Raw genomic sequence first — 61,291 nt, 5'->3', positions numbered from 1 at the left:
GGGTGTCTTCATGTTCATGTGCCAAAGCAGAATCTCTGAGTCGACAAAGCAGGAATATTTGTAGTTGGCCAACATTGTGAATGCTTGGCCATAGTTGTTTAGTTGTGGTTGATGATATAGCTAATGAGGTACTACGGCTTCAGCCGCCCCAGTAGAAACTTAGATTGCTTTTCAAAGACAAATGGATATGTGATGAACGTAGCTTGGAGTAGTATGTTGTTTTGATACTGAAATGTATCTCTCTTTTTAGCATTTGACGATTCTATTATAATCTCAAAATTATTGGCAAGACGCATACATACTTTCAGAAACACCATTTGAGTGTTTGAACACAAACAAAATAATGCAGGTTTTTAAAGTTTAGCCAAACAGGCTCTTGGTATGTAAGAGACCTGAAGCGTAAGGTNTGGAAGATGTTTATCAAAATATCAGTTACACCGTCTTCTTTGTTGAAGACTCGTATAGGATCGGTAAGTATGGAGTTTTTCTCCTTACAAGCTCCTTGCATGTGGTTTCATTGTGCGATTTGTGTCGGGGGGTCTCAACTCCCAAAATCTTTTTCTTTCTAAGTTAAGCTTAGCCTTCTGTTTCGTCTCAATATTAGGAAGATGATTGATGGGGAGATTTTCTTGAGAATGGAGAAAAAAAGTAGAGTTTTGGAGGATGAAAATTGTTGTTCATCTTGTATTCGTCAAATACTTAAACAAAATTTTGAAGAACTTGATAAATACAACAAAGTTTTAAGAACATTTTCACAATTAGAAAATTAAAACTAGTAGAGAAACTAGAATCAAAAATAGATTAGAAAAAAATATTTGAAATATTTTTCTTAAAGAAGAATTGTTGTCAATCTGTGTTTAGAAAATCTTACTGATTCCAACAAACTTTGCAGAAACACGAAGTTACCAAAGTTTAATGAACCAGTGAAGAACAGAAATTAATTCACGAATCTAAAATCTTTAACACATACCAGAATCTGGAAAAACAGAAAGAAGATCAAGCCCTATGAATGCACAGTTTCCCCTTAAGGAAATTATTCCCCTGTAGTATCCGAGATTTGATTTGGAATATGTCCTCCCAAGATAGAATGATCTCAATCACCAGTTTATTGATACCCAAAACGCTGGTGTCAGCGAGCCAATCAACGACATCAAAGTACACTTAGAATAGTAAATTTAGTAGTAGTAGAAGAAGAATTCCAGAAATTCTATATTTTTTAAAATGAGAGGAAATCCTTCAATTTATAGAAAACAAAGGATAGTGCGAATATATTCTTACTGTTCCTTACCAGAAAGGTCACAAACCTTTGGAAAAGTCACAGTCTTTCAGAAAGGTTGTCACCTTTCATAAAATTTACAACTTTTCTTAAAAGTCACAACTTTAAATAGAAGTCTCAACTTTTATTTTTTCCATTCACACCTTTTGAAACCCAACAAAAATTAAGGAATAGTGTACTTTTTTGGAGCTGTCTGGAGAAAGAATTGGTTCTATCAATGGGGAATAGACTGTTTAAAACGAATACGAAATAAAGAGAAAAATGAGTACGGATAAAGTCCAAAACATAACCCCAGAATAGGCCCTTCAATAAACATAAGCTCTACAGTATGCCATTAGGATTTAGTCGGAGCTCCAAAAAACCCAAAAAAGAAAGAGAAAAATTATCAAGAACAGGAATGCACTTTGTAGGTTAGCTATACAATTCTATCTGAATAGGGGGTGTTTCGTGTACTGAGCTGTCCTTTTGCGAAATTTTATTTATCGCTTCACAAAGAAAGATGGCTATAAAGCTAAAATGGCCGATTAAGGTCCTGAGGAGAAAGTCATGTTGGGAGTGTTACCCCAAAATAGGAGGCCTATAGTACGCCGTTCGAATGTAGTCGGAGCTCAAATGGGACATCGGCCGGGTGGAAATCCAAAAAAGGAAGAGAAAACTAGTAAGGAAAGTAATGCACATTGTAGGTTAGCATGTACAACTCTATGTGAATTTGGGATGTTTCGAGTACTGAGTTGTCTTTTGCGATATGTATTATTGGTATATTGATTAAACAGTTTTGGTAATGAACTTGCTTTCTTTTTATTATCGGGTTATGAGTTTTAAGCGATTTCATGTTTTTCTTTAATGAATTTATCGATAACTCGATGATAAATTATATTTATACCATTTGGTATATAAAGTTCTTGTCTTAGAGTTTACTTTCATACTTTTATTTTCCACTCTCTCAAATTCTCAGCTATTCTACAATGTGTTAGTGTTTGCTTTTGAGTAAAGATGCAACGGTCAAATCATATGCATGGTTCATTTGGTTTGTCACCTTGTTTTAAAGAGATTTTCAATTATCTTTTTTGTGTCAAATCTTAATTGTTAAACTGATAATAGAATCGATAGCGATCAACAACCAATGAGTCAATATCTTAATAATTCTGTAAGTATTGTTTAGCATATATACAAAATCAATAACAAATAACTTTAAAATCGACCGAACAAACCGATTAACATCATAAATAATATACTTCACACCATATACATTCATCCAAAATAAAGTTGCACAATTACATTCTTGGGCTGTCTAATAAGAGAGACAAAATCAAACAAATCATTTATGTTGATATTCATGTTAATGGTCAATTATTAATACAATAAATTGTGCTATAATAGAACAAAATTCAATTTTTAACTATTGAAGATGAAAGTACATACTTTATTTGGGTATAAACTAGAAGATGAAAATATAAATATTAAAATCATAATATAGCATACCAAACTAAATGTAGGATGACCCCTCAAATGTTTTCTAAGGGAGGTGTAGCCTTCTATTGTTGAGTGCTTGTCAATTTCAAAGTTTTTTTCGTTCCTCCTTTCACTTAATTAATTAATGCAATTAATGGGATACTTATTTTTGTATTATCGGATATATATTAGGGTTACTCGCATAAAACTCACTAATTTAGGAGTTAATTATTTAGATACATGCTACTTTGCAATATTTTGAATTTTACCAGATTTTACTGCATCAAGATACATATATCTCAGGATACTGAAGTCAAAATTAGGTCTAATTTGTTATAGATACACTATATTCAAGTGGATTCGTATGTATCTAGGATACATTGTCAAATTTCGTTCACCACTCTTGGTATCTCAAATACATGTGAATCACACTACTTAGATACATTAGCGTGATTCGTATGTATATGGAATACATAGGAAAATTTCGGTAGCCTCCCTCCTGTTCTCGCTCGCCTCTCTCCCTATTAGTAAATCTGATAGCAAAAAATATTTACAAAGGTGTATCTCACTTGAAATCTGGTATGAAATTAATACCTAATTGTATAAAATATAATATTTTAAATTTTAAAAAAATTAGTAAATACAGTAGAAATATTTGTGTAATTAAATAGTTTCTCCTATATATTAATATCATAAAATTAGGGTCATTTCTAAACTTTTGACGAAAAGATTCATTTCTACCTTTTAATTATCACCAAAGTAACAAATTATACATGATATCAAATGACTGTACAAGTCATGTGAACAGATTAGATTGAGAAATGAAGCAAAATCAATACAACAACCAAATAATAGTTTCTGTCTTACCTTTTTTTAGACGGTTTTAAAAACAATATTTTTTATAATTTGTAGACAATTTTTTAATTCTAATTTTTCACATGTCATGTTTAAAACAAAAAAATTAAAGAGCATCTTTTTGTTGTCCAATACTCTGTATTAAGTCAAAACAAAACAAAACAAATTAAAATAGAAAGAGAGTAAATAATATATTTCTAGAGTAAATAATATATTTCTCACTATTTATATTCATTAGCAAAATATAATTATACTTGTACTATATTATTGGGCTTGTCAATGAGAGAGGCAAAACTGAAAAGTAGTCAAACAGATCATGTTGGTGATCCATTTAATACAAAAATTGTGCCACAATTGGACAAAATTTGTTTTTTCAACAATTGAAATTGACAATACATACTTCATCTAGTTATCCAATAAAATAAAGAAAAAAATAGGGAAAATGCATAAGTACCCCCTAGACTATGATCGAAGTCTCAGAGACACACCTTAAGTACTAAACTAAGGTCCTATTACCCCCTTGAACTTATTTTTTATTTTTATAATTTTATGCACCTTTTTGACTTACTTAGACGTATATTAATTTGCAATATTATGAATCTTTGAAATTCCAAAAATATTAAAATTGGCCAAACCCTTAGTTCTTTTTCTTCATTCTAGTTTCATCATTAATAAGTTCTTTCTTTGTTCCCCTCCTCCTCTTTTTCTTTTCATGCGTTAGTTGTTTTTTCCCTTTCTTTGAAATTTGGCGTACTGTAAACGTGGATAGTTTCGAGTAAATATATAATAAAAGATTTGAAACATCGAGAGGATTACATATATAAAATTTGGGACTATTTAGAGATGAATTCGAGTTGATCAAGATTAGATTGTCAATGTATACTTCATATATAGTCAATGTATATTTTATATATAATTAAACTATATTTAATTTTTGAGTATATCTTCATGTATAGATACACTATATTAAATAGTGAGTACTCTCTATATACTTTATAGGACTTTTAACAAATTATATGATATAAAAAGTCAATGTATACTTTCAATGATTTTTTAATTATATGACTCTATTTATTATACACTAATTACTAATTTATTATATCTAATTGAAGTTATTCCTAAAATATCTTTAAAAGACCAAAATAAAACGTTACTAGTAAATTAAGTACCATTTTAGTCATTTCTCAAAAAATCTCACATAAAGACAAAATAATTTACTCATATCCTACTCACACTCTTTAGTTACTAGGTACCAAAAATATTTTAAAAAACAAAAGCCGTCATTGGAGGGTTTAGCTCAAGATCTTTCCTTCTTTGTTAAGCTACTTTGCTTCGTCAACCTCTGATTTTGATCGCAGAGTCCTACCAGTTGCTGAATCCGATGGATTCCTGTAAGTTTTTTTACTCACTGTCATTACTTGTTTATCTGTTGAATGTTTCTGTATTTTTTTATAAAAGAAAACAATAAAACTAAACACTTTTGAGATGTGTATGAAGTTTCGATGTTTTTTTCAGTGAATTGATTGGCGGGAGCTTCCTTTTTTAGGTTTCATTCTTTTTAGAGTTAACAAATGGGGATGAAAATAAGTTTATTATTTTTTCAGTTTGATTTTTTATCCTCACTTCTGTATTGACGAAACTAGGGCTAGATTATTATTTTTTGCGTGTGTTGTGTAGAGGAATGCATTATTTTGCTACTAGATTTAATGTATAAGGGAGTTTGACCATGAAAATTGAAAGAATTTGAATAAAAAAAAATTTCACTCCAAATAACTCGCAAAAACTCAAAAACAACTCCAATTTATGTTCACAACAAAACACAACTCTTATTTTCAATCATTGTTATTCACTTTTGATAGTGAATAATGATGATTGAAAATTGGAGTTGTGTTTGGTTGTGAATATAATTGAAGTTGCTTTTGAGTTCTTGTGAGTAATTTAAAGTGAAAAAATGTGAAAACAACTTAAATTATGAAATGAAGTTATCAAATGAATTTAGATATAAAGTAACTAGTGGAATTAGTGATGCATATAAGTTATTATTTTCCTTTTGTTTTACGTTTGGGTGTTTTTTCTTGAGGAGATGAGTATCAAAATGCCAAAATTTGACACATATGATATGTTGCATGTGACTAGTTGACAGAATTGATAAGGGTGAAGAAGAGATGGTGGTTGATAGATCAGAGGATCCTCAGATGAAGACAAACACTACTATTGTTATCGCTGATGATGATGCTAGGTCGGACCAGTTTCCGAAAGTGACAACCAAAGTTACGGATTCTTCAGAGCTGATAGGCGAGGATGATGAAGGCTCCCCTGAGCATCAAGCTGAATTTATAGAAAAACTAGGCTCCTTTTATCGGGAGAATGCGATAGAATTTAAACAACCTAGGTTTTATGGTCATCCGCTTAATTGCCTAAAGTAAGTGTCATCATATTATTTTCATCTTGTTCTTGATACATATTATATCTTGTCATTTTTCTCGTGCTAGGTTATGGAGATCTGTCATCAAATTAGGTGGTTATGATCAGGTAAGCCTTTTATTTTGCACTTAATTTATTTTTAAGAAATAAGCAATGTAGCTCCGTAGTTTATAGTATAATTAAACGAAAATCAAGCGATGGTTGTGTGTTTTCTTCTGTTACAATATGATATGAGTCTGTGAGATTAATTTTATGTTATTCCCACGTACTTTTGATGGTTTACTATTAAGCTACTTTGTCTCTGTAGGTAACTGGAAAAAAAATATGGAGGCAAGTGGGAGACTCCTTTAATCCCCCCAAGTGAGCATTTAGTTGGGCCTGACTATTTCTTTTTTTTCTTGCAACTTGATATAAATATTTCTCCTTTTCTCGTCAATATATACTATGTAAGGGAGATGTTGTCTGTCATTGTTTTACTGATGATGTGCCAAGATTTTGAAGTACGATATATTTTGCTTACAATATATCATAAGGTGTTTGAAGAACAATTGTTCATGAACTGTGTTAAATCTTAATAACTACTCCCATTGTTTCAAATGTTTGTCTGGTTTTGACTTGACATAGAGTTTAACAAAGTAAATAATTCTTTTGAATCTTGTAGTCTTGGATCACAACGGTACATGGTCCAGTTATTTACTTAAAATTATAAAAAAAATTCGAAATAGAGAATTATATGAATTAGGGAGAAACTCCATTAAAGGAAAATCAATGACCCATATAAATAGCTTAGCAGGAAATGTCCCGAAGAAGTCCAACGAGTAACACAATCTTGTTATATAGAAAAGAACAACTATTACCTTTTTCTGATGAATCGTATAGTTTTACGATTTTATCGAATAAAAAGGTTATCAAATGAAGGGTAACTAGGTAAATATATGGCACCTCGAAGCAACTCAACCCCAGCTCATGAAGGGTGGTTTGTCCATTTCCATATAAAAATTCCAATTTCTCATCCATCTTCCGATGTGGGATTTCTTAACATTTCCACGTATGCCCAGACCTCAACTAGAGCATGAACCGTTATAAATGGGGAGCCAACATCGATGAACAACAAAGTGGGATAAGTCTAACTCTAATACCATATAAAGATATGATACCCGAATCTACCACAACCTCAAAAGCTAGCTCGTGAGGGGAGGTTTGTCCAAGTCCACATTAGGAGTCCAAATTCCCACTTCTCCTCCGATGTGGGACTTTTTAACAATTTCAATTGAAATAATCGAAAAGGAAATGTGAGTTAATGTATTCTCAAGGTTGAAAATATCATTAAAAAACATTAAAAAAAAGAGTCCCTTAGTTACATAATTTTAAATGGAAATTGAGAATTGAATTCATTATAAGATCTATTAATCCTTCTTAGAAGATAGTATGTTGCCCACTCAGACTCGAGCCGAGATGCATTAGCACTGCTTCCTAAGAGCAGTGTGTCCATCAATTTCCCCATAGCAGCATGTCTTGAACTCATAATAGAATATGAATAAGCAATTGTCGAGATTGAGTAGCTATTTTTGTTTAGTAATGACAATAAAAAGTTGTTCAAATAAGAATTTTTTATTTGAGTTTAGATAATGTACCAAAATGTCCTAATTCTTGTAGTCTTGAACATGTCATGTGCGTTGTTAAATTAAGAATTACCAAAAAAGGGAAGAGACATTCTTTACTTTGAACTTGGTAAATTTGGAAGGAGGTATTCTTTTTATAGAGTAGAGAGTATTTAAACTACTAAAATTGAAAATACGAAGAAAACATGAAGTGTTTTTGCAAAAAATAACAATATAGATTCCAACACCAAGCTATAAGCTAAGTTGCTCGGACTTTTAACTTTTGAAGCCACACCCGTGTGGACACAACATGTGTACAATGTGTGATCCGTGTCCAATTTGGTCAACCGATTTTAGTTGCTTTGACCAAAATTGATGGGGTAAGTGTGGACAAATTTAATATTGTATGTTATCAATACAAAAGCGAAGGTGAAATTGCAGAAATTGAAATACCTTTTGTCTAGAAATTACTATATCACTCCTTTCAAATTCTCCCATAATATCTCATAATTTAGGATTTCTAAGTCTTCTTTTAGATATTTTAATTATTATTAGGCGAATCCCCGCACCCGTATCCCTACGTAGATTCATATCCCCGAACCTTATCATGAAAGATCCAACATCTAGATCCACACCTGTATCGGACACCTGCACCGATTCCGAGCAACTTAGGCTATAAGTGCTAAGAAACATACACCACATTAACAACAAACAACAACATACCCAAGTAATGTTGCATCTTTCTTTCTGTTAGGTCTCGGTAAAAATAGAGGACCAGGGATCTAATACACGTATTTGAGTGGTGGCAATTGGTTATGGAGTTAAGCACGCAGGGATTTGAAGCCGAAAATATCTACAGATGCTTCTGAATAGGGAGTCTAGACTTTATGAGATACTGACGGGATGCTTCCTTATGCTAGATTTGCTCAATGTGAAATGAGTGTCGATGTCTGATGTCTCCAATTAGATGAGTAACTTAGAATAAAGAACGGGGTTGTAATGAGTAACATATCTTTTAATGCTCAAATAAGATAAGAATTTACTGGAATATATAAGACAATTAATACCAATGCTTTCTATCTACTATTATATGACTTCCTCTAAATTCTTTTTTGGGGGCTCTTATAATCTCCTTTCTCAGGACTTGCACTAATGTTTCTTCGACATTCCGCGGCTTCTATGAGAAGGTAATTACCTGAAGTTCTCTTCCCTTGATCGTTATTAGCATATTTTGACTTAAAAGTTATCTGTCTCTCTTACTTTTTGTTTCTGTACATTCTATTATCTCATGATTTCTCTCTATGTTAGTTACTTCTCCAATACGAAAGGCATATGACACAAATTGGAGAGCTTCAACTTCCTATTGCTCCTTCTCATGTTGACAATGAGGTAACACTGTGTTTACTTTGTTGTTATGTGTGTATGTTGTACACCTTTGAATTGATATATGGGGAAGCCTATTACCCTAAGTAGTTTAAATTATTGACGTATTCCGACTAATGGTCTTTACTTCATCTAAATGTCGAATCAACTAATGTAGACTTGTAGTATATGTGTATATATACAAATATGAACTATTTAAAGTAATTCTACAGGGAAGTGGTTACCAAATTTCTGCATCAGGAAGGGCAGTAAGAGATTCCGCTGCTCGATGTAGGCTAGGCTGGCAGGAGCAACACTTTCTTGGTTACGGCGAGGTTGCTGAGCCAAATGTAAAGGTCTGCTGCTGAATCCTTGTAGAGGTCTTTGGGCGTTGATTTTCTTAAGTTTGATCTTGTCTATTGCCATGTACAAGTAATTTTGGTGTTTTTCATCTTTTATAGGATGGGAGTGCCTACAATACGCCAAAACGTGCGAAGAGCCAAAAAACTAGTGGTAAGATTATTCGTCAATTCTTTGCCAACTTTACTTCATATATCTCTTTCATTGAGCTGTTTTCTCCCAATATAAAGTCTGGCATTTCCAAAACTTTTGCCTTTCGTGTCTGTTAGTTAACATTTTAACTATATCAGGATCATCGTCCGAGAACTTTAGTTTTGGCTTTAACCCGTACTCTTATTAAAAATGAATTGTGACCGCAGCAGAACTTCTTGTCGTATTCAGGTTCTCACGAGGGACAAAATGAAGAGGGGCAGCCAATGAAAGCTGCAAAAGCTAAAACATCTCAGCCGTAAGTCGTACTTTATCTAATGTTTTTATCTCTTCATTATCTTGTATACCGGCAGTTTTTATACCAAAAAGAAAAAGAGTACTAGGAACTTCAGTGGTATTTCTCTATCTTTCTCTGTTTTTTGTTCCTCCCGATTCTGATGTAAAGATAAATTACCAGGTTGGATGTCCAAATTGTTGATGTTGGACCCCCCGCTAATTGGGTGAAAATCAATGTTCGTCAAACAGTAAGTTCCTCTCAGAAGTAAATTGCATTTCTATTTCTCTCATGTGATTTGTAATGATTTGAGGTAAACAGAATGATTCCTTTGAGGTCTATGCACTGGTGCCTGGGCTTTTACAGGAGGAGGTATAATACCAATCATGCTACTTGTTTCCATCAAGTGCATTAAATTTTGTTTTCGTCTTTTTACACCATCTCAAAGCTCTAAACAAACATAGGTACGGGTTCAATCTGATCCAGCTGGTCGCCTGGTCATTACTGGTCAGCCAAAACAACTTGACAATTTTTGGGGTATTACTGCCTTCAAGAAGGTAAAGATAAATTGTCATGCAGAAAACTTGATATTTCTTAAATGGTTCTGAAAACTATATCGTTGTTACGTTTCTATTTGTTGATCACAACACTCTTAAGTTGGCTGATATGGTTTTGTTTTTCAGGTGGTCACCTTACCTGCTAGAATTGATCAGCTTCGGACCCACGGTGATGTCACCCTTCATGGGTGTCTTCACGTTCATGTGCCTTTTGAGCAGAAAAATCTCTGAGTCGACAAAGCAGGAGCATTGTGAATGCTCGGCAAAGGAGCATTGTGAATGCTGGGCAAAGGAGGTGTTACGGCTTCAGCCGCCCCAGTAGAAACTTAGATTGATTTCCAAAGATAGATGAATATGTGATGATCATAGCTTGGAGTAGTATGTTGTTTTGATACTAAAACATATCTATCTTTTTAGCATTTGACAATTCTATCATACTCTCGAAAATATTTACAGACATGTACTTTCAGAAACACTATTTGAGTGTTTGCACACAAACAAAAATATGCAGGTTTTGAAAGTTTAGCAAAACAGGCTCTTGGTATGTAAGAGACCTGAAGCTGAAGGCGGTGAAAGATGTTTATCAATATCATTACAGATAATAACTTTAATGGAATTGATTTATTGATGGTAGCTTCAGAGTAATTGATTTTAAACATTATAATGTGACTCTCATTTGTTGTTTCTTGACGCAAATAAAAAATATTACTTCACATGATTTGTATAAAATTCTAATTGTTTTAAATTCACATGGAACACGCGTGCATTGCATGTGTCCGGAGACTAGTATATATATACATATAAACTACATTGCTAAAAGGTAGTATATGTGGGTGGAAACTAAAAAAGACGCAAAAACACATAAAAGAGTTGCCACTAAACGTTGGTATTATTGGAAACTAAAACCGCCACTACACCATAGAACAGTTGTTGCCAAACGATGGTGTTAGTGGAAACTTAACCGCCATAATTGATCTAAAATCACTTCTAAACGTTGATATAAGAGTCATTGCTAAAGTAAGTATAGTTGCAAAAGAAATAAGCCACTAATTCTTATTATAGTCGCCGCTAAAGAAAGAATTAATGGAACAAAAATGTGCCAAGAATTCACATAACAAACCTCGCTAAAAGTTCATATTCATGTCACCAAAACCGCCATAAATCATATGATAATTACCGCTACAAGATTGTATTAATGACAACTAAAATAACGACTAAATCAGTAAACTATTGATGCTAAAAGATTGTATTTGTGGTATCTAAAATTGTCGCCGCTTAAAATAACTTTTAGCGACTAAAATTAAAGGTTTTAGCGGTGGTTTTTAGTCCCTGCAAAAAGATTTTTAGTGACAAAAAATTAAAGGCTTTAGTATAGTCGTCGCCAAAATTTATAAATTTGGTCGCTAAAAGTCTCTTTTACGGCGACTTTATTATGAATGTCGTCGCTTAAAGTCATTTTTAGTGGCGACTTTATCCGCCGCTAAAACTTATGACTGTCGTCGCTAAAAGTATCTTTAGCGGCAACTTTATCCGCCGCTAAAACTTATGAATGTCGTCGCTAAAAGTCTGTTTTAGTGGCGACTTTANTGTCGTCGCTAAAAGTATCTTTACCGGCGATGTTATCCGCCGCTAAAACTTATGAATGTCGTCGCTAAAAGTCTGTTTTGGTGGCGACTTTAACCGCCGCTAAAATATAAATGTCGTCACTAAAAGTATCTTTTAGTGGCGACATTAACCGCCGCTAAAAGATGAATGTCGTCGCTAAAAGTCAGTATTAGTGGCGACTTTAACCGCCGCTAAAAGATATGAATATCGTCGTTAAAAGTCTTTTTTTAGTGGCGACTTTATCCGCCACTAACACTTATGAATGTCGTCGCTAAAAGTATCTTTTAGCAGCGACTTTAACCACCGAAATTTATGAGTTTCATCGCTAAAAGTGATTTTTAGTGGCCGCTTTAATCCCCACTTTTAGCGACAAACGTTGATGTTTTTGTGGCATTTATAGTCGCCATGAAAGGTGATTTTGGTGACAAAAATTAAAGGTTTTAGCGCTATTAAAGTTGCCGCAATAAGTCACTTTAGTGACAAAAAAAAAGGAATTTCAGCGGCAGTTGTGGTCGCCACTAAATCATATAAATTATCCCCTAAAGAAAAAATAAGTTGAAACTAAAACCGCCAGGCACCGCAAAAAGTACATTTTAGTGGCATTAGAAATTGCCACTAAATCATATAATATTCATAGCAAAAAATATGCATTTGAGGCAACTATAATCGTCGTTAAAATTGCCGCTAGTATTATTATAAGTGGGAAGCCACAAAAGTAAAAGTTGAAATACTATTTTACCCCTATTTTAATTCAAAGCGTTATATATCTAAGCAACAAAATATTAAATAATAATTATATAATATTATATTAAATACTAAAAATGAAAAGGTGTTTTAAAACACATTTTAAGAATATCTCTCCATTGATCTCCAACATAATTTTTGAGCTCTCTACCAAATTTTAGGCAAACTTTTGGCTTATAAATAAGTGCATGAGGTAAAATTATTATTGGAAAATACATAAGCTAATTCGTCTTTCATAACTAAGAAGAAAAAAGAAACTGATTTCATCAATTATATAAAATGCTTAAGCATGGAGATTGCAAATTAAGGTAGAAGGTTGTATTAGACTGTTCTCTCGCTTTTCGAAGGGTTTAGGCTTAGTGGTGTGTGTCATAGTAGTACTCTTATTCTTCAACTGTCTTTCTTTTGCTTTCTACCACCAAATGTTTTTATGGTGTTTCGGTTATTGCACTTTTTTGTTGTTGTTGTTATTGTTTTCATAAATGTTATTATAGAATTATATTATATCCTTTTCATTGACATTTTTCTTTTTTATATTTACTCTAATTTTCTATATTGTATATGTATATGTTATGATATGTGAAGCAATGAATATGTAAATTGTCTTTACTTTTGTCAGAAATAAGTATTATCTTATTTTGGAGAAAAAAATGATGCATACTTCGTTATACATAATTTGTAAATTATAGGATTTTTCAGTGCAAATACTTTCCTCCCTCTCATGGTCTGTGCATTTTGTTTTTCCTTTTTAAATTTGTAGCTTCCGAATATGAATAGCTTATTAATTCTATATTTATTTTCTATTTATAATCTATATGGATAAAGTCTTGCGAATGATGTGTATGTTTTAGTTTTCTTCTATTTGTTGTGTGGTTTTTGTGAAATTTTTTTATCATTATCGTAAGTATGTATGTTATTTGTCTCAAATTATTCATATCACTTTATTAGAAGTGTGTTACCAACTAAACAGAGTTAAAAGATTAACGATAATAGCTTTAACGGAATTGATTTATTGATGGTAGTTTCAGAGCAATTGATTATAAACATTACAATGTGTCTCTCATTTGTTGTTTCTTGACACACATTAAAAATATTACTTCACATGATTTGCAAAAAAATTTAATTGTTCTAAATTCACATGGAACATTGCACGTATCCAGAGACTAGTATATATATATACACACACACTTACATTTGAATCTAAAAATATAGAAAAAATATCATATAAATTGGGACAGACGAATCGAGAAAATCATCAAAATGGTTTTTAATGTACGGTAATGTTTTTTACTTGTCCGTATTAACATTTTGTTTGATTGGAATGATTCTTAATGTATGACAAATTATGTCTGTCGTGGTCCTTATTAATGTATTTCACTTGATTGAAATGGTCCTTATTTCATAACAAAAGGTGGTCATTTACTTATAGATTTATCAAAAAAAAAATATTAAATTTGACCGTGAACCTTACGTGACTAACAAAGTTCATCATTGTTGTCTTCTTTGTTAGCTCAAAAGAAAGACTACTGTAGAATCTAACACCATTTTTATCTATTTTCTCCAACAAAATTTAGTATGTGCTCTTTTCTAAAATATTATTCCACCCGCTTAATAAGTAATCCTCGTGTTTTAAGCAATAGAAAATAATAATTGTTGTTACAGAAAGTAGGGACAATGACGTTATTTTTCATGAAGTTTGAAACTAATAAAGAAGATAACAATGATCGATTTTGTTAGCTATGTGGGGTCCACATTTAAATTTAACACATTTTTATTGGATAATTTATGAAAATTCTACTAGTTTAGAAGTTAATACTTAGATGAATATTAGTTTGCAATATTATGAATCTTACTAAATTTTGGTGTGACGAGATACGTCCAAAAACATGTGTATCGTGATACTTGAAATAAATTTAGGTGTAATTTGTTCTAGATACATGTATCTAAGCGGATTCACATGTATTTAATATACATAAACAAATCTCCTTCTCCTACTTCGCCTCTCTCACATCTCGCTCGCCATTCTCTATCTCGTTCGCGTATCAGTATCCCAATTACATGTGAATCACACCAAATACATGTATCTAGTGTGATTCATATGTATTTGAAATACATAGACAAATATCGCTCGCCTCCTTCATGTTCTTGCTCGTCTTTCTCCCTACTTAATATTTGATATGAGACTATTAATTAGTGAGACAAATTATAATTATTTCAAACTATAGAGACAATTAACAAATACGGTAGGCATGTTATGTACTTAGGTAGTTTCTCGCTTTTTATTTAGGCTAACGGTTGAAACTAACACCTTTTACTATTTAAAATCATTCCAATCAAGTGAACTAAAGAAAAAAATGGTAAGAAATGACTGCTTGGCTATTTCTGTTACCAAAATTTTAGCTTAAATTTGGGAAAGAACACAAGTACCTCCTACACTATGACCGAAATCCTAGATATACATCTTAACTAAAACTAAGGTCCTATTACCCCCAAACTCATTCTTTTTGTAGTTTGATAAATCTTTTGGCTTATAAGGTACACTCTATGACTCCACGCAATTGAGGTGCGTTAAAGATGTTTGGCTTACGTGTCACAATCCAAGTAAAAGATGTATTTTTAAAATTACACAAAAATGGGCTCGGGGGGCTTATAGGACCTTAGTCTAGTTAAAATGTGTCTTTGGAATTTCGATCAGAGTCTAGGGGGTACTTATACCTTATCCCGCTAAAATTTCTAAAATATTAAAATTTGCCAAATATCTACTCTTTTTCTTCCTTCTAGTTTCGCCATTAATAACTTCTTTTCCTTCTTTTGTTCCCCCTCCTCCTCTTTTTTCTTTTCATGCGTTAGTTGTTTTTTTCCCTTTATTTGAAATTTAGCATACTGTAAATGTGGATAGTTTCGAGTAAATTATATATTAAAAAACTCGAAACATCGAGAGGATTACATATATAAAATTTGGAACTGTTTATAGATGAATTCGAGTTGATCAAGATTGAATTGTCAATGTATACTTCATGTATGGTCAATGTATACTTAATATATAACTAAACTATATTTAGTTTTTTTCGAGTATATCGTCATGTATAGATAAACTATTAAATAGTCACTACTCTTTATATACTTTATATGACTTTTAATAAACTATATGATATAAAAAGTCGATGTATACTTTCAATTATTTTTAATTATATGACTATATTTATTGTACACTAATTACTAATTTATTATATATAATTGAAGTTATTCCTAAAATATCTTTAAAAGACCAAAATAAAACATTACTAGCAAATTAAGTACCATTTTAGTCATTTCTCAAAAAATCTCACATAAAGACAAAATAATTTACTCATATCCTACTCACACTCCTTAGTTACTAGGTACCAAAAATATTTGAAAAAACAAAAGCCGCCATTGGAGGGTTTAGCTCAAGATCTTTCCTTCTTTGTTAAGCTACTTTGCTTCATCAACCTCCGATTTTGATCGCAGAGTCCTACTAGTTGCTGAATCTGATGGATTCTTGTAAGTTTTTTTACTCACCGTCGTTACTTGTTTATCTGCTGAATGTTTCTCTATTTTTGAAAAAAAAAAGTAAACACGTTTGAGATGTGGATGAAGTTTTGATGTTTTTTTCTGTGACTTGATCAGCGGGAGGATCCTTTTTTAGTTTTCATTTTGTTTAGAGTTGACAAATGGGGATGAAAACAAGATTTTATTTTTGGTTTAGGTTTTTTTTTTTTTGCGTGTGTTTGTGTAGAGGAATGCATTATTTTGCTAATAGATTTTATGTGTAAGGGAGTTTGACCATGAAAATTCAAAGAATTTGAAAAAAAAAACACTTTTTCACTCCAAATCACTTGCAAAAACTCAAAAACAACTTCAATTTATGTTCACAACCAAACACAACTGATTTTCGATCATCATTATTCACTTTTGATAGTAAAAGCTTTCATTAAGCTGTTTTCTCCCAATATAAAGTCTGACACCTCCAAAACTTTGGCCTTTAGTGTCTGTTAGTTAACATTGTAACTATATCAGGATCATCAATCGAGAACTTTAGTTTTTGCTTTAACTCATCCTCTTACCAAAAAGGAATAGTGACCGCAGCAGAACTTCTTGTCGTATTCAGGTTCTCTTAAGCACGAGGGAAGAAATGAAGAGGAGCAGCCAATGAAAGCTGCAGAAGCTAAAACATCTCAGCCGTAAGTCGTACTTTATCTTAATCCTATCTTCTAATGTTTTTATCTCTCGAGTCAACCTTACGTTATTTTGATGAAATCTAGAATGTTTCATTACAAATGCTAGTGGTACTTCATTTATCTTGTATACCGACAGTTTTTATCACCCAAAAGAAAAATTGTACTAGGAACTTCAGTAGTATTTCTCTTTTTGTTTCCTCCGTTTCTGATGTAAAGATAAATTGGTTTCCATCTGCCAGGTTGGATGTCCAAGTTGTTGATGTTGGACCCCCCGCTGATTGGGTGAAAATCAATGTTCGTGAAACAGTAAGTTCCTTTCAAGAAGTAAAAGAATTAAGAACCTCTAGATTATATATGCATTCTATTTCTCTCATGTGATTCATAATGATTTTATGCAAACAGAATGATTCCTTTGAGGTCTATGCGCTGGTGCCTGGGCTTTTACTGGAGGAGGTATAATACCAATCATGCTACTTGTTTCCATCAAGTGCATCCAATTTTGTTTTTGTCTTTCTACACCATCTCAAAGCTCTAAATAAACATACGTACGGGTTCAATCTGATCCAGCTGGTCGCCTGGTCATTACTGGTCAGCCAAACCAACTTGACAATTTTTGGGGTGTTACTGCCTTCAAGAAGGTACACACACACCTTGCTATTTATTTAACTGATTTTGACTTACTCTGGTAAAGAGAAACTGTCATGCAGAAAACTTGATATTTCTTAAATGGATCTGAAAACTATATCGTTATTACGTTTCTATTTGCTGCTCACAACACTCTTAAGAAGTCTATGACAATTAAAAGGTTCTCCATTTGTAAGTCGTCCTGACATAAATTTTTTTTCAGGTGGTCACCTTACCTGCTAGAATTGATCAGCTCCGGGCCATCGCTGGTTTCACCCTTCACGGGCGTCTTCATGTTCATGTGCCCTTTGCGCAGCAGATATCTGAGTCGACAAAGCAGGAATATTTGTAGTTGGCCAACATTGTGAATGCTTGGCCATAGTTGTTTAGTTGTTGTTGATGATACTGTGCGTCAGAAACATTGAATGGCCCAGATATAGCAAAGGAGGTGTTTCGGCTTCAGCCGCCCCAGTAGAAACTTATATTGCTTTTCAAAGACATATGGATATGTGATGAACGTAGCTTGGAGTAGTATGTTGTTTTGATACTGAAACGTATCTCTCTCTTTAGCATTTGACGATTCTATAATGATCTCGAAATTATTTTGCAGACACATACTTTCTTGAAAGTACTCTTTCAGAAACATCATTTGAGTGTTTGCACACTAACCAAAATATGCAGGTTTTGAAAGTTTAGATAAACAGGCTCTTGGTAGTAAGATACCTGAAGCTGAAGGTGGTGGAAGATGTTTATCAAAATATCAGTAACACCATCTTCTTTGTTGAAGACTCGTATAGCATCGGTAAGTAGCTAGCATGGAGTTTTTCTCCTTACAAGCTCCTTGCATGTGGTTTGATTGTTCGATTTGTCGGGGGTCTCAACTCCCATCCACCCAAAAAATCTGTTTCTTCTCTACGTTAGGAAGATGATTGTGGAGGAGATTTGCTTGAGAATGGAGAAAAAAGTCCAGTTTTGGAGGATTAAAATTGCTTATTTGGTAGCTGTCTGGAGAAAGAATTGTTTCTATCAATGGAGAATAGACTGTTTAAAACGAAAACGAAAGAAAGAGAAAAACTAGTATGGAGAAAGACCTGTTGGGAGTGTTACCCCTAAATAGACGGCCTACGGTATGCCATTTGGATTTAGTCGGAGCTCTAATGGGGGCACTGGGTAGGAAAATCCTGACTCCGCCACTACTTAGATGCATGTTAGTTTGCAATATTATGAATCCTACATGAATTTGGTGCGACAAGATACGTCTTGAAACATTATATCAATTTATATGAACTCATATTTAGGTGTAATTTATTCTAGATGTAATGTATTCAAGTGGATTCACATGTATAACCCGTCATTCTCCATCTCGCTCACATGTCGGTATCCTAATTACATGCGAGTCACACCAAATACATGTATCTGGTGTGATTCTCATATATCTCAATATGGACAAATCACGCTCGTCTTCTTCATGTTCTTGCTTGCTTCTTTTCCTATTTCAGTATATTTGGTAGCAAAAAATATGTATCTAGGTGTATCTACTTGAAATGTGAGATGAAGTTATTAATTTAGTGAGATAAAATATAATTATTACAAAATATAGAAATAAAGGGGTAACTAAGCAAACACCCCATAAAAATAAAATAATTACAGACATATACCCCTTTATATTTATACCCCACTAAATAATTATACTATATACCCCCACCCCTAACTAATTTCTCTTAGTTAATATCAAATCAATGTCATGTATTGTATTGTTGTCATTAAGGCAGATGATTTCACTTAATTGATACAAGATATATATATATATATATATATATATATATATATATATATATATTGTTGTGGTATCATTAAGATTTTTTGTTCGGAAATTACTCATTAGTCATTGTTACTATAAGAGTAAATGTATATTAACCTGGTATCATTAAGGCTTCTTGTTTTTCTTTTTCTTCCGCTCGTCTTTCCTTTTTCTTTAAAATTTGATGTACCGCGAACTTTGAATCGTTTTGAGTGAATTATGTATTAAAAGACTCAAAATATTGAGAAAATTTCATATCTAAATTTTGGTACTATTTAGAGGTGATTTCGAGCTTATCGAGATTGAATAGTTAAGATATACTTCATGTATAGTCAATGTATACTTCATATATAATTAAACTATAATTAGTTTTTTTTTAGTATGTTGTCGTGTATAGGTGCGCTATATTAAATAGTCAGTACTCATTATATACATTATATGACTTTTAACAAACTACCCTATATTAGCATATAATAGGCAATGTATACTTTTAATAATTTTTTTTAATTATATGACTATATTTATAATAAACTAATTCCTCATCTTTCTTTTTTTCATGCATCTTAGTTTTTTTTCGTTTTTCTTTAAAATTTGACGCACAACAAACATGAATCGTTTGAGTGAATTATATATTAAAAACTAGAAACATCGAGATGATTTCATATCTAACATTTGAGACTATTTAGAGGTGGTTTTGAGTTGATCGAGATTGATTGGTATACTTCATATATAATCAATGTATACTTCAAGTATAGTTAAATTATATTTAATTTTTGGGAAAATGCATAAGTACCCCCTAGACTATGACCGAAGTTTCAGAGACACACCCAAACTTAGCTATAGTCCTATTACCGTCTAAACTAATTAAAAATGGAATAAATGCACCACAAATGTCGACATGTCATAGAGAGTCTGCACACTCTCTTGAAGGCAAGTGATGAATCGACAAATTGGAACATGCCATTTTTTATTGGTAACTTTATAATTAGTTTGTACACATATTTATTGATGATAAAACTTATATATAATTAATTATTTTAATTTCTTTCTTTGTAAAATATTTATTTTTATTTCTTTTCACTTTAATTTTTTTGAAGTTAAACTTTTCAATTTTAGTTATTTTTAAAATTATGCGTATTTTAAAAATAAAACAATTTAAAAGTGTCCTTTAATTTTAATGTTTTTAATACTTTTGTGTTTGTTTTGATATCTTCACTTATTTTGAAATCCATTCAAAAATTAACTTATTTTAAATACAAGACATTTGAAATCAAATCAAAACAAAAGACAAAGAAAATAAACTCAATAGAAAAATAAAAGAGAAAAAATAATGAATGTAAGTACAAAAAAATAGTTTCGATATAAGGTAAAAAATGTGTATTAACTTAATTTAATACAAGATAAAAAATAAAATTTATTTTTAAAAAAATAAATAAATTTTTTTAAAAAAAAAAACTAAAAACAAAATTAATTATTTTTTTAAAAAAAAAAAATTACTCACATGGCGGGCGATATGTACGAACAAAACCAACTTGGGTTGTTGAAGATGCCACATCAACACAAAAGGTGCACAAAAATACGAACAAATGAGTTAATGGGGGTAATAGGATCTTAATTAAGTTTAGATGTGTCTCTAAGATTTCGGTCATAGTTTAGGAGGTACTTATGCCTTATATTTTTAATTTTTTGAGTGTATCGTATGTATAGCTCACATATGGATAAACTATATTATATAGTCAATACGCATTATATAGTATATATGACTTTTAACAAACTATATACAGGGAAACCTCACTAAGTTAATCCTCGATTGATTAATAATCGCTCTAAGATAATGTTTTTCTCTGGTCCCGACTTGGCCGCTAATGGAAAAAAATTATCCATTTCGATAAGATAATCAGATAATATATTTTCAGACCCCTATATAAATATATGGTTAATATTCAAGATAGTAAACGAAAATGGTTTAATAAAAAAATAATATTATTTCTTAGATGTTTTTCATTGACCTCTAAAAAATATAATTTTGAGTCACTATTCTATTAAATTAATACAATATAATAAAAAATAATTTTATTTTTATGAATTTTATTTTTAGTATCAAACTTAACTAGAAGAATTTTTTTTTAAAAAAAATTATGTGGGGTTGATTCATGCGGCGCGGGTCTATGCGGGATGAGGTGGAGCGGATCGACAATTAATAAAAAGTTGTTATGCGGGATGGGGAGGAGTGAATTAAAAATATTGTGGGTTAAGCTCAACCCACCCCGCCCCACACCGCCAATTACCATCCCTACTCCTCCTTTTTCTTCTGCATCGTCCTTTTTCTTTTTGTGTCGTGTCATTCTTCTTCTTCGTTGTTTTTTTTTTTGTTTTAAAACTGGTGTACCGCAAACCTGAATATTTCGAGTGAATTATATATCAAAAGACTCAAAACATCGAGATAATTTCATAGTTAAACTTTGATATTATTTAGAGGTGTTTCAAGCTGATCGAGATTGAATAGTCAATGTATACTTCACATATCATTAAACTATATTTAGTTTTTTGAGTATATTGTCACGTAGAGATACACTATATTAAATAATCAGTACTCATTATATACTATATGTGACTTTTAACAAACTAATCCATATTAGTGTATATATAGTCAGTGTACTGTCAATGAGTTATTAATTATATGTATATATTTATTGTAAACTAAAATTTTATTATACATAATTGTAATTATTCCTTAAATATATTAAAAAGACCAAAGTAAAACATTACTAGTAAATTAAGTACCATTTTAGTCATTTTTTCAATAAGTTTCACATAAGGACAAAAGAATTAACTCATATCCTACTCACACTCTCCATTACTTGGTACCAAAAATATTTGAAGAACCAAAAGCCGCCATTGGAGTGTTAAACTCACGATTGCTTCCTTCTTTGTTAAGCTGCTTTGCTCAACATCCTCCGTTTTCGATTGCAGATTCCAACCTGTTGCCGAATTTGATAGATTCAGGCAAGTTTTTTCATTCACCAGCATTACTTGTTTATCTGTTTAAAGCTACTCTGTTTTTGATGGAAAAAAAATGATAAAACAAAACACATTTGAGATGTGGATGAAGTTTTGGTTTTTTTTTTCCGGTGAATTGATCGGTAGGAGGACGTTTTTTAGTCTTCATTTTGTTTAGAGTTAACAAACGGGGATGTAAAACAAGATTACTTTTTTCTGTTTGTTTTTGTATCCTCAGGTCTATTTTGATGAAACTAGGGTTAGGGTTTTTTTTGTGTGTGTTTTTGTAGAGGAATGCACTATTTTGCTACAAGGGAGTTTGACCATGAAAATGGAGAGAATATTTTTTAAAAAAAGCTTTTTTCACTCCAAATCACTCGCAAAAACTCAAATTCAATTAGAGTTGTGTTTGGTTGTGAATAATTGGAGTTGTTTTTGAGTGATAAAAAGTGAAAACAACTTGAATTTTGAAATGAAGTTATAGAATGAATTATATGTGAAGTTTCTTTTCTTGTAAAAAAATTGAATTTGAAATAAATGTATGAAATTTGTAGAGAATCATATAACTAACTAGTGGAATGAGTGATGCATATTAATTTTTTTGGAAGTTATTATTTCCCTTTCCTTTTACGTTTGGGTTTCTTGCCGAAATTTGATACATATGACATGTTGCTTGTGACTAGTTGTCAGAATGGATAAGAATATTGTAGAGATGGTGGTTGATAGATCAGAGGAGCCTCAGATGAAGACAAACGCTGCAACTCTTACCACTGATGGTGATGCTAGGTCGGACCAGTTTCCCAAAGTGACAATCGAAGTTAAGGATTCTTCTGCATTTATAGGTGAGGATGATGAAGGCTCTTTTGAGGATCAAGGTGTATTTATAGAAAAACTAGGCACCTTTTACCGGGAGAAGGCGGTAGAACTCAAACTACCTAGGTTTTATGGTCATCGGCTTAATTGCCTAAAGTAAGTGTATCATATTTTTATCGTTGAGCCTTTTTATTTTGATCTTGTTCTTGCTACATATTATATCTTGTCATGTTATTCATGCTAGGTTATGGAGATCTGTGATCAAATTAGGTGGCTATGATCAGGTAAGCCTTTTATTCTGCACTTGTATTTTACTTTTTTAATTGAATCAAGAACCGCAAAGGATATTAGTCACTTTCCCGAAATGTCCTCAGCTAATCAGAAGCAGTGGATCAACAATTGAGTGCAATAAGTCACGGAATTATTTATGGATTAACCATGATCTTGTTCACACAACCGTGTGCAAAGCATCTTTGGAGGGCTATGTTTCTCTTGCAAAACATCACAGTGTGAACCTCGAGTTGTTAGAGAGGGTATTCTTAACTTATTTTTAAGAAATAATCAATGTAGCTCCATAGATTATAGTATAATTAAAAAAATTCAAGCGGTGGTTGTGTATTTTCTTCTGTTACAATATGCTATGAGTCTGTGAGATTAATTTTATGTTATTCCCACGTACTTTTGATGGTTTACTATCAAGCTACTTTGTCTCTGTAGGTAACTGGAAAAAAATTATGGCGTCAAGTGGGAGAGTCCTTTAATCCCCCCAAGTGAGCATTTAGTTGGGCCTGATTATTTCTTTTTTTCTGGCAACTTGATATAAATATTTCTCCTTTTCTCGTCAATATATACTATGTAAGGGAGATGTTGACATTGTTTTGTTGATGATGTGCCAAGATTTTGAAGTACGATATATTTTGGGTACATGTGAAAGGAATAAGTTGCTTGGTTGCTAGAACAATATATCAGAAGGTGGTAGAAGAACAATTGTTCATGAACTACTCCCGTTGTTTCAAATGTTTGTGTTGTTTTGACTTCACATAGAGTTTAAGAAAGTAAATGTTTTTTTTTTTAATCTTGTAGCCTTGGATCAAATTAGCACATGGACCAGTTAATTTACTTAAAATTATAACAATTTTTTCGAAATAGAGAATTATATGAATTAGGGAGAAACTCCATGAAAGGAAAATTAATGATTCATATAAATCGCTTAGTGGAAAATGTCTCAAAGAAATCCAACGAGTAACATAATCTTTATTGCCTTTTTATGATGAATCGTATAGTTTTACGATTTCATCGACTAAAAAAGTTATCGAATGAATGGTAATTATCTAATGATATGGCACCTGGACGCAACTCAACTTCAGCACATCAGCGGTTGTTTGTCTGTTTCCATATAAGAAGTCCAATTTCCCATCCATCTTCCGATGTGGGATTTCTTAACATTCCCCCGTAAGCCTAACTCTAATACTATAGAAAGAAATGACACCCGAGTCTACCACAACCTCAAAAGCTAGCTCATGAGGGCAGGTTTGTCCAAGTCCACATAAGGAGTCTAATTTCTCATTCCTCTTCTGATGCGGGACTTTCTAACAATTTCTTGAAATGATCGCAAAGGAAATGTTAGTTAGTGTATGCTCAAAGTTGAAAATATCATTAAAAAAAACTTTAAATAGAAGAGTCCCTTAATTACATAATTTTAAATAGAAATCGGGAATTGAATTCATTATAAGATCTATTTATCCTTCTTAGAAGATAGTATGCTGCCACTCGGACTCGAGCCGAAATGCATTAGCACTGCTTCCTAAGAGCAGTGTGTACAAATTTCACCATAGCGGCCTGTCTTGAACTCATAATAGCATATGAATAAGCAATTGTCGAGATTGAGTAGCTATTTTTGTTTAGTAATGACAATAAAAAGTTCAAATAAGAATTTTAGGTTGACGGTCATTTTAGATTTGAGTTTAGATAAACCAATATGAGTGGATGTACCAAAATGTCCTTAATCTTGTTGTCTTGAACATGTCATGTGAGTTGTGACACGTTGAAATTAATGCCGAAAAAGGAAAGAGACATTCTTTCTTTTGAACTAGGTAACTTTGGAAAGGGGAATTCTTTTTACAGCGCAGAGAGTATTAAAACTACTAAATTGAAAATCCGAAGAAAATATGAAAAGCTTTTGCAAAAATAACAATACACATTCCAACATCAAGCTATAAACTAAGTTGCTCGGACTCTTCACTTTTGGTGCCACACCCGTGTCGACTCGACATGGGTGTGGGATCTGTGTCCAATTTGGTCAACCGATTTTAGGTGCTTTGACCAAAATCGATGGGGTAAGTGTGGACAGTTTTAATGATTGTCTGTAATCAATACAAAAGCGAAGGTGAAATTGAAGAAATTTAAATACCTTTTATGTAGAAATTACTATATCACTCCTTTTCCGTTAATCTCCTCTTATATTCTCCTCAAGTTCTCCCATAATATCTCATAATTTAGGTTTTCCAAGTTTTCTTTTAAATAATTTTAATTATTCTTAGGCGAATCCCCGAACCTGTATCCCTACATAGATTCATATCCCGAATCTCATCATGAAGGATTCAACATCTAGATCCGCACCCGAATCGGATACCCGCATAGAGTCCGAGCAACTTAGGCTATAAGTGCTAAGAAACATACACCACATTAACAAAAAACAACAACATACCCAAGGAATGTTGCTTCTTTCTTTATGGAGTTAAGCATGCATGGACTCTATGAGATACTGACGGGATGCTTCCTTATGCTAGATTTGCTCAATGTGAAATGAGTGTTGACGTCTGATGTCTCCCATTAGATGAGTAACTTAGAATAGAGAACGGGGTTGTAATGAGCAAGATATTTTTTTTTATGCTCAAATAAGATAAGAATTTACTGAATATGTAAAACAATTAATACCAATGCTTTCTATCTACTATTATACGACTTCCTTTAAATGCTTTTTTGGGGGCTCTGATAATCTACTTTCTCAGGACTTGCACTTCTGTTTCTTGGACATTCCGTGGTTTCTATGAGAAGGTAATAATCTGAAGTTCTCTTCCCTTCATAGTTATTAGCATATTTTGACTACTGTCCACCATGCTGCTAATATTTGCTATTAGGTGAGTTTCTGGAACCTGAATTATGCCGCCTTGTTAGTGGGTAGGTGATTTGCGATGTTATATGGAAGGAGAGGGAGAGAGTATTTGAAGGATTAGCCTTTTTTATTGGTGCACCTATGAGGTCCCTGCTTATATAGTGCTTTTGAATAGAATTTGTTCTAAAAAGTTCTGTCTCTCTCTATGTTAGTTACTTCTCCAATACGAAAGGCATATGACACAAATTGGAGAGCTTCAACTTCCTATTGCTCCTTCTCCTGTTGACAATGAGGTAACACTGTGTTTACTTTGTTGTTATGTGGTGTATGTTGTACACCTTTGAATTGATATATGGGGAAGCCTATTACCCTAAGTATTTCGACTATGGTCTTTACTTCATCCAAATGTCGAATCAACTAATGTAGCCTTGTAGTATATATATATATATACATATATAAACAAATATGAACTATTTGAAGTAATTCTGCAGGGAAGTGGTTACCAAATTTCTGCATCAGGAAGGCCAGTAAGAGATTCCGCTGCTCGTTGTAGGCTAGGCTGGCAGGAGCAACACCTTCTTGATTATGGTGAGGTTGCTGAGCCAATTGTAAAGGTATGGTGAGGTCTTTGGGCGTTGATTTTCTTAAGTTTGATCTTGTCTATTGCCATGTACAAGTAATTTTGGTGTTTTTCATCTTTTTAGGATGGGAGTGCCTACAATACACCAAAGCGTGCAAAGAGTCGCAAAACTAGTGGTAAGATTTCTCCCAATATAAAGTCTGGCAATTCCAAAACTTTGGCCTTTCGTGTTTGTTAGTTAACACTGTAACTATATATGGATCATGATTCGAGAACTTAAGTTTTTGCTGAATTCATACTCTTATCAAAGAGAAGTACTGACCGCAGCAGAACTTCTTGTTGTATTCAGGCTCTCTTAAGCACCAGGAAAAAAAAGAAGCGGATCAGCCAACGAAAGCTGCAGAAACAGAAACTTTTAAGCCGTAAGTCGTACTTTATCTTGATCCTTTCTTCTAACGTTTTTATCTCTCAAGTCAACCTTAAGTTATTTTGATGAAATCTAGAATGTTTCATTACAAATGCTAGTGGCACTTCATTTATCTCGTATACCGACAGTTTTATCACCCAAAAAAAAAATTGTACTAGGAACTTCAGTAGTATTTCTCTGTTTTTGGTTCCTCCGTTTCTGATGTAAAGATAAATTGCTTTCCATCTGTCAGGTTGGATGTACAAGTTGTTGATGTCGGACCCCCCGCTGATTGGGTGAAAATCAATGTTCGTGAAACAGTAAGTTCCTTTCAGAAGTAAAAGAATTAAGAACCTCTAGATTATATATGCATTCTATTTCTCTCATGTGATTTGTAATGATTTTATGTAAACAGAATGATTCCTTTGAGGTCTATGCACTGGTTCCTGGGCTTTTACGGGAGGAGGTATAATACCAATCATGCTACTTGTTTCCATCAAGTGCATTCAATTTTGTTTTCGTCTTTTTACACCATCTCAAAGCTCTAAATAAACATAGGTACGGGTTCAATCTGATCCAGCTGGTCGCCTGGTCATTACTGGTCAGCCAAACCAACTTGACAATTTGTGGGGTGTTACTGCCTTCAAGAAGGTAAAGAGAAACTGTCATGCAGAAAACTTGATATTTCTTAAATGGTTCTGAAAACTATATCGTTGTTACGTTTCTATTTGTTGATCACAACACTCTTAAGTTGGCTGACATGGTTTTGTTTTTCAGGTGGTCATCTTACCTGCTAGAATTGATCATCTTCGGACCAACGGTGATGTCACCCTTCATGGGTGTCTTCACGTTCATATGCCCTTTGCGAAGCAAAATCTCTGAGTCAACAAAGCAGGAGCATTTGTAGTTGGCCTGCATTGTGAATGCTTGGCCATAGTTATTTAGTTGTTGTTGATGATATAGCAAAGGAGTATTACGGCTTCAGCTGCCCCAGTAGAAACTTAATATTGCTTTTCAAAGACGAATGAATATGTGATGAACGTAGCTTGGAGTAGTATGTTGTTTTGATACTGAAACGTATCTATCTTTTTAGCATTTGACAATTCTATTATAATCTCAAAATTATTGGCAGACACATACATACTTTTAGAAACACCATTTGAGTGTTTGCACACAAACAAAATTATGCAGGTTCTTAAAGTTTAGCCAAACAGGCTCTTGGTAGTAAGATATCTGAAGCTGAAGGTGGTGGAAGATGTTTATCAAAATATCAGTAACACCATCTTCTTTGTTGAAGACTCGTATAGCATCGGTAAGTAGCTAGCATGGAGTTTTTCTCCTTGCATTTGGTTTGACTGTTCGATTTGTCGGGGGGTCTCAACTCCCATCCGATCTCCCCATCCACCTCCCAAAATCTTCTTCTTTCTTAGTTAAGCGTAGCCTACTGTTTCGTCTCAACATTAGAAAGATGATTGTTGGGGAGATTTGCTTGAGAAAGAAAGAAAAAAACTAGTATGGAGAAAGTTATGTTGGGAGCGTTACCCCAAAATAGGCCCTGCAATACAAATAAGCTCTGTACGCCATTCGGATTTAGTCGGAGCTCCAATGGGGCAAGTGGATGGGAAACCCAAAAAAGAAAGAGAAAAACTAGCAAGAACAGAAATGCACTTTGTAGGTTAGCCTATACAATTATATCTGAATACGGGATGTTTCATGTACTGAGCTGTCCTTTTGCGACATTGTATTTGTTGCTTCACAAAGAAAGATGACAATAAAGCTCAAATAACCGATTTAAGGTCCTGAGTAGAGTACAAATATATAATCAAAACTTGAGCGTCAAATTATTTGCACTAAGGTCATATTTTTATCAAAAAATCCATACAGTTTTGGTATATAACGATATATGCAAATACTAACTCTAACATTGATCAAGTTGCTAGTTCATACTTACAACTCCAGTTTTTTCTCGAGTCGTCATAATATACCTTAACCAGAACTTGAATCTGTGATATCGCGCTCTCAATTATGTTTACCATTCACCAAACGAGAAAAACCAGAAGCTCAAGCCAAAATTTGCGATATTGCGCTCTCTGTTCATGTCATCATATTAATCTGAAAGAAGAAACAGCCTGCACATTGCAAGAAACTTCAGACATTGATTCCAATCATGTGGAACAGACAATGAACATTTTCTTAAGAAATCGTGAAAACGTTCAACAGTTGAGATCAGTGCACTCAGGTTTTTCCGTCTTTCATCACTTAACATGGTGATCTAACTCAATCCGGGATACTAAACAGGCTTAGAAAGGAGATTGACGTGTATGTACAGGTAAACTGTGAAAATATATCCGTCAAGCTACACAACATTTTGCAAAAAATTGACAATTTCTGCTGAAGACAACTTCTAATTATACATATACAGAGTTAATATATATGAAATGTGATGCAACTTACTTCAACATATCACATAAACTGTATAATATAATCACAGAAAGCTTCTTCTAGCTTGAGGTGTGTCCTTGATGACACTGTCTCGTGAGAGACAAATGAATACATAGATTCATGTTTGGTTTGGGAAAGGATTATGGAATCCAGGATTCAAAATTACTCACAAGCTTAGAAAGAAAAGAAGAATCAGAACTGGATTAGGCCTCATATATGATATATATCTCGCGTGCAGGGGGAGAGGGGCAAATCCACCTCTTTCGCCTTCAATCCCGTTTGTCATATGTATAAGCACATATTTCTTTTTTCTTCTATATCTTTTTACAAAGCTGTCGAAGTTTACAATTCCTTATAACGAAAAAGAGAGTTCTTCCTAATCCACGAGGGACGCTTTCTTTTGAGATACTATAGACATTTTTGTGATGCATATCTTCACTCAAAAAACTAGCACACACAAAACAAGAAGAAAATGAACTTAAACTTACCTTCTGTATTTTGGCACCATATTTCTCTGCCTCCTCGTCTACAAACTGCGAGATAAATCAAATCTTAATCAATTTTACAGTCTATCGTCTCTTCATCATCATCCTCTCGTAATGGAAAATTGAAAAGCCAAGTAAGTTTAATGCATGTCTTTTTGCTTCGTTTAGCTGACCTGTCCAGTGAGAGTATACAGTCTGTTGTAAATCCCATTGTTTGCTATCCCAAGCACTGAAAATAGATGTCTGAGACTTTCACCGGGATTTTGGAGAGTGTACTCGATGTAATACAACCCTGATTAATAAGAGTGACAATTATCAACGGCTTAAAAAATTGAACGTCCTCACATCATGTGCAAGTATAAACTCCTAAGCTTTGAAGCAAAGTTACAACTACTTCAGTGAGATAAAATCACTTGTTTCTTAATGACAGAGACAGATGCAGGATTTCAAATTTACGTATTCTAAATTCTAGGAATGAGAGCTTTTCTTCTTGACTCGTCGAAAATCATTTCATAAAAGCACTTTCTATTTGTGTAGGTACAATAGTATGCATTCATCTTATGGCTTTATAAACAGACACTGTTCGATTTATATGTAAATCTCAGATAACCATTGCATCGAGGCAAGTTTAGCAAGTGCTTTCGATAGTCTTATATACCTTTAGAAGCTTTGCTATCTATGAGTTTTGCTTTCACTCCCGGAGGCCTTTGCCAGCTTCTATCAAATCCGCTGACCTGTTAAAAATCATTGAGGGCCGAAGTAAGAACGTGAATCAAAACAAAAAAAAGAAGAAGGAATGGAGAGTTCCTTCCATAATAGGGATGGATTAAGACGCACCAGATTCTCAGCAAAAGCATCAACTTTCCCGAAAGATTCCAACTTGGTGAAATCAGCACCAAGGCTTGTGATTACTATGCTGACTGAAACAACATGATGATCGAGTTAATATACACAACAATGTAATAAAGCTCAAATGAATCGATCCATCACTAATGTCCAACTAATACCATTTGAGTTAGAAGCTTCTGGAGGATAGAAAGCTAAGAGTGACCTTACTCCATCACCTTCTCCCGCGCCTATTTGCCAATCTGCAAGTAATTCTTCATTTGTTAACATCATTTTCTTCTCATTCTCGTCGTGTTAGAGCAAATCTTTTTATTCCTTCACAGAGATCATCTCTTCTCAAGAACTATGGATTTAAAAGTTTTACGTCTCAATATCTAAGCCAAAAAGATCCTATATTTGTTCACGAAAGGTGATTTTCCTTTTCTATCCAAGCCTTGGTAGACCGAGTTACACGATAACTGTACTGATGGGAGGTAGTAGACACCCCGGAATTAGTCAAGTTGCCCAAAGTCACTACGGTTATCCAAAAAAAAAGAAGAAAAGATCCAATTTTTGTTACTACATTTTACATACCAACTCTCAAGTTTCTTACAGAATTAACAGTCACAGCTACTGTAAATCATAATATCCATACGCGCTCTTAGCACATGGTTTTATCGATGAAGAGAGCACCTAAAATACTTCCACTCAAGAAGAAAAATACGGAATGTAAAAACCATACCACTAGGTATCATGATCTTAAACTTGTTGACATCATCTGAATAAACACGAAACTCCTCCGGGACATCTGAAATAACATCACTCTTTTTAGCAAGTAGACATTTTGAAGGATACTGAGCATGTCAAAGTCGAAAAATTAACCAAAGTGTACCTTTCTCTGCCAATGCAATCGATGTAAAGGCGGACAGAGAAAATGCAACAGAGCCAGCCTGTAGGAGGAGCTCTCTTCTCTTGGTTACGCATTCTCCTTTAACTTGCTCGCTATCCAAATATTCAAAATGCAGAATCAAATGAGGTAAACAAAAGAAGAAATTCACAAATGTGCTCTGATAATCGATCTAGCTGATCGAAAATTGACAACAGTTCATGGTAACCGAATGAAATAAAACACACAAAAAGAAAAAAAGAAAAGGATATTTTCGCGTATGATCACAAAACTTTACTAACGATAACAACAAACACACAAATTTATCCTTAACACATCAAACTAACTGAATTTTAGCTACCATAGTCGACAACACTAAAAACACAAATATATTGTCAATTAAAATTACTGAGTTTTATCCACTATATCAATAAAGTCACATATTTTTACCCTCTAATCACTATAATGGAAAAATTTAAAACAATTTGTGTATTATCAACAAAATTTATCTCGCAAAATACTAAGTGATTTCTTCTCATCTGCCCGAGCCTTAACAGATAGAGTTTCACCGTACCTGTGTTAGTGGGATTGAAGTGCATATTAGCTTAGCATAAACAACACCATTATAAAATAAAAATAAACAAGGTGACGATAAGCTGGCCTAACAACACGATTATAAAACAAATATCGACTTTACTACTACGTTGAGTAAAGTGGTAGCAATTATACTTCATAATGCACGCAAGCAGACTCAGACACGACAATTATCAACAAAATAGTTGACTTTATTGTTGTATTGAGTAAAATTTAGCGACTTTATTGTTACATTGGGTAAAATTCGAATGACAACAAAAAGTTAACTGAAGGAAATAAAAAAAAATACCCTGTTCTTGAATCAGGCACAGTGTTGTTGCAGCAGAAAATAAGTGAGTTTCCATTTTTCTTGGGAACTAAACAAGTGAAAAATAAAATAAAATTAGTTGATATATGTAAACGTTTACGAAGATAAAGAAGTAAAAATTGAACCTTTAAGAAGTTCAGAGGAAATTAAAGGGACACGTGGCGAGCGAAGAATAGCTTGATACTGGTAATGATTCAAACATGGAGATGAAGATGAAGATGAAGATGAAAGAGTCACCATTTCTGTTTTATTTTTTTGTTTTCTTTGAAGAAGCAGAGATATTGGTGTATCCAATTCACAGCCAACCAGTTTTCTGCTATTTTCATCAAATAGATACAGTTGGAAATTCCACTCTGGCAGTTTTGTTTTTTTAAAAAAAAAATTATTATTGAAAAAGGGCACCAAAAGTTGTGGTATCCTTTTATAAAGGGAGATTATGAGTTCGAGTTTTATGTATAAAGTTGCTTTTATTTAATGTGGTATTTTAGGGAGCGAATAGTTCAATATTGGTCAGTGTTTATAATGAGTACTGAACACTAAATGAAAAAGAGACAAAAAAGTAAGTATGAAACGGTTTTTTCAATGAAAATATTATGTTTGTTGTGACGTTTTTCTGATTTTCCTTGAGACTTTTTATGATATGTAAATAAATATTTCCTCCGTTCTATTTTACGTATAGTAATTTTATTCGGCACAGAGTTTAAAAAAGAAATGAATTTTTTAAAAAATTTGCAGTCTAAAATGAGTCATAGAAATTTGTGTGGTGGTAAATCGTTTCATTAAGGATAAAATCATCATTTTATTGTTAAATTGTTACTTAATATAGAAATGTATCATTATTTTTGGACTGACTAAAAAAGGAAAATAAGTCGCATAAATTGAAACAAAGGGAGTACAAGATATGATTTAGTATCTTTTTGTTACGGACAATGGCGAGGCTAGGATTTTTGAATAGGAAATTTAAAATCTGAAGAAGCAAACACACGAAATAACCGAAAGGAATTTAATATCTACTACATATGCATAAAAAATAACTAATCATATATAAATAATACTATATTTTTCGTTGAAGGAGATTCAAATGAATCCCTGAATGTATATCGGCTCCGCCCCATATTATAATTTTTTACATTGAAAGTTTTTTCATTATATTTAAGAAGAGCTTCATGAGTCTAGTTGGTTTATCATATATTCCATCACCGAAAATATTAACACACATTACACATATAATATAAACATATTTATCATAGGTCTTTTTTTTTTAAATACACTTCTACATTACCCATAAATTAAACATATTTATCAAAATGTCAATCGTATAATTTATGTGTTTGACAAATTTTAGTAAAAAATTATGTCTTTCAACTTTAAAATACTTCTTTGTGTTAGACAAATTTTAGTAATGAATTATGTTTTTCAATTTTAAATATCGCTATATTCTTAAATTTCTTCGTATATATATTTATGGTAAACGTCAATAAATAAAATATCTATTTAGCAAAAAGAATATTATTATATATTAGCTATACTTATTTTTATTCCATATTTTATTATTTATATAGTAATTATCAGTATTAATAAAATAAATTATTATCAAATGACATCACTTGTCATAAGGTGTCATTATCCTAAATAAATAAAAATACAGATTTTTTATGACTAGACAAAATTTAAGAAATTGAAAAGAAATGAAGTCACGTGTTCATATTGATAAATTTGAAAGAAAAAAAAAGGTCTTGGAATTAAATGCAATATATAATTATTATTAATTATAATTGTACTAGAACAATTTTTAGCCTTACCTTTTCTTACCTGCCTTTTTCCTTTTTCACCTTTATTTATTTTGTATTTTTATTTTTAAATAAAAAAACACAAATTATTTCTCAAAAAAAAAAAAAGGTCATTTCTATTTCTTTTATTTTTTCTCTTCTCTAAACCCTAAATATATATTTTCTTTTTCTCTTCCATCTTGACAATTTCCAATTTACGGTAAGAAAATTCAGATTTCTTCTTATTTTCAATTGAATTTTCAGATTTATTTTATTTTTCGAAAAAATAATTATTTTTTTAATTGTTTATGGTTGATACTATTTTTCGACCTTTATTTAATTTTTTAATTATTTTTTTGCTTGATCTGTTAAAAATTTGGGGAAAATTCTGAAATTTTTCTGGGTTTATAATTAAGCTTGATCAATTATGCAAAATTTTGTTCTGTTGATTTTCAGTTGAATTTCTAGGGTTAGGGTTTATACTGATGAACTTTTGCTAGGGTTTTAGCTAAGAAATCTGTAAATTTCGTTTTTTTCTGCTACAAAGAGTGATTTTGTAGATTTATAGAAGCCATTGGAGCTGAAAAAAATGTTTTTTTTTTGGTTATGGTGTTCTTTCTCAGGTGAATTTGGGGGAAAAATCGATGAAAAATGTCGGTAACTGAGGCAGGTAGTGGAGTAATGACGAGTAGAGATCATTTCAGTGTTGCCGGAGTTCAAAATTCTCCTTCGAATGTTCCGGCAACGACGCCGGTGGTTCAGAATATGCATTTGGGTTACAGAGATGAAGATACGGCTGTGTTTGCCCCGCCACCGTACCAGTCGGCTGAAGCTTCTGCCGGAGCTGGGACATTGATGTTGCAGAACTTGAACAATAATTCGTCGGAGCCGATGAAACGGAAGAGAGGGAGGCCTAGGAAATACGGGCCGGATGGGTCTATGGCATTGGGATTGAATCCGGCTGCTTCGCCGCCGGTTGGTGGTGGTTCTCTCGGCGGTAGCTTGTCGCCCCGAGATCCGGGTAATTCTGCTGGTGCTCAGATGCATTCTGGAGGACCAGGTTCGCCGAATTCGTCGAAGAAAGGTAGAGGGAGACCTCCTGGATCCGGCAAAAAACAGCAAATGGACAATCTTGGTAAATTCCTATTTATTTATAAGCATTTTTTCATGTGTAATATAGAATATTGAATGTTTATGCTTTTGCTTTCAATGTTTTGAATTGAGCATAGTTAGTTGTCATAGTATAATATTTATTTCAAAAGTACTTTCTCCCTCACTTATACTTGTCGCGTTTCCTTTCTCGAGAGTCAAACAGTATGCACTTTGACAAGTATTTAATATGGTTTTTTCACTTATACTTGTCGCGTTTTCTCAAGAGAGAGGTATGCACTTTGACCAACATTTTAATATACTTCTTTCATTATTTTTCTTTACGACCGTAGAGTTCGAGTCAACTTTTATGGATTTCGATTAATTTCACGAGATACCTATCACCTCCCAGTAACATGTACCATGTAACCGTATCCCCACCAAAACTAGGATAGATGGGAAGAATTAACTAGTCTTTTTGTCTCATCGAACTTGGAGCCTCATGACTCTCTGTCAATCATTTCATTGACCACTAGACCACACTCTTGAGTGCTTTTTATTATTATATTAATATGAGATAAAATACAACTTATAGTATTTTTTGTGTAGTTTTCGAGTATCTAAATTTAATTAAATTAATCTAATCCAATTTAACTTCTTAGTTTAGTTTGTAAGAGAAAAAGAAAGATGGGATTTGGATCAATGAATCTACATAGACTGACTTCAGAATCTTACAGAGGAAGTAGTACTTATATCATATTCTGTATATTGTTTATTAAATATGTTTCTTTTCTTTATTTTTTCTTCCCCCTTTTCACCTTTTGGCAAATATTCAAGTAGGAACTATAAATAGTCTCTCACATAGAGTTAAAAAGTTATTTATAGCTATTTACCAATTTCAAAAAAAAAAAGTTATTTATAGCTATGTTTTTTTAAAAAAATTTTATTTTTGAGGGAATCATGGCTTGTAATCGTAAATTTCATATGAGTTCCCTTTAACATCTCCTTTTGGTAATAAATTATTTACCTTGTTTCTCACACTGTTATCAAATGTAAAAAGTGCAAAAAAATAATCTTTAAGGCCTGTTTGGGGCTTTAAATACAAAGTGTGATGAAAAATGGAGTAAATGGAAGAAAACTACAAACATGTATGTGTAGTCCTAATCTTTTATAATTTATAAGCATGAAAATAACGAATATATGGACAATTTTCTTTTTTACAAATTACTTACATAAGAGGCTTAGTGTTTCCTCTTAAGAGGCTTATGCTAATTGGCAAAGAAAAGTAGACCTTGATGATGACACTGGAGCATCCGGTAAATTAGGCTAAGTGCTTAACATGTTTTGCGCCCCAAAATAGGAAGTTTCGCATTGCTTCTCGATGTTTTTTTTTTGTGAGGAAAAAAGGGACAAACAATCATCTTTTCCTCCATTCTAGATTCACTTCTCAGCTTTGGTCCCTTTTCTTTAATCTAACAGAACTTAAGTGGGTAATACCTGAACACACAACAGACCTATTAAGCTGTTGAATCTGGAGAGGGGGCCGCAAGAGTCCAAGGAAATGGCGGAGATTAATTCCTTCTTGTATTTGGTGGACGATATGGAAAGTGAGGACTACTAGATGTTTTGAAGATAGAATTAACAGTATTCAAAAAATCATAGACAAATGTATTGCCATTTCTTGTTTTTGGTGTAAAGAGTCTTGTTATATAAGAAGCAGAACAATTAGTAGATATCCTAGGTCATTGTAAGTAATCTTAGTTCTTTAACAACTTCTGAAGGTTTCTAGCATTGTGAGGTTACAATTTTACCATTTTCAAAATAAAAAAATGAAACAAACGAAATATATCAATCATCCTCATTTTAGAAATGAGCTATTCCTTTGTTTTCAAAATTTACATGAGAAGTTTCTGCCTTACTGAAATAACTGATCTGCATTTTCATTATTTCTCTTGGATCACATGTAATAGAAGACAGATGCTGATTTTCCAATCGTTCTCCTCCATTTTCCTCTTTTTTGGCGCGTGGGTGGGAGGTTGCGAACATGTTATACTTGCCCTGTATAGTAAAATCCCACATTATCCTGCATTTTTTTTTGTTCAGCATCATTAATAGAACTTCTCAACGTCATTTTCTGATTGCAGGATCAACAGGATTTGGATTCACACCACATATTATCGCTGTGAAACCAGGAGAGGTAACCTCTTTATCCTTTGTATTTCCTTCGAATGCTAAATAGATTTTAAAAATTGACTTGAAGAACATTTTATTTCTTATGAAACTTGGCAATAGCCAGCAAATATTCTTATGTCTGGAATTACGACTATTCCGTATTAGTTTTACTGTCAATAATTCAGTTTCACTGTCATGACATCTAGAATTTGAATTAGGAGAAGTTAGAAGCTGGTTGAGCCCTTTCACCCTTTTTTACTTGTCCAATTGCCTTGAAACTTCTCCTCTTAGCACCCAACCGATATAGCGCTATTCTTTTCTAAACCCGAATCTAAGTGTCTACACGTGTTTAATGTTGAAACTTGGAATTCCAGTGTTGCCTTTGGATTCTTGTACTTTCTTGGACACCAGTGATAGTTTTCGAGATATCTAATCTTTACTATCTGATTTTCAGGATGTGGCATATAAAATAATGTCGTTTTCTCAGAATGGTCCAAGGGCTGTGTGCATCTTATCTGCCAGTGGTGCAATATCATATGTGACTCTTAAACAAACTGCCACGTCCGGTGGAACGGCGACATATGAGGTTTTACTTCTTAATATATGTTACATGTTTTAGCATATCACATTCCATCTCACATACTTCAGCTCGTTATAGTTTTTCAAAAAAAATAATCCAAATAATTGATGTCTTTTTGTAGTATTTCTGCATTACTTTTATTTATTTTTGGGAAAAGGGTCTGATATACCCCTCAACTTTGTCATTTGGAGCTGATATATCCCTCGTTATAAACGTGGCTCATATATGCCCTTACCGTTATACAAACGGCTCACATATACCCCTGCCATTACAAAATGGCTCACATATACCCTTCATTTAACGGATGTTAAAAAATTAGTTTTAAATTTATATTTATTACTTCTATTTTTTTTAAAAAATGATTTAGGGGTATATATGATTCTTCTATCAAAGTTCAAGGTATATTTTAATTTTTTTCATACATAAATTATTTTTTGACTTCTTTTATTATAATTATTTGAGTTTCTTATTCTTATTTTGTTTTTTTCTTTCATTCCTTAGTGTAAAGAAAAAAAATTAAACTATTTTTTTGTGTATTGTAATTTAATTTTGTATTCGAAGAAAAAATTTGGTCATCTACAATAAGTTTTACAAGAATATTAGTGAAACATAAATAAATTTGATTATCAAAATAATAATTATAAATTAGTCATTGAAACAAAAAAAAGGTCAAAAAAAAAATGTTTGGCGAAGATTAAATTTACTCATATGGGGTTATATTTTTTAGAAAGAAATAATAAAAATTTAGATTAAAATTATTTTTTTTTCATTTCCGTTAGAAGAAAAGGGTATATGTGAGCCATTTGTTTACAAGCAGGGGTATATATGAGCCACTTTCATAACAAGGGGTATATCAGCTCTAAATGACAAAGTTGAGGGGTATATCAGACCCTTTTCCCTTTATTTTTATATTCATTAGCACCCTTTTTTCACTAAAGCCCACACATTGATGTACTTTGCCCTTAAAGCCTCAATTTATTGTTGTAATTTAATTAGTCTCTTATTTACTTCATAATATTACTTCCAGGGGCATCTCACTTGGATGTGAGGGAAAAATTTATCATTTTTCCATTCTACTTGAGAGATGTGTTTTGTTTTTTTTACTATTATTTCTAAAGTCCACATGCAGTTCGTATGCATTTTAATCTTATTCTTGATTTCAACTTCATTCTGCGCCTGAAATTAGTTGATCGTCTCTTCTAGATCTCACAGATCTGCAAATAAAAATGTGCTCTTCTGCATCGCTCTTTTCGTATTGTCTATTATTTCACTGTTGACTGCTTGACCTTTTCCTCCTGTAGGGACGGTTTGACATTTTGTCTCTCTCTGGTTCATTTATGCTGTCTGACATTGGTGGTCAACAAAGCAGAACAGGTGGATTAAGTGTATCATTAGCTGGATCTGATGGACGGATTTTAGGCGGGTGTGTGGCGGGTGTTCTAACTGCCGCATCACCAGTCCAGGTTTGCCTTCTCATATTACATCCGATTCTTGAAAATGCTTGAGTATTTTGTTTGTCAAGTCCAAAAAGGAAGATTGGAATTAGCAGTATCCGCCTTTCCTGGATTTAGTGTTAAATGGTAATTAGTGAAGCTGGTATTGGTATATATACGAGACAAGCAATCCGTTGATTATTAAGTTTTTGTTTTGGCACTCTGTTTACTTCTGTACCTCTTTCCTTTGGATGAGACAATTCTGGCTTTATGAAAGCATGCAGCATGCATCGTTCAGAATAAAGAACGAAAGGATGTGTGTGCGTGATCCCTTTTTTGTGAAGGGTGTGGGGCAGGGGACTTAAAAAAGAAGTACAATCATATCTCGTCATTAGTTATCTTTGACCTTTTGAGGTGTGTGAGGTTTACTATATTAAAAAGTTAACTGATAAAGAAATTAAAGAAGAAGAAGAAAGCCGCACTCAAAGGTATGAGGACCTACTAATAATAACAGAGGTCAATGGCTTGGCGCTTGTGCTCGCACTACCATTTATCGCATATGTTAAATGTTAAAAGAGTAAACGTGGTACAGATTTTGTTCGCATAGCAGGCACTAATAAACGGCTTTTCTTCCAGGTTATCGTAGGTAGCTTCATTGCAGATGGTCGGAAAGAGCCAAAAACATCAAACCATTTTGAGGTTTTACCTGCTCCGTTGAATGCCAATCTTGGTGTTGGTGGTGGTTTGACAGGGGCCAATAGCCCACCATCACGAGGCACTTATAGTGAATCATCTGGTGGACCAGGCAGCCCCATAAATCAGAGGGGTCCAGTATGCACCAACGATAACCTGCAAGGAATCTCAAGCATGCCTTGGAAATGAGTTATTAACGCTCTCTTTTCTGACCAATTGAACTCCTTGTCATCGACTAGTTCACTGAAGAAGACTCCCAAGAGAGGATTGTTGTAATTTTAATCGGTGTAATCGTAGTTGTGCAGAAATAAGGTTCACAGACACTTCTTACCTTAAGTTCAAGAACTGGTGAGAAACGTCGATTTGCTGATGCGTAGTTGTTCTGCATTTTCTGTCTTGTTGATTTAATTTCTTGTATTTCATCAGTCATAGGACATGGTTTGGCTTTCTTGTTCTATCTAGTTATCACTTACTCATATTAGCCATCTTCCAACTTTAGAGTGTATTTTATTGCAATTATGTGATCTAGAATAATATCAATTATGTACTTTTTATGTGGTTAATTCATCTTTTGGGAAGGGAAATGTTTTCCCATTGTCATGATATAATTCTCACAAACCAAGTTGTTCGGATCCTTCGAAAATAATTAACTTACGGAGAATCCGATATACGTTTGGAAACATTTTAAAGGATCTGATTCATGCAACATATTTAAGATACATGATTCAAAGAGCGTTTGGGGTAGTAATACATACATCTTTAGTTTAACGTCATATGATTCATTCAGAAATGATGTTCGTGTCTGGTCAAAATAAGACACATAAAATAAAACCGAGGGAATGTAGTATAGAATTTCTTTGAATTATACATTGGATAGTCCCTTAACAAAATACAACATAATGCTCAAACAACAAATGAAACAACATTCAACAAATAGAAGAAAAAAAATTACAAATATTTTTTTTTCACTTATTTTTGGTAGGGAAAGAAGCCATTTTGTTGATTCCACAAAGACCTGAGGCTTTACCAGTATTTCTCTTCATCTTAATAAAACCTTTTTCTCCCCATTTTGCCCCCCAAGAATTCTTCACAATTATGTAATCCAACCCTTTTGTGGATCCATATCCAACTGCTGCCACTCCATGATCCAATGCTGTTCCACAATGTCCATCAAACACACCCTACACCCATAATTTCGGGGTTTACTCAGTATATCGACTAGAAAAAGTAAACAGTAAATTTGACTGATTATTTATCTAAAAGATTGTATACATCAGTTATTACAAGCAAAATCTTAAAAGATTCTATTTATAGTTAAGGGTATATATGTTTTGATACGATGAAAGTTATTTTTTCTAGAAAATCACTTGTTTACACAAAAATATATTCCGATACTTAGTTGGAGAGTTATAGATAATTGTAATAGTAAGGGAATTAAGTAACTTTTCATTCTTTTGGTCTGACAATCAAACATCCAAAAAACGACTTATTTTCTAAGAAAACATTTTCCGTCACGACAAACGTAACACACAAAAAGAGAGAGAGTCAAAAGGAAGTTTACCCCTTTGTAGAATTGGAAATCTCTACCAGAAGCCTCAATGGCAACACTCAAAGGTTGGTTAGCAAGAGCTTTCAACAAACTTTGTTCATCATTGGCAGGTACATCATGGTAACCATCTATTGTCACCACTTCACTTTCGTCCTGAAAAAAATAACACATTTCAATTTATGAATTTTTGTATCGATACTGGATCCTCCAAAAATGACCTTTGGTGACTATTAATTGACTGCAATAACTTAATTGCCGCTAAAAACATATTTTTAGTTGCATTTAACACTCTTTGTAAATGTTCCTAAAGCCTATAGCGATACTATATCCAATAACAACTAACTAATGTCAGTAAATGATTTATCACTCTTTGTTAATGTGTATATTTGTTGCCACCAAAAGTTATTTTTGTTGTAGTGACCGTCTGGCCAACACACATCTGACAACATTTTAAAGGATTTGAGTAACAAAGCTAGAGGCAAATCCAGAAATTGAAGTTCATGAGCGTTCAAGATTGAAATACTCATAGAAGCTATGTACGTTTGCTTAGATCCTCCAAAAATGTCGTTCTACACGTGTTAGAATATCCGTTTTAAAATGAACTACTTTGGAAGGATCTAAGGATCCATGCAACAAGGAGCATAACTATAACATTAGGTACAAGTTCGAACTAACATTATAAAAAACTATGAATTACATAGGGATTTTTCAGTTTCCTGCGAAATTTCGTACTAATTCCCATGAAAATCCTCATGTAATTCACAGTTTTTTTGTAGTGCAAGCTCATTAACTTTTCCTTAGACCATATATTTGTATAAGAAAGTTCACTAACTATGTGTTCAATAACAAAATTGAACTCATAAACTTAAAATCCTGGCTCCGACTCTACGAGTAACATAGCTAGGAATTAATACCATTATTAGATTATTGACTTACTCTTTTTTCATCACAAGTGCCTTCTTCCATGAGGTAAGGATAGTCATCCTCTTTGTGAAGACCACCTTGTGAAACAATAAATTGAAAAGCATAATCCATAAGGCCACCATTGCAACCACTATTGTATTTTGTATCACAATCAATCAACTCTTGTTCAGACAAAGATGTCAAATTCCCTGTTTTTATTTGGTTTATTCCCTCTACCGCCGCTACCGTCGAAAACGCCCAACAACTACCTGCAAAACTCAACATATTTTGTTCGATAAGAGCATGATACATGACCTTTTTAAAGCTGAAAATGAAGTTTTTACGGGTAAATATAGCTCTAAACTATGATTGTAAAGGTATATTAGTATAACATATGACTAATATAGCTTATTTTTTCGATAGTAGAGGGGCAAATATGACTTTTTCCCTAAATATAAATATGAAAATAAGGATTAGTTAGTGTTTGGATGTATTGAATATGAAACTAACTATTAGTGTGTGTTTGGATGTATTGAATTGACCTTACAAAAATATTATTGCATCCATGTCGATCATACCTCCAAAAATATATTGGTTTTGGAGGATCTACATACACACCTGAAGATATTTTTAAAGAGTTCGATGCAATATAGAAATCTATTAATTTGGAAATAAAGGATTAATTGAAGTGTTCAGTAAAAAAAAAAAGGTGTCTAAACGTTTTTTTGCTGAAATGACTAAAATACCCTTAAAATCTATGAATTTGAAAATAAAGGATTAATTGAAGTGGTTGGTAAAGAAAAAAAAAAGTGTCTCAACACTTCTTTTTGTTAAAATGACTAAAATACCCCTAAAATCTATGAATTTGAAAATTAAGGGTTAATTGAAGTGTTTGGTAAAAAAAAAGGCCGATGAACGTTTTTTATGTTAAAATGACTGAAATACCCTTTAAAGTTGTTAACACTCAAAATGAGTCCCTTATAATAATTAACTTACCACATGAGCCTTGATTTTTGACATCAGTCACAGCACCTTTTTTTCTCCAATCAACAGACTTAGGCAAATCCACAAAATCACTATAAATAAATTCATCATTTGATCTCTTTTCATTTTGAACTTTGAGTCCTAAATACATTTTCTTGAATTCATCATGGCTTAAATCAGCAAAATCATTCAAACCAAGCCAATAATTACTAACAATATTGTTCCTCTCATCAATGTGTTTCAAATTATCTCTAAAAATCTCAAATCTATGCAATTTCTCTTCAATACTCTTGTAAATCTTGTTGTGTTTCTCCATCCACGTCTCGAAGAGATTGATGATGTTATCGATGCTATTCAAGTCATCGGGGGAATATCCCACGATGGAGAAGTCACGCGCAAATGTTGCGCGTGACATGATGAGAGAAAGTAATAAAATGGGAAATAGGATAAGAAATGAGAATTTGGAAGCCATTTTATATTTGTTTTGTAGTAATATAGAGAGGTGTTGAGATGAATGAAGAAATAGAGGGGAATTAATGAGTTTATATAAGGGGTAAATTTTTTGATAAATTTGCTTTAAAGCTAAGTTTTGTGCAAAAATATTAATTTGTATATACTTCATAGTATATTGGAGTAGTAGTAATAGGAGACTTAAAGCATGGTGCTTTTTTTTTTTTGGGGTTGGCTTTGAATTAAAGATTCAACTTCTCATTAAATATGTGATTTTATGCTATAATATTATGATAATAAATGTGTGGTTTGGACATGAATTATAATAAGACGAGATAAAATGGAATGTGTTAATAAATGAATCGTCAATTCTGTTCAAAAAGTTATTTGAGCTGAGACGAGCTGAATAATGAGTCTTATTCCAATATGATCAATTTTTCCAATTTTTTTTTATAATATGTTTTAGTTACCAAACAAATCTAATTTAAAAAAATTATTTTTCTTTATTGTAATGATATTTCGTTATATAACATATCAAACAAAAAAAATTACATAAATACTTCTCATTGATCTATATACTTAGCTAAGTCAATCCAATTTTTAAATAGACTTAATTTGGGCGGAAAATCAAGGCATGTTGAGTTTATAAATAGACAGATTAATGATCCGCCAAAACTTAGAACGGATCGAATTAGACGGATCATCATGTTTTCATGGGAAACCACCCCTATTATTGTTGAATTGCTATTATATTCGGTACTATATGATGAACGTAATAATAAAATATGTGAATTGCTTGACTATAGTATAGGTCAGATATTTACGTGAACAGTAAGCAACATATCTCTCCTTGATAGTCGATTTTGTAAGAATTTTTTGTCTCTTTCACATTGTCATTCAGTCTAATATAATTATATGTATATTTACAGTATAATATAATTAATTAAATTAACAAGAAAAATATTAAATAACATTAAATAATATCATTGTCACCTATCTAAACATAATATGATACATTACGAAACAATTCGAATATACTTTATAGCACATCAGAAGTATGTGCATCAATTCCTTTGGCCCTGCCCAGTCCCCACTTCCCAACCCAATTATTTTAGCAATTTTAAGGAATAATGTGGATTAAAAAAGTATCAATTGTATTGGTCAGTTTCATTAAGACTTTTTAGCACATCAGACAAAAAAAAAATGAATAAATATGTAAAGTTGGAGTAGAGAGAGCGTAACAGGTTCATCTGAATTTTTTTAATCAAAAAATTATATTATATATATAAAAAAATAAAATCATTTTTAATTGTATAAAAATGGGTTGTTTTGGTGTGGAGAAATAAAATTTCAATGTTCGGTTGCTTAAATAATTCGAAAAGAAAAATATTTACTCTATGAAGATATATTTTTTTAACTGGTCCCTAGAGGAAGTAGGAAAAACAAGTTCTACAAATAATATCCCACATTAATATTTGTCCTCTTCACTTTCTAACACATTTCATCTCCACCCGACCGTCGAGCTCCTACAATATATATCTATGTAATATTTATAAAACAATAAAATAAGAAATTTTGCTTACGTATAGATCAAATACAAGAAAATAAGTAAGAAACCTGATTATTTCCACGAGTATATTTTTTTAAGAAAAATACTTTCCTTCATACCAAACACGTCCACAAGAGTATATGCATGTTTTAGATTTCTTTGACTTCTTCATATGTTTACTTCTCTTTGATACTTTACGTTCTTTTAATGAAAATTTTGATTCCGTCAAATATATAAACCCCAGCATCTTTCTTCTTTATTTAAAGGAGTTAAGCATAGTGAGTACTTAGAGAAAATAATGGTCATGAAGAAATAGGGCTCTACTTATAATTGTCAGTGGGATTTTATGGGTCCTCCATATTTATTTTGTTGGATGGCTACCATTAAAAGGGAATGATATTAAAATGTCATGAATAACATGATCAATATTTTATTAATTATTTGCCACTAATATGGAAGAATATTAATCCCATTAGTGTGTTAAGTATGTTTTAATTAAAGAAGCACATTACTACATTTGGACAAAAAATGAAAGAAAGAATAATAGAACTCTAGGTAATGTTGCTTTATGTAATATGGAGTTATGTTTACATTTTTCTAATAACCATATGATATTTAGAATTAGTGACGAAACTATGATTTTCTCTACATAGGCTCAAAATATGAAGAACTAAATATATGAACTAGCCTAAGAGGTTCCGTCACTATATATATAAGCAATTTCAATTGTGTATGTATAGATTATTTTTCACCGAAGAAAATTTGAAAACCTTATTAATCTAAGTAAATTTGTGTTGAATGAGGTCTCGTAAAAGAAAAATAGTCAATCAAGACTCGAACTTGAGATATCTACGAGATTAAGAATAGAAGAATTCATCCGTCCTATCGAAGGCTCTTCACCTAATCCAACCATACCCCTTGATCGATGGGGGTCAGTTGTCACATTCCCATTTGATTATTAGTAGAAATATTTTAATTTTTTTTTTAGAACCTAAAAAAAAAAGTTACTATTTTTTGGGTGCGTAGCTCACAAATCACACACACACAAAAAAAACATACTAAGGTGAATCTAAGATGTAAATTTGATCGGTTTAATCTCTTTCTGTTCAAATAAATTCAAATTTCTAACCTCACTTAGATAGGTGCACTCAATTATCATTGTACGACATTATATGATACTTCAAGTGCGAGTTCATACATTTATACTTAAATACTTCTTAAAAAATATAGTACTACTATATATGAATCCATTAGGGGAGCATGGGTTCATGTGAACTCAGTGATCCCCTCCTGGATACACCTCTAACCTCACGATGTAATAAACATGAACGAATGTGCAAATAAAACTTCTTAACTAAAATTTATGGGTTCAAATTTTATCATGAAAAAAAATCTCACTAGATAAAACTTTCGAGCCTTACACTACACAGACCTGGATAAGTCGAAAATCACAACGACATACCAAACATATCAGTGAGGAAGATAGTGTGTATGAAGTCATTGCTCAAAGCAATAGACCTTCAGCCACGGGTGGCTCGACAGTGTTAAAAAAAAGACATGTGTCTTAGGCCCAAATTGAAGAGGGCTCATTTTTAATAATAATGGTTTATAAGTTATTATTTTTTAACAAATATTGAGTACTATTTGTAGAAAAAGTAAACTTTTCATGAATATGAAGGAATTATTAGAAGAAAATTAACAAACTTGGTGTACTATATCTCATGAAAAATAATTTAAAATAAGAATGATTATATTATCATTTGAAAACTAGAAGAAATCAATTATATAAAAGTTCTTAACAAATAAAATTTAAAGCCTCGTTTAATTTTTGTTTTAGGCCATTAATATGTTTGAATCGCTCCTGCCTTCAAGTTCGAAAACGAAAACTTCTTGAAAAACATTTTTATTAGTAATAGAACTACTAGTAATTCTCAATACACGTACATGAATTAATATATACACTCAGCCTAATATGTAAGTAATTACTTTCTAAGGTAAAAATGCATTTACATGATAATTATTATTCGGAGCCGATCGATTACCGATCTCACCTCCAACGGCCGCCGACGAGTTCATCACCGGCAGCTCACCGCACATACTACACCTTGAAACCACCGGAATCTGACGGCAAGACGGACACGACGAATGCGATCCCAACCACGTATCAATACATCCGACATGAAATCCATGGCCGCACTGCGGCAGCACTCGAATTTCATCTCCGATTACGAATTCCATCAAACAAATCGCACATTCAGAGAATTGCACAGATCGTTCCGGTGTGTAACTGAACTTCGGCAGTGATTTCAGTACCTTCTTCTTCAAACCTTTGTTCGCCGGAGGAAGAGGAGAATCATCTGGATTTCCTCCGGTGATCCGTCGGATCCAAGCGCAACGAGCTACGGCGACAAGTCCGATTACGCAAATTAGGCCGCAGAGAAGAGCTGCTAAGATAACAACGAAGTCGGAGTCGACGATGTTGATTTCTAACGGCTGATTCTCCGGCGGCGATAGTGAAGCCGGCGAGTTTATGCTGCCGGAGTTACTCATGTGGAGCTAAAAGAGTGCAGCGTTTTTTCAATGCGAAAAAGTTGGTTGCAATTTTTGTGTGATAATTGTGTGAGTTTTTATATATAAAGGAAAATAAAATAGAAATTCTCTCATTTCACTTTCATTTTGCTCCCTCCATTTGAATTTGACCTTGTAAAGACGGATTCAATATTTGAAGTTTTACGAATTTTTAGACTGACTTTGAATTCATATTATAACAGTAACAACAGAATGTATATTAATTTTTTTTATAAATATTCAATGATTTTTCTAATATTTACTCCCTTCCTTTTATTTTATTTGATACTTTTCGAATTTTAAGATGTATACAAATAAGACTATTTCTATTGTTAAATTTTTTATAGATATTTTAAACATTTTGAATTATCAATTATTGTGATTTATAGTATTTTTTACATAACTTACAAATATATATAAATTTCATTTTTAAAAAATTGAAGATTTTATGCATAAATTGTTGGACAAGCTTAAAATGTTTGACTCTCAAAAAAAATGAAAAAATGTCATATCAATTAAAACACAGGAAGTATATAAGATATGAGCAAATAGTGCAAAAAATACTAAATTATGAGTGAATCTATATATACATAGTTAAATTTGAAATATTTCTAATAGGTTAAAAGTATTTTTAATTCAATAGGTGGAAAGATGAGTTAAACTGATTCAAAATTCAATGTTTTGTAATAATAACTTAATATAAAAAAATTAAACAAAATACAAACATAAATTGAGAAGAAGTCACATAAATTGATTAATTTAAATTTTGTTCATATTATTTCTTTATAAAGTTTGTTTAAACAAACTTTAAATTAAAAATAGGAACAAAATATAAAATGTGACCTAAAAGGAGAACATTTCCATAAAACAAGACATTATTTTTGCACTAAAGTCAACTGACTATGAACAAGATACTCACTAGCTAGTCACATCAATCAATCTTTCAAAGCAAAAGGCTACATATGCACAAATGCCAACCATGAGTATTTCAATATTTTTCAAACTTTTGGGCAGCACTATTTTTTTTTGTTTCCTCTGGTGTCCGATATTATATTAGAGTTCGATTAAATTTGAATTCAGACGTTATAGTTTCATATTGAGAGTAAAATGCTTTCTAACAAATATGACTTCATTATAGGAGAAGTCGAAACTGAAATATTTGATCAAGAATGAAGGAGTGCTTATCACTACAGCATATCAGGAGTTGTTAGTGCTGCACTATTTGCCTACTTTTTCTAGTGATTGCTATTTGCCACTACAATTTGAAGATATGACTTTGGTGGGAAGACTAGTCCACTAGAGAAAACCACTAATCTCATCCATATATTGTCAAAGAAGTTGTTGACTTTGTGTCTTGAATTCTGGTGGATTTAAATCGCGCTCCGACCTCAAAAAGATTGTAATGGAGACCTATATGAAAAAATAAAAAAAGATATAGCATGATTTGAGCGTGAATATACAAGAGCTTCTAAGGATTAACGCAATCATAATGTGATCAGAGCTAGCGTGCTCTGATTACATTGACCTAAATTCGAATCATGTTATGTTCTCATCTATGTTAAGCAAATTATTGATCATATAAGTTTGGGAAGAACACTTGGGAGTAAAGGGATTAAAATTAGGGATCTCACATGTTGTACTCTTTGTTTTAGGCTTTTGACCGGAGGACATAGGCTTGACTGAATCTCGTTAAATATTTATTTTATTACTTCTTCTCTGTTTATTTTGTATGTGTCTGTGTGCTAGTTAATCATATGCATTCCACAATTGAAGTTGAAAATTCATTAAATTACGTTTCAATTAGTTTATCCTACTTTCTTTTTCAGCCTGTTTAAAATAAAATGTCTCACTTTTCGTTTCTTGCAACTCTTTCATTCTAACTTTCTATCAGACATGTTTAAAACCAGAAGATAATCGAACAACAACAAGTCTTCACTATTGTTCATATTATCTTATATGATCATGTCAACAATATGCATGAAATTACAAGAAGTATGGGTGTATATATACAATCTTGACGTTGATATACATCCATTTCTTTGGTTTTTGTTTTTTCATATACACCAAAATATACAGATATTTGAAACAATATTCAATGGTTCCTCAACTGATTACGAATTACGAGTAGTCAATATACAGGGAAAAGAGCAGTCTACCGCGTTCCTGCAAATCAACTGAAGTTCTTGATTCAAGAAAACGTCATCTGAAACGCGAAAAACATTTAAAATGAATTCTGTTCTGTTCTTACTGTGATAAGAAAATAAGGACTTCACAAGGAACTTAGGACATATGGAGGTTAAGTGAGAAAAGAAATCGACGTTTTTACACTATCAGGTCAGCTAAAACATAACTACTAGCTAAAATGAGTTAAATTAGAGTGATTGTTCAAAGAACGACGGATCAAAAACACATCTAAAGTATCCTGATTTTTCGAGTTTCATACCTGAACTATTAGGTGTGTCAGTTTCATAAACTATCACCAAATGTTTATTGAAAGACACCTCAACTATCAATTGTTTACTTTTTCTACGTGAACGACAGTTATATTTCAGGTAGGAAGGGAACAACTGATAGTTGAGGTGTGTTTTGATAAATAGTTCAGATAGAAAAAGTGGACACCTGAGAGTTCAAGTAGGAAACTTGCAAAAACGTGATACATAGATGTGTTTTTTATCATAAATGTGATACGTACAGATACGAAGGTTAATGTGTTCGAGATAGTCTTCTTACCTCATAATCAAAAGCTGAAGTGACCGATATCCTCTGCTATAACGTTGAAACGATAAAATGCACCTCCATTTTCATCTATAATATTCCGCGATCCCCATGTCTATATATCTAGCAGTTTGTTCAGACGGAAAAAATTTAAAATGTAATAGCCATGTTGTCATAGCTTCGATTTCGTGAACTGACATTGAACTCTTCTGTTGATGGAGGCGGTATGTGCTTGTCAGATTGTGAACCACCTCTATTTGTACCTGAGTGTTGTGCTTGAAGTAGAAGATAGTCAAGCGCGGTAACAATATCAGTAATGCTGGGACGAAAACTGGCTTGTTCTTGAAGGCACATTGCAGTAACAGAAACTGCATGGTGCAAACAACGCGAAGAGAATTGACCATCCAACATTGGATCCACCAAATGAATGTATTTCCTCCGGTCCTTAAGGAAAGGATTAGACTGCAACCAAGTCGAAGAGTTCCTCAGATAAATAGAAATTGTACGTAAACAGAAACCATGTCTCGTATTCGGTGCAATTAATCTTGAAAATTATCAACTTAAAGTGTGAATATAGTGGAGATGCAGAGTTTCATCTGAAATAACCGGCAAAAAAGGGTAGCTCGGTGAACTAAGCTCCTACTATGCGTGGGATCCAGGGAACGGAAGTACCGGACCGTGACATCATGGGGTCTATTGGACACAGCCTTACCCTGCATTTATGCAAGAGGTTGGGTGTAGGGAAGGGCGGTGACCTCAGGGGTCTACTTTACGTAGCCTTACCCTGCATTTCTGCAAGAGGTTCTTTTCACAGCTCAAACCCGAAAACGTGACCGTATTTAGTAATCAGGTTTAAGATAGTATAAGTTATAACTTACCCAAACAACAAGGTTCTGTTCTCCTTGTTTCTTAGTGCTGTCATAAGCTTTTCGTCCCGTTATTAGCTCCAATAGAACAACACCGAAGCTATAGATATCAGATTTCAGAGTCAACTTCCCAGTCATGGCATACTCGGGGGCACAATATCCGTAGGTTCCCATCACTCTTGTCGAAACATGAGTGTTGTCACCTACCGGTCCAAGTTTTGCAAGTCCAAAATCCGACAGCTTTGGATTGAAATCATTGTCCAATAATATATTTGAAGATTTCAAATCACGGTAGATGACGGGTGGATTTGCTTTGTGTAGATACTCGAGTCCATGAGCTGCACCTGCGGCTATCTTTAGCCTTGTCTTCCAACTCAGTGGTGTCGTTCCTGGTTCTAAATCTTTCAACATCAACGATAACAGAAAGTTAGTATGTATCCCAACAAATCGAAAATGATAACTATAGTGATAGTACAAAAGCGAGTTGATTCCTCAAACGGTCACTCAACTAACTATTACTATCTCAGAAAGTCACATTTCTTCTTGATTCCAATTTGTATGTCTACCTTACAAACCGTGTCAAGTTTAAGGGGATATTTAGAAATTTAGCCTTCAATATACGAGCAAGAAGAGTTCGAGGAGATGTTACAAAAATTACCGAAAAGATGGTTTTCCAGGCTGCCTAGTGGCATAAACTCGTAAACCAACAACCTCTGTTCTCCGTGAGTGCAGTATCCGATCAGATTGACAAGATTGTTATGATGCATTAAACTCAACATAAGTACCTCCACAACAAATTCTTGGTTCCCTTGAAGGCCTTCGAGATTAAGTTGTTTGATCGCGACTATCTGCTCGTAACATCAAAACACAACTAATCATCAACTGTCACACACATTAAAAATTTAAAGACAAATTCTGTTTCTACATTCCCCTGTCTTCAATCATTTAGGCTAGTCGCGGAGCTACATAGACCAACGGGTTGAACACCCTTCTTCGTTAGACAATTATAATACATAGAATGAGAATCAAACCATCGAAATTTCGAAAGCAAAAAACTTGCCTGGCCTGAATCTATACGGCCTTTATAGACACTTCCAAAGCCGCCTTCGCCAATAAGATTTGTTTCCCTAAAACTCTGAGTTGCGATGGCTAGTTCCTTGAACGCGAAACTCCGAGCTACATTGTTGTTCTGATTGTTACTTTCCCCACTTTTTTTACTTCTAAAAAAGCCTTCCTTTCTCCCATTTCCTATACATGAATAACATCGAAAATTCCACAAAAATGAAAAAAAAAATCCGTCTCTCCCAAATGCAATTTGAATCTCATACATCCTCAACTGATGTTGTTCAGACTCTTCAAAAATATTGTCACGTGTGTGTCTAGTCCTTCAAAAGCTACGCAATTTTTGAGGATCTGACACAGATGCAACAACATTTCGAAGGGTGAAAGCATCATATTAGTTTACGATTTAATAAAAATCCTTACCACTTCCTGAATCACTAGAATTTCCCCTCGCGTGGACTGCAAAAAAACTCGAAAATTTTACATATTGTAACAAATACATAAACACATTGTTCATATAACATCTAAACACATCAAAATTTCACAATCGATAGTAATTTCAACCACATTGTATCATATATTACATTGTAAGATTGCTCGAATCCTTCAAAAAATGTCATCGCGAATGTGCCTAATTCCTTAAAGAGTTATTCCATTTTGGAGGATCTGACACAAGTGCGACAACATTTTTACAGAACACGAGCAATATAGTGCACAAAGCATCCCGCATTCACACAGGAAAAAGGGCCACACTCTAAAGAGGTGCAACGAACATGTGATAACACGGAGACAACTATACCGTTGCTCTAAGGCTATAAAATTTAATAACATAAAAATGAAAAAAAAATATGTAAAATTAAATAAAATAAAAATAAAACCTGCAGAATTGTTGGATCTTGAGGTCATATCTTCATCATAATCTTCAATAATCTTAGGACGAGAGCTCATGCAAGAAAAACAACTCATTTTATTATTATTTTTTTTCAACATTGAAATCTTTGGCCAAGTATTTCCAAAACAAATGCAAAAGATTTCAAGAAATTAGAATAATAACACCTCAAATTTCAGCTAGAAATTCATTTGTTGATTACATAATTACAAAAAAATAAAAATAAAAATAGTAATGATATATATAGGAGGAATCAAAAAAAAAATATGCAAGATATAAATGGAGCTAAGGAGAGAGAGAGAGAGAAAAAGATAGTTTATTATTCCCTCTCCCTTTTGAAATGTGTAGAAAAAAGATTGAAACTTTCACATTCATACATCTTCAAATACCCAAAAAAAATAAAAAAATATATAATTAAAGGACAAATGTAAAAATAAATAAATAAAGGCCAGGTAATATTTTTTGTAATTGTGACAAAAAATTCCAAACTTAGATTCTGCGTGTGGAGCAGTGGTGAAGCCAGGATTCAGTGTATGTGTGTTTGGGCGGGGGGGGGTGGATATTGAACCAAGAAAGGGTCCTAATTTTTGGGGTCTGATAGTTATTATTAGTAATGTGACAAAAATTTGTCCCAAAATATAAAAATAATAATAAAATAGTCGAGAGTGATCAAGTTAGTTGAGCAAATGATCTTCCTAATGAGAAGTCTCAGCTTCGAGAATCCTTGTATATTTTATTCGTCGAGCTTGTCGCATGAGGTTTGTCCAATGACATTGACTCATGCAGTGAAGAGTGATTAGGTTGAACATAATTCACCGAAAAATTATATTATTTATATAGAAAATTATATGAAATAGGTTAAAAATTACTTTTGATCACATGTAATACAAATATATTAAATCAATATTTTAACAAATTTTTTACTCTGTCACTGAGCTTGTCTAATATGATTTACTTCTGTGATTTGCAAATTATTACAGTGATTCGAAATTAGAGAAAGTGAGGAAAAAATTGAACCAAAAATGGATCCTATATTATTATATTTTGGTCTCATATGACCATATGAATAAAAAAAAAGGAAAATAATACGTTGAATGTCCCATGATTTCTAAGTTTAGCAAAATTGTTGCAGCTCCTCATTTAGCGGCATCTCTTATTTCAAGAAAATATTTAAAAAACTAAAGTTTGGTCATACATTGGATTTTTTAAAAAAAAAAACACCAAAAAAATTTGAAGATAAGTTTCAAATTTGAAAAAGTAATTTTGATTCATTTTTTAAAAATACTAATGATGTATTTTCTTCAAAGTTAAATTGATGTTCAAACATAATTTTAACTTCTAAATGTTATTTTGAACTTTTATTAAGATATTCAATAAAACTATATTAATGTTACTATAAGTTACGATTCTTATCATATCAATATATATGATAGAAAAATATATGTTAAAAAGTTGATAAAAGTCCATATAAATATTTGATTCACGAAAAGTGAAACATGACAAATATTTTGCTATATTTACCTTGAAATATATTCCTCTTCATGATTTATTCTCGTTAATTAGTTTGCATTTAATTCTTTGTTTATTAATCATTGCAATAATTATTTTTAAAGAATTTAATAATACTCTGGAGAGAGTGTAATTTTTATCGAGTCAGAAAGAAATAAGTAATAGATCGGAGAATTAGGTATTGAATTCCTCCTAAATCTAGTAGGAGCAAAAGTAGGTAACTTAGATAAAGAATAGTTGATAGAGACGTTAGATCTGGAAAAAACACCTGGTCAAATATCCTATCCTCTATTCCATTTGATGGTGATGTTAATTCCTTCCTTATTATTATTCAATATTACCTAAAATTAGCTACTTGAGTTTAGGGAGGATTAAAAGCACAAAACAAGAACTAATAATGAAATTACCGTTTTGATTTATTTATCTGATTTCAATGTGATACGAAGCTTCAGAGTAAAACACAACTTTTGAATCTTTTTATCTTAAACTAAAAACATAATTAATGTATTAAAATATCTTTTAATCATATGATTTTAAGCATGTCACGTAAAAAGTTGAAATCAAAAAGTTGTGAGAAAAAGGAAAGAGTCACCATTCCTTTCTAAACAAAATAAAAATGAGAGTAAGAAAAATAGATTAAAACGAAAGAATAATGAACATTGAATGAATCAAAACAAAAAATTCAACAATCAAATGTCTATACAAAAAAAAAAGTTTCCTCTAAGCTTCTTAGTGATCACAATTTAGGCTGTAAATTTGCAGTTGGTGCTCAATCAATACTAGCAAAAAATCAATTTGTCATAATATACATGAGTAATAAATAACTCTCAAAGAAAAATTTCGACCTATATGTTGCTCAGATCCTTCAAAATGATCTTCAAAGTTATGCATTCTTGAAGGACCTGACATGAGTGTCATACCATCTTTTAAGGGTCTGTGTTGCTCGGATCCTTCAAAATGATCTTCAAAGTTATGCATTCTTGAAGGACCTGACACGAGTGACATACCATCTTTTAAGGGTCTGAGCAACATAAACGCTAACTAGTCATCTTTGCCATTCCATACGATAATCATGTAACGGAGTTGGAGACTTTAGGGCAAACCATCTCCGTGTTAAATCTTTTAAACCATTATCATATACCTCGCAAAACTTCAATGGCCAACCTTTAGGCTCAACCGGACTAAACCCTAGTCCTGGGGTTCGATCCTTTGAACGTGGGTTCAATTCTTTAGTCCAATCAATAACATAAGCCGATACCCTTCTCCTAAATTTAGCCTTAAACTCAGGCCAAGCTTGAAACTTGTAGTGATTCACCGCCATATCATGAACACTCATTTTCTTTCCCCTATACCTTTTGTTCAATATGAAATGATGAATCATATTGAGCAAAGAGTGATGAACCGCGTCCAAGAAGACTATAGACTTGTGTCTATTCTCAAACTTCCTTCTGCAGTTGTATCCTTGTGTCACTCCTGTTATAGGATGAGTGTTCATGTTCGATGGTCCAAATTCATAACACGGGATACTAATTTCTCCGACTTGTCTCTTGTCAAGCAATGGATCTTGTATATTCTTATGATGTGGTAACAACGAATGCAATAGAGATTCAGATGGACGCGATAGATTAGTCCATAGGGGTGAATAGACAAATTCATCCACGTCAATGTACATCATCCATGAACAAGAATCCTTAGCATAGATTGTACTATGCGAAAAACCGGCTTCTTGAGTTTTAGGCCACACCCAAAAATAAGTGTTCACATCATAGCCATCATGAACAAGCTCGTCGACAACTTTTCCTAAATCATCATCACTAGCATTGTCGTATAACACGAATTTTTCAACACCTATTTTTGAATGATACAATACCCATTCTTTTAAGAATTTACCAACATTGTACACCATGGTACATGCACAAAGACGAGCTTTCTCTGACTTCTTGTTAGTTGCCAGTTTACGTGGTGCACTGTAATAAGCCACGGAAGGTACAACCATAGGAACAGGAAGTAAATTTTCGAGAGAGATTGATACTCCTTCTCCTCCCAAAACATTTGGATCAGGGCGATTACATCGAAAAACTTCTTGTATTGAACTCGTTACGTTAGTTCTAATTACGTTATTACCCCCATACCCGAAAATACAGTTGAATTCATTGGGTTCTCTGTTAATTCCTTGACGATTATTCAATCCTTTAACGAACAAAACAATGTCTTCATCTGTTGTTAGAGAATCGTAAACGAGAAATGTCCATCTTAACAGCTCGGGCATCGTTGATATCATGCTAACGTTTCGATTTTCTGTTGATTTCATCAATATTGGTGGTTTAAATGGCAATCTCCGGCGAGCTCTCTTTGGAAACTCGCATTTGAACATAGATCGAACAGGAAAATTGAGCTCCCCTGCAGGAATAGCAGGGGAAATTTCCCCTGTTTCGTATAAACAAATATAAGGATCGTTACGAGAAATTACATGAGTATGTTCCGGAGAAACAATAACGAAAATTTCCCAATCGGGCATTAGAATCGATACGGATGAAATTGGACCACGTAACGGAGAAATTTGAAATGGAGTTATAGGTGAAGAGATATTTTCATCGATAACGAGGTTATCAGATTTTTTTGATGTAATAGTAATGGCGATTTTCGGGGGTGGGGGTGGGGAGGAGATAGTAATGGGGGTGATTTTCGGTGGTGGTGGTGATGGTGGAGGATCAGAAAGACGGAGATAATTGTTATCAATAGAAGAGGAGGAGACGGAGGAGATAGAATCACGAAGGTAAAGGTGATATAGAGTAGCAAAGAAGAAAATCGAAGTAGTAATGAAAAAGAAAATCGCAAGGACTTTTCCGGCCATAATAACTCAAAAAATGAGAATTTGGAAGATGATAATACGGGGGGATTCAGTAAGAGCAAAAGTAGGTAAGTTAGGTGAAGAAAAATGAATTTTGCCGATAGAAATGATAGATAGAGGATAGAAGCGCGTTGTAATAATAATAAGAGGCCTTAAATATATACACATACACATCATCATAATAATGTATTCTTAAAAATACATTAAGTATTTAACTTTACATATTAATTGATATTAATATTTATCAAAGAAAGAATGCATTGTAGATAATAAAATGTTATTCATTTGCTTACATGTATACATTTAGCTTGGAATTTGGATGTTGTCAATTTTTTTTTATATCTAATAACGATTAAAGTTAAAAATCAATTGTTTAGATTGTTATATATAGGAAGATGCATGTGGGAGGGGGCTTGGCCTTACCACCGAATATAACATAAGGATAAAATGGTAATTAATGAATCCCGTAGTTTGATTTATTTGCTTGATTTTGATCTAATACAAAGTATTAAAAAATAAAAAGACTTTCGAAGCATCTAATTTTAAACTAAAAACTTTTTGAAATATACAAATATATTTTTTTAATATTGTATTATATACATCAATCAATTCTAACTCATCATCTTTGCCATACCATACGGTAATGTATCCGATCTGGAGACTTTAGTCCGAACCATGTTCGTGTCAAATCTTTTAAACGATTATCATATACCTCGCAAAACTTTGATGGCCAATCTTTAGGTTCAATCGCACTAAACCCTAGTCTCGGGGTTCGATCATTTGAAAGTGAATTTGATTCTTTAGTCCAATCTGTTTGAAGCTAAAGTGTTGATTATTTTGAACAATACCAAAGTATAGAGAATAGGTTGTGCTAACGTGTTACATAAAGTTTTACCTAAATCAGGTAGACGAAGGAATTAGAAATCAATAAAGTTTTGTATCTAATTAAGGAAAATTACGTGAAAAGTTTTGCTTTTACACAAGGTACAAAGAGAAGTCTTAATGCTATAAGGTTTTGTTCTAGCGACAATGTTCCAGCAGCAAAGACAAGTTCGAGTTGAACTAGGAGTTCCACACAAAGTAGGATCAATACGCGTGAGCTTCTAAGAGTTTCAAGAGAAAAAGAAAGCAGAGCACAAGTAGGATTTCTAGTTGAAACAAGTTTTGGATTCAAGTCCAAATCTATAAATAGGGCGATAGTTTCGCTTATGAAGATTGCGCACTTACATAGAGAGAATCGAAACACGATCAAGAGGTTTGAGAGGGTTTTGAGATTTATTGGGAGTATTGCAATTTGTGAGGAAAAATTGTAAGATTGTAATTAAGAGTTTTGATTACAATATGAGTTCTGTGAGTAGGAGTTGTTCGACAAGTTGTAGAACTTGAAGAACATTAGAAGATATAAAATCGGGAGGTTTTGTGTCTTTGGGTAACTAGAAATTAGAGTTTATAATTTCTTAGCAAGGAATTAGAGTTTATAATTCCTCTAGGAATTAGAGTTTATAATTCTTTAGGTTACAGAGTTTTGTAATCGTTGTATTGTTTGAAGTTTATAAATAATACAAAGTGTTATTTGAATTGATTATCGTTAAGTTTCAAACAAACAGAAATATGTTGTCTGTACGTGTTCCTGTGAAGAATTCAGGAGGATAGAATTTCAACACAATCAGACAACATAAGTCGATACCCTTCTCCTAAATTTAGCCTTAAATTCAAACAAAGCTTGAAACTTGTAGTGATTCAATACCATATGACGAATATTGACTTTCTTTATCTTGTACCCTTGTTTAAGTATGAAATGATGAATAACATTGTGCAAATAGTGATCAACGACATTCAATAATCACTACAATTTAGTGGTAATTGTAACTCTTTGTATATGTTCCTAATGTCTTTAGCGACATTGGTTCTAATAATACTTAATTAACTACCGATAAAGACTTCAACACTTTTTGTTAGTATCAACATTTAATGCCACTAAAAATTGTTTTTGTTATAGTGAATACTATAGACTTAGTGTCTGTTCTCTATAGGATGAGACTTCTTGTTTGATGGTCCAATCTTGTACATTCTTGGGATTTGGTAACATAGAAGGTAATTGAGATTTCACATCATCCAAGAACAAGAATCCTTAGCATAAATTGCACTATGAGAAAAACCAACTTCTTGAGTTTTAGGCTCCATCTCGAACAAGTTCATTGAAACCAAAATGTGATAATAGGGATTCAAACTTAGACAGGCTGAGAAAATTAAACTCTTTTCACTACTGGGCCAAGGGTCACATTTGTGTTCAAACACACTTGACCCTCTGTGGGTCCGCCCTTGCTACCATTGTCGTATAATATGAATTTTTCAACACCAATTTTCAAATGATACAATACCCATTCTTTCAAAAACTTACCAACATTATATACCATAGTAAATGCACAAACACAAGCTTTCTCTAACTTCTCGTTACTTTCCAATCTCCCGCGGTTTAGTGTGGTACGGGTAGTATAATTTCAAGAGAAACGGATATCCTCTCTCCCTCGAAAAAAGTTGAATCAGGACGATTACATCGCAAAGCTTCTTGTATCGAACTCGTTGTGTTGGTTCTAATTACCTTATTACCCCCATACCCAAAAATACAGTAAAATTCACTAGACTCTCTATTAATCCCTTGACGATTATTCAATCCTTTAACAAACAAAACGACGACGTCTTGGGTGTGGCCTAAAACTCAAGAAGCTGGTTTTTCTCATAGCAAAAAATGAAGTGATAATGAAAATTGAACTTCTCGAGACATATCGAAACTTAATCAACTTTATTTTATAATTCAAAAAGTCGATCTCTCTCTCTCTATATATATGTATATGAAAGATAAGGATTGTTAATTAGAATTTAAGTAGGAAATGGAAATCCTTTTAAGAGAAATGTAATTGGA

The 61,291-nt window shown here is 32.8% G+C and overlaps 8 protein-coding genes across 11 annotated transcripts; 3 read left to right on the top strand and 5 right to left on the bottom strand.

The window, feature by feature from the left end:
- The first annotated feature begins 5,748 nt into the window (after positions 1 to 5,748).
- LOC107006975 (AT-rich interactive domain-containing protein 5-like) lies at positions 5,749 to 10,542 on the top strand. Its single transcript, XM_027913837.1, has 12 exons — positions 5,749 to 6,005; positions 6,076 to 6,115; positions 6,315 to 6,367; positions 8,750 to 8,795; positions 8,917 to 8,997; positions 9,204 to 9,326; positions 9,432 to 9,594; positions 9,712 to 9,778; positions 9,938 to 10,004; positions 10,076 to 10,126; positions 10,219 to 10,311; positions 10,438 to 10,542. Exons 1-12 carry the CDS (start codon positions 5,749 to 5,751, stop codon positions 10,540 to 10,542), a joined length of 1,146 nt encoding a protein of 381 aa, XP_027769638.1.
- Positions 10,543 to 22,975: 12,433 nt separating this feature from the next.
- LOC107006994 (AT-rich interactive domain-containing protein 5-like) lies at positions 22,976 to 28,104 on the top strand. The gene is made up of 12 exons (XM_015205479.2): positions 22,976 to 23,253; positions 23,342 to 23,381; positions 23,815 to 23,867; positions 26,109 to 26,154; positions 26,425 to 26,505; positions 26,647 to 26,826; positions 26,917 to 26,968; positions 27,142 to 27,214; positions 27,452 to 27,518; positions 27,614 to 27,664; positions 27,757 to 27,849; positions 27,976 to 28,104. Exons 1-12 carry the CDS (start codon positions 22,976 to 22,978, stop codon positions 28,078 to 28,080), a joined length of 1,119 nt encoding a protein of 372 aa, XP_015060965.1. The 3' UTR covers positions 28,081 to 28,104.
- Positions 28,105 to 28,981: 877 nt separating this feature from the next.
- On the bottom strand, positions 28,982 to 33,068 carry LOC107005168 (psbP domain-containing protein 3, chloroplastic). Its single transcript, XM_015203689.2, has 10 exons — positions 32,863 to 33,068; positions 32,720 to 32,786; positions 31,843 to 31,952; positions 31,693 to 31,758; positions 31,133 to 31,213; positions 30,963 to 31,045; positions 30,784 to 30,859; positions 30,299 to 30,417; positions 30,129 to 30,173; positions 28,982 to 29,327 (listed from the first exon to the last, which is right to left on the bottom strand). The coding sequence occupies exons 1-10, from the start codon at positions 32,975 to 32,977 to the stop codon at positions 29,301 to 29,303; spliced, it is 789 nt and encodes a 262-aa protein (XP_015059175.1). The 5' UTR covers positions 32,978 to 33,068; the 3' UTR covers positions 28,982 to 29,300.
- A 1,546-nt stretch (positions 33,069 to 34,614) lies between these two features.
- Positions 34,615 to 41,051, top strand: LOC107007629 (AT-hook motif nuclear-localized protein 10). 2 transcript variants are annotated; one of them, XM_015206317.2, is made up of 6 exons: positions 34,615 to 34,726; positions 35,130 to 35,641; positions 37,740 to 37,792; positions 38,222 to 38,353; positions 39,649 to 39,810; positions 40,417 to 41,051. In XM_015206317.2, the coding sequence occupies exons 2-6, from the start codon at positions 35,158 to 35,160 to the stop codon at positions 40,660 to 40,662; spliced, it is 1,077 nt and encodes a 358-aa protein (XP_015061803.1). In that variant the 5' UTR covers positions 34,615 to 34,726; positions 35,130 to 35,157; the 3' UTR covers positions 40,663 to 41,051. The 2 variants fall into 2 exon arrangements, with proteins under 2 accessions (XP_015061803.1, XP_015061804.1); XM_015206318.2 differs by lacking the exon at positions 34,615 to 34,726 and having other exon boundaries at positions 35,034 to 35,641.
- A 243-nt stretch (positions 41,052 to 41,294) lies between these two features.
- LOC107005255 (cysteine protease XCP1-like) lies at positions 41,295 to 44,381 on the bottom strand. Its single transcript, XM_015203794.1, has 4 exons — positions 43,922 to 44,381; positions 42,959 to 43,194; positions 42,035 to 42,175; positions 41,295 to 41,654 (listed from the first exon to the last, which is right to left on the bottom strand). The coding sequence occupies exons 1-4, from the start codon at positions 44,379 to 44,381 to the stop codon at positions 41,439 to 41,441; spliced, it is 1,053 nt and encodes a 350-aa protein (XP_015059280.1). The 3' UTR covers positions 41,295 to 41,438.
- Positions 44,382 to 47,795: 3,414 nt separating this feature from the next.
- Positions 47,796 to 48,549, bottom strand: LOC107005256 (RING-H2 finger protein ATL8-like). The gene has a single exon (XM_015203795.2). The coding sequence runs from the start codon at positions 48,456 to 48,458 to the stop codon at positions 47,898 to 47,900; it is 561 nt and encodes a 186-aa protein (XP_015059281.1). The 5' UTR covers positions 48,459 to 48,549; the 3' UTR covers positions 47,796 to 47,897.
- A 1,838-nt stretch (positions 48,550 to 50,387) lies between these two features.
- On the bottom strand, positions 50,388 to 54,350 carry LOC107006738 (probable serine/threonine-protein kinase PBL21). Of its 3 annotated transcripts, none has more exons than XM_027913729.1 (7): positions 53,998 to 54,350; positions 53,543 to 53,578; positions 53,118 to 53,305; positions 52,716 to 52,905; positions 52,070 to 52,452; positions 51,207 to 51,653; positions 50,388 to 50,679 (listed from the first exon to the last, which is right to left on the bottom strand). In XM_027913729.1, exons 1-6 carry the CDS (start codon positions 54,107 to 54,109, stop codon positions 51,342 to 51,344), a joined length of 1,221 nt encoding a protein of 406 aa, XP_027769530.1. In that variant the 5' UTR covers positions 54,110 to 54,350; the 3' UTR covers positions 50,388 to 50,679; positions 51,207 to 51,341. The 3 variants fall into 3 exon arrangements, with proteins under 3 accessions (XP_027769530.1, XP_015060738.2, XP_015060739.2); XM_015205252.2 differs by having other exon boundaries at positions 52,070 to 52,458; positions 53,998 to 54,344; XM_015205253.2 differs by having other exon boundaries at positions 50,388 to 50,650; positions 52,070 to 52,458; positions 53,998 to 54,109.
- A 1,799-nt stretch (positions 54,351 to 56,149) lies between these two features.
- On the bottom strand, positions 56,150 to 58,431 carry LOC107006574 (glycosyltransferase family 92 protein RCOM_0530710-like). The gene is made up of 2 exons (XM_015205093.2): positions 56,507 to 58,431; positions 56,150 to 56,419 (listed from the first exon to the last, which is right to left on the bottom strand). The coding sequence occupies exon 1, from the start codon at positions 58,369 to 58,371 to the stop codon at positions 56,563 to 56,565; it is 1,809 nt and encodes a 602-aa protein (XP_015060579.1). The 5' UTR covers positions 58,372 to 58,431; the 3' UTR covers positions 56,150 to 56,419; positions 56,507 to 56,562.
- Between the last annotated feature and the right edge of the window lie 2,860 nt (positions 58,432 to 61,291).

Source organism: Solanum pennellii, chromosome 12, assembly GCF_001406875.1.
Source record: "Solanum pennellii chromosome 12, SPENNV200".
NCBI lineage: Eukaryota > Viridiplantae > Streptophyta > Magnoliopsida > Solanales > Solanaceae > Solanum > Solanum pennellii.
Note: the sequence above shows the minus strand (reverse complement) of the source record. Positions and strands in the feature narration are given on the sequence as shown.

Excerpts from the sequence above, each read along its gene's own strand:
- LOC107006574 (XM_015205093.2), bottom strand. The coding sequence starts at position 58,371 with ATGGCCGGAAAAGTCCTTGCGATTTTCTTTTTCATTACTACTTCGATT.
- LOC107007629 (XM_015206317.2), top strand. The coding sequence starts at position 35,158 with ATGTCGGTAACTGAGGCAGGTAGTGGAGTAATGACGAGTAGAGATCAT. Across the intron at positions 37,793-38,221 it reads TCGCTGTGAAACCAGGAGAG|GATGTGGCATATAAAATAAT; the intron begins GTAACCTCTTTA and ends TCTGATTTTCAG. Across the intron at positions 39,811-40,416 it reads CTGCCGCATCACCAGTCCAG|GTTATCGTAGGTAGCTTCAT; the intron begins GTTTGCCTTCTC and ends CTTTTCTTCCAG.
- LOC107005256 (XM_015203795.2), bottom strand. The coding sequence starts at position 48,458 with ATGAGTAACTCCGGCAGCATAAACTCGCCGGCTTCACTATCGCCGCCG.
- LOC107006994 (XM_015205479.2), top strand. The coding sequence starts at position 22,976 with ATGGATAAGAATATTGTAGAGATGGTGGTTGATAGATCAGAGGAGCCT. Across the intron at positions 26,155-26,424 it reads TCCGTGGTTTCTATGAGAAG|TTACTTCTCCAATACGAAAG; the intron begins GTAATAATCTGA and ends TCTCTATGTTAG. Across the intron at positions 27,519-27,613 it reads AAATCAATGTTCGTGAAACA|AATGATTCCTTTGAGGTCTA; the intron begins GTAAGTTCCTTT and ends TTATGTAAACAG.
- LOC107005168 (XM_015203689.2), bottom strand. The coding sequence starts at position 32,977 with ATGGTGACTCTTTCATCTTCATCTTCATCTTCATCTCCATGTTTGAAT. Across the intron at positions 31,953-32,719 it reads GTGCCTGATTCAAGAACAGG|CGAGCAAGTTAAAGGAGAAT; the intron begins GTATTTTTTTTT and ends ATATTTGGATAG. Across the intron at positions 31,214-31,692 it reads TAAGATCATGATACCTAGTG|ATTGGCAAATAGGCGCGGGA; the intron begins GTATGGTTTTTA and ends AATTACTTGCAG.
- LOC107006738 (XM_015205252.2), bottom strand. The coding sequence starts at position 54,109 with ATGTTGAAAAAAAATAATAATAAAATGAGTTGTTTTTCTTGCATGAGC. Across the intron at positions 53,306-53,542 it reads TTCTAGTGATTCAGGAAGTG|GAAATGGGAGAAAGGAAGGC; the intron begins GTAAGGATTTTT and ends ATTCATGTATAG. Across the intron at positions 52,459-52,715 it reads CCTGGAAAACCATCTTTTCG|ATTTAGAACCAGGAACGACA; the intron begins GTAATTTTTGTA and ends TGATGTTGAAAG.
- LOC107005255 (XM_015203794.1), bottom strand. The coding sequence starts at position 44,381 with ATGGCTTCCAAATTCTCATTTCTTATCCTATTTCCCATTTTATTACTT. Across the intron at positions 43,195-43,921 it reads CAAAAATCAAGGCTCATGTG|GTAGTTGTTGGGCGTTTTCG; the intron begins GTAAGTTAATTA and ends TGAGTTTTGCAG. Across the intron at positions 41,655-42,034 it reads ATTTCCAATTCTACAAAGGG|GGTGTGTTTGATGGACATTG; the intron begins GTAAACTTCCTT and ends TTATGGGTGTAG.
- LOC107006975 (XM_027913837.1), top strand. The coding sequence starts at position 5,749 with ATGGTGGTTGATAGATCAGAGGATCCTCAGATGAAGACAAACACTACT. Across the intron at positions 6,006-6,075 it reads CATCCGCTTAATTGCCTAAA|GTTATGGAGATCTGTCATCA; the intron begins GTAAGTGTCATC and ends TTCTCGTGCTAG. Across the intron at positions 8,998-9,203 it reads CTTCTCATGTTGACAATGAG|GGAAGTGGTTACCAAATTTC; the intron begins GTAACACTGTGT and ends GTAATTCTACAG.